Consider the following 72089-nt stretch of genomic DNA (forward strand, 5'->3'; position numbering starts at 1 on the left):
TTTTGCTCATTGATGTTTTTGCTCTATAAATGACTTTAGCTTCATTTTGTTCCGTGTATGTGTGTGTCTGTGTCTGTGTGTCTGTGTGTGTATTGTTTGTTGAGGATTTTTGGAAAAATTGTTCTGTTCAATTTTCTTCTTCTGTTCATCACTCTACATAGAAAAAGTTGCTAAATTTTAATGTTCACTACAGCCTGGGAGTTCAAATCCAAGATTTGCTCTTTATAACATATATGAGTTTGACCTTTCCAGACCTCAACTGATTTATTGATTAAATTGGGGTAATACAAGTATATCCTCTAAAAGTCATTGTGGCCATTAAAGAATAGCAATGAATTAGGTAACAATGATCTTTGAGAGAACTGCTTAACAAATATGGTGATAGCATTGGCAATGAATCATTATAACCACGAAACAATAATGACAATGAATTAAATTAAAAGGAACTTTGAAAGAACTATTAGATTTGTACCTGTTTAACTTGAAGCAATTGCATACAGCATTGAAGCTTTTTATTTCAAATTGTACTTTTGAATAAATAAGGATTGCAAAAGGTTTTTTATATGTTAATATTTAATTTGGCAATGTTGCTAAACTCACTTATTAGCTCAAAGGACTCTGGGGGAGAGGGGTGATGGGCCACATCCAGTTGTGTTCAGGGTTTATTCCTGGCTCTGTACTTAGGAAGTGTGTGTGTGTGTGTGTGTGTGTGTGTGTGTGTGTGTATTTTGCTATGTTCCATGCAATCATTTGTCTCTCTCTATAGTTTTACTTTAGTGTTGCAATACGGGGTTGGTTTCAGCCTCACTTGGTAGTGCTCAGGGTTTACTCTTGGCTTTGTGTGCAGAGATCACTCCTAGTGGGGTTTGGAGACCATTTAGAGTGCTGGGGATCAAACCCAGGTTGTGTGGAAGGCAACATCCTGCCCACTATACTATCTCTATGACCTCAATTTTGCATCTTCTTTTATAACATTATTTATTTGTTTTTCTTGCAATTTTTCTGTGGTTTAAAATTACACTACTATATGTAATATAAGCACGAAGAACAGTCTTTTTTCTCAATGTTAAAGGAAAACAATTTGTTCTTATACTCTAGTCAACTGCTTTCTATACTATTGATGGGGATGAAGAATTTTCCCCTATTTCTAGAGTTCATGAGAAATATTGTTCTATAATTGTGATGTCTATGTTCTTTTATTTTTGTGTCAGAATATTATTGGTTTCACAAAATGTGTTGAAAGATACTGCTTGTCCTATTTTTTGGAAAAAAGTATGTTAAATTGACGTTAATTATTCCTTAAATATTTGGTAAACTTCTCAGTAAAATCAGGTCAGTATTGACCTTTCTTTTTGTGAAGACTTTAGGCACAAATTCATTCCTTATAATGGTTGTCCAGTAAGTCCAGCTAAATTGTTTTTCTTAGTTGAGTTTTAATAATATGATATTCCCTTATCACTGGTCCAATTCTTTTAACTTATTGTAAGAAATTATTTTCTTATTTTAACATAAAACATATTTTATGTTTTAAATGTAAATATCTATTGTTTCCTTACATTTATTGTAAAGAAAGTAATCTAATCATATTCAAAACATCTCCTAATGCAGTGATTTTTGTATCATGTATAACTTTCTGATCTTTTCAGGGGCTAATATGATCACATAAGATGTTGGCACCAATATTTACTGTCTATATCAGAAATGTATTAAGTTCACTATCTTGTCTTGCCTTTCTCCTTTCTCAATGTTGGTGTCCACTTTCTCAGATAAAATTAAATTTATCCCAAAGATGCATGTCCCTACATTTTTTCAGAAATAATTTCTGATTCAGATCCACTAATATCTATAACTGCACACACACAATGACACATATATAGCATTTGGGGATGTTGATTTAGTAGATAATAGATGTTAATGATGATATCAGTCCTTCTTTTTGAAAACGGCAAAATGCTAGTTCTCAAAACTAAAAGTAAGCTTTTTTCTTGGTGGCTTAATTATTCTATTTTTTTTTACTTTCTTGGTTTTGGGGCTACACTGGTTGTGCCATGAGGCTCAGGGCTTACTCCTCGCTCTGTGCTTAGGGATCACTCAGCAATGTTCAAGGGACCAAATGCAATGCTGAGAATGGAATTCAGATCAGGCTCATGCATGACAAATGCCTTGTTTGCTGTACAATCTCTTTGGACCATGGACTTTTTTTCATTATAGGATTTTTTAATTGAATCACCATGAGATGTATAGTTACAAAGTTGTGGATGATTGAGTTTTAATCATACAATGTTCCAACAATTGTCCCTTCACCAGTTCACTTTTTCTGAGACCAATGTCCCCAATTTCCTTTTCTTCCATTCCCACCACCATGCTCTTTCTCTCTTTCTCATTTCTTCTTCTTCTTCTTCTTCTTCTTCTTCTTCTTCTTCTTCTTCTTCTTCTTCTTCTTCTTCTTCTTCTTCTTCTTCTTCTTCTTCTTCTTCTTCTTCTTCTTCTTCTTCTTCTTCTTCTTTTTCTTCTTCTTCTTCCTTCTTCTTCTTCTTCTTCTTCTTCTTCTTCTTCTTCTTCTTCTTCTTCTTTTTCTTCTTCTTCTTCTTCTTCTTCTTCTTCTTCTTCTTCTTCTTCTTCTTCTTCTTCTTCTTCTTCTTCTTCTTCTTCTTCTTCTTCTTCTTCTTCTTCTTCCTTTTTCCTTTTAGATATTGTGATTTGCAAGACAGATACTGAAAGGGTATCATGCATAGCACTTTACCTCCTTTCAGCACTCAATTTTGTCCAAACTGATCACTTCCATCTACAATTGTCATAGTGGTCCCATCTCTTTCTAACTGCACTCTTGTACTTCCTGCTTTGTGGCAGGCTTCCTACCATACACTGGTCTTTCTGGCCCTTGTTTCTACTGTTCTGGGGTTTTATTCATACTATGTTTTCTTTTAATTTTTAAATTTTATTTTCATAAAATTTGTTCACAATAATTGACTACATTCAATATTTCAACACCAATTCCACTAACATTACACCTTCCCACCACCATTATTTCAAATTTACCCACCACCACTCAAGCCTGCCTGCCACAGGAAGATGCTAGATAATTCATTTTGTGTTGCTTGTTATAAAGAGCATGAGATGTTGCATGGCTGCTTTCATGGCTCCTGAAATTCTAAGATTTTAAGAAACTGGGGTCTGGAGACATCTCTGCAGTGAGCAAATCAGTTCTGGGATTCATTTGTGAGTCTCTGTATAATTGCCACTAATGCTCTTAAATGTCACCTGGAGGCAGTTTATGGGTGTGACAGCCAGGACCCCAAAGGAGCAGGGACATGAGAAGGAGCAGCCAGTCCCCAATCCCTTGAGGCCTGGAGTTTTCAGTCACTGGTCCTGCATACCTTTGTTTTTCATTGGGTTGTGGAGATTTGAGGCATCCGGGATTAATTTGGCGCAGGTGAAGGGACAATGCCTTCTCCCTTCTGAAGCACCCTGGTGAAATCAGCCTGGCACAAGGTCTGGAGACATCTCTGGGGCAAACTGCTTGGTTCTGAGATTCATTTGTGAGAGGCCACTATGCTTTTTTTTTAATATCATGCAAATGAGTGCAATCATTCTGTCTCTCCCTCACTCTCTAACTCATTTCACTCAGCATGAAGCTGTCTATGTCCATCCAAGTATCAGCAAATTTCATGGCCTGATTTTTCCTACTAGCTGTGCAATGTTGCGTTGTGTAGATGTACTATAGTCTCTCTCTCTCTCTCTCTCTCTCTCTCTCTCTCTCTCTCTCTCTCTCTCTCTCTCTCTCTCTCTCTCTCTCTCTCTCCGCTTTTTGGATCACACCCAGCGATGCACAGGGTGTTACTCCTGACTTTGCATTCAGAAATTACTCCTGGCAGTGCTTAGTGGACCGTTTAGGATGCTGGGAATCAAAACCATGTCAGCCATGTATAAGGCAAACGCCTTACCTGCTATACTATTGCGCCAGCCCTGTACTATATAGCTTCTTTACCCACTCACCTGTTCTTGGGGACTTGGGTTGTTTCCAGATTCTGGCTATTGTGAATAGAGCTTTTCTGCATTGTATTTTCAGGCAGGCCCTTCTATTCTATATCTAGTTTACATTTTAGTTTTTTGAGAAAACAATGATTTACAAGAATTTCAATGTTTTTACCTTTTATGAGTAGAATGTTAACATACCATGCCTCCCACAGAAGGTATTGAATGGGGAAACTTCAGTTTTCCCTCATCAGTTGGGAGAAAAGTGGCGACCATCATACAGTCTACACATTTCTGAAATTTCCAGGGACTCTCCTCAAATCTGGGAGGTCAGAGTATTGTCAGAGCAATTAATTATGCTTGGCTGTGCTTAGGCCAAAGGTCATCTCTATTGCTAAAATATGGTGGTCCCCAAGAGCTTAAATGGGAATGCAAAATGTCGATCAAAATGTTAAGCAACTAAATGGGCCCTAAATTTGCAAGATGCCTCTGTCTCTTAGAAACAAATGGGAATCCTCTGATAATTCCTTTGATAAGATATCAAAGACAGTTCTATAACATTCCCCCTCTCTCACGAGACACACTTAACTTTGTCATATACCAATTTCTTACAGTCATGGAGTTTCGTTTTTTTTCTATTTACATATTTTAAATTCTGAGTCTAAGCATAATTATACTCTCTAGTTCATTAGTGGGAGACAGTTAAAACTCAAAAAATATTGTTGTACTAATAACTGAACTCTTATACAAATGAAATGAAATGTTATACCTTAAAAGGCAAATAAACCAATTAAATAAGATTAAATGACCTCAAAAAGCTTATCTTAGATTCCTGGAATATTATGAGCAATTACATAAGTATAAATATGCAATTTGAAATTAAAAACATATTTACTGGTGCATATGCTGCCTGAGCCCGTGTGCTGCCTGTGCCCACGTGGCCGAGCACATGTGGTGCCCGAGCACATGTGTCGCCCGCATCTCCCCCCTTGAGATGTGTACTTTCATGCTTTCGTGTCCAGTGCTAGGATGTGTGTAGAGCTTCCTCCACCCTTGGAGAAGCCCAAGTTCTCTCTTGAGCGCGTTACTTCTACTGTTCTCTCCCACTTATCCCTTCCTCCTTCCTTCAGAAACCTCTAAATAAAATCTGGTACTTCAAAAAAAAAAACATATTTACTAATTTCCCACATCACTTTTTAAAATTTTTAAATAGCAATAACCAATTTTACTCTAATAAAGGGTAAATAAAACAATAGCTAAGATTTAGAGAGTTCACTTTTTTTTTCTTTTTTGGGCCATATCTGGCAATGCACAGGGGTTACTCCTGGCTCTCCACTCAGGAATTACTTCTGGTGGTGCTCAGGGTACCATATGGAATACTGAGAATCGAACCCCAGTTGGCCCCATCAAGGCAAATACCCTACCTGCTGTGCTATAGCTCCAGCCCTGAGAATTTCCTTTTATGGTTTGCTTGTAATATTTCACTAAACAAATTTTCACAGCAATTCTATGATGTAAGAATTATTTTTTATTTTATAAATAAAAAATTAAAGCATAGAGAAGTTATAGAACCGATAAGTAACAGAGAGAGGTTCTATATGCAAAGCAATAAATAAGTGTGATATTTAGATTAATTTTCCATACTACAAAAATTTATATTTTTTATTATATTTATCATATGCCAGTTGCTCTCCATGGCTCTAAAATTTTGACCTTAATGAGATGATGAAATCAGTGAGGCATATTCAAATTAGATTTCACAGTTTCAACACCATTCCCAGCTTTTAAATGCTAGGAATTTAAAAGCACAATATTGAGAACAGGAAAATAAAAGTGACTTTAACATGCTACAGAGCTATTATAAAGGCAACCCTGAATCATAAAAATTTGAATTTTAAATTTGTACATTGATATCCTTAAAGTATGTTTATTGACTGAAGTGGTATAATGAAAGGATCGTCAGCTCAGGAAATGAGAGTTACGAGTCAGCCACACTGCAACAGAAACAAAGTGACCTCATTTTCAGGCATAAATATGCAATTTTTCTAAATGTTGCTTATATATGCTCTATGTATATGCTCTATGTACAAAGTGACAGTGCAAAACAAAGAAGAATAACTATTTTAACCTTAATAAGATCGAGCAGAAAATTAATTTTCTCCTGATTTCCTCCTGTCTATAGTTTTCAGCATGCTATAGGAGAAAATACATTCTGTTGATTTGTTAAGTATTAAAAACTGAAAAGCACCAAAAAGTATTGCCCTTATGTTTTTTCATTACTGTGATAATGTAACTATAAGAGAGGCTACTAGAGTCAAGCTTTTTCACATTATACCTTTCTTCTTCTCTATTTTTCACTGTGTCAAAATATTTTGTCACACAAATGAATTCTTTTGTGAATCAGTAGAACTATTCGCTTAGCTCATCATAGAAGCCATTTCAATTAATAAAACAGTTGCCTTACATTTGCAAATGAAATAATTTGATCTTATGCCACCAGCAATACAGGAGTACCATGGGACCAAGCTCTATGATTTAACAAAATGTTGTAATTAGAAGTGTGTCATTCAGAAAATTATCTAGAATATGCTCATGAATTGCCAACCACTTTTCTTGTCACCTATACAAATCAAAATTTAACACATATTTTAATAAGTTGTACATGAAAAAATATACTACATTATTCAAAATTCACTAAGATAAATCACATTCCATTATTTAATAAAGTGCTTTACTTATTTTGCATCCTCTGATTCAGTCAAATGATCTAATCTATTTTAAGTACTTTGAGTAAACTTGAATATTAAAATTTACATGTGTATATATTTATTCGTGTTTTGCTATCTTGAAATAATTTATGTGATAATTTTAATTTACATTGATGATCACTTCCTTGTAGAATGGTGAGATTCTGGTGGTGAATCCGTAATACAGGATCCTCGAGGAGGATCCTTATGTACTGAGTTTGAATGCCCTATTTGGCTAGGGCTTCCATGACCTCTTCAGTCTCAACAGAATCAAAGGCCTTCTTTAAGTTGATGAACATTAGACAGAGTGAAATCTTGAACTCTCACGAAACTTCAATGTGCTTGGTCAACATATGAATATGGTCCAATCATGCTCAATCCTTTTCAGAAGGAAGTGAAGAGAGACTTTGGCAGAGTGACACCATTTCGCTGAAACTTTTCAGTGCCACCCTCAAGAACGTCATGCGATGACTGGAATGGGAAGGAATGGGAGTGAAGATAGACGGTCAGCAACTACACCACCTCTGCTTTGCTGGTGATGTTGTTCTAGTAACACCAAACATTAGCCAAGTGGCACAAATGCTGGCCGACTTCGACCATGAGTGTGGAAAAGTCAGACTGCAGCTGAATCTCACCAAGACAATGTTCATGAAAAATTAACTAGTCCCTGACGTCCCATTTGCTCTTAATGGAATGAACATCTCCAAATGCAGCAGCTATGTGTGCTTGGGTTGAGAACTCAAAATGAGGAACAACTTGGCACCAGAACTGCGCAGGAGGAAGAGAGCAGTGTGGAACGCCATCAAGAGCATCGAAGTTGTTAAGAGGATGAAGACCCTCTGGCTCTGGGCTCATCTTTTCTACTCCACTGAGACCTAGGCCCTATGTAAACAGGATGAGAACGCTCTTCAGGTATCCCAAAGAGGAATCGAAAGAGCTATGCTTGGAATATCACATTTCACTCAAGTGAGAGAAGGAATCTGAGTTCTGACTTCCATCAACGATCAAGAATTAGGGGCGCTGTCTTGTTTGTCAGGGCATCAAAAATCAGATGGGCTGGACGCGTAATGCAATTTAGAGACAACCGCTGGACTAGAATTGTTACCGACTGGATTACACGGGATATCAAAAGACCATGTGGCTGTCCACCTATGAGATATCAGACTTCTTTGTCAAAATCTTGAATGAATGGTTTGAGGCTCTTCCTGTTCCTGGAGCGAGCAGATACCATTGGGCTACACTCACAAGTGACAGGGACAAATGAAGACATTACTGGCACCCACTCGAGCAGGTCGAAGATCAACACATTGACAAGTGACAAGTGATACAAGTGATAATTTTAATTTATATTTTATAAAGTAGTACCTTAGCGACACCTATGCCTAATAACCTCTTCTTCATTCTTTGAAAATGTTTATGGCATATTACCTTTGACTTTGAATAAAATTTAGACAAATAAAATAAAATTTTATTCAAAGTCAAATGTAATATGCCATAAACATTTGATCTAAGTTGGTTGATTTCCCTGGGGTAGTGGGGCATATTCAACTGTGGTCAGGGATTAGTCTTTGACCTGTGCTCAGGGATCATTTCTGGCTGGCTTGGGAAACCATGTGGAGTGTCTTCCCCAGCCCCAACCACCAGTTTAAAGCAAATTACATTATGTGCTATACTCTCCTCACCCTCTAAATTGGTCAATTTCACTTAGAGTTACCTTTAAAAAAATCTAACATCACGTGGGTTAATAATTTACTTTAAAAAATTTGTATATGCTTTTGAGAACGCTGTTGTGGAGAGAGGCACCAAGATATGCTTTAGAGAACATTTTTTTGCAGAGAGAGGCAGCAAGAACTTACACATATCAACATGTGTGTGTACACAGAAATAGAACAAAAAGCAAGCAGAAGAAACTGGGGAACACATCCTAACTCTTCACCTATTGGTAAGATATAGATGATACAAAGGTTTTGAAATCTTGCGTAAAGAATGCTGAATGTTGGGCCAGAGGCACAGTAGAACTGGTAAGGCGCTTATCTTGCACAAGGCTGACTGACCCAGGTTTGATTCCCCAGAATGCACAGCCAGGAGCACTGATAAGTGTGGCCTAAAAATAAAAGAATGGAAAAAAAAAACCCTGAATATCTGTTATGTCTGTCCTATCACTATCTATTGAAGTGAGATATGACAATAATGTAAAGACTGATATGGAGGTTGCACTGTAGCACTGTAGCATTGTTCTCCCATTGCTCATTGATTTGCTCGAGCGGGCACCTGTAACATCTTCATTGTGAGACTTGTTGTTGATATGGAGGTTGAAAGTAAATAAAATATGTCAGTGGTCTTATAACCAAACAAAATAATCAGAGATCTTTAATTTATTTGGCTTGTTTAAATATTGTTTGATTCAGCTATCTAATTTCCCAAAGAATATGCATGTTTTAATATATAGTAGCATTTGCTCAAAAGACCTATGTTAGCAGAAGATTAATTTGTTCTATTAAAGAAATTATTTTAACCAACAATAAATTCATTTACAGTTCATGTCTGAAACTTTCTTGGTGATTTCTAGTAACATTTACTTTTCTACTACATCTTGCTGTGCTCAGTGCTTACTCCTAACTCTGTACTCCAGAAATCTCTCCTTGATAGGGCTCAGGAGTACCATATGAGGTGCTACAGATCGAAAACATGTTGGCCATGTGCAAAAAAGCATTTCACTAACTGAACTCTCTAGTCCCTTGAATAACTTCTTAGAAAATTGTTTTAGGAATGGAAAGATCTAAAATAATTTTGGAAAACATAACAGCTAAAACACAAAAAAGCAGAATCTGGAATATAATCGAATCATTGCTTAAAATGTTATTTTGGAAGGCATTTCTCTGATGTCTGAACAGATGGCACTGTAATGGAATCTTTAAACCAGCCATTTTTGTTTTCATAAATTTTCTAAAATCAGTTAAAATTACCAGTGGGGAGAGAAAGACAGGAGGATTAGGCAAAAACATACCAATCGGATAGTATTGAAGTGTACATCAACTTTGGTGGAAGGTGTTATGTGATGCATACATTTATTGAGGTATAAAATTATACTGGTGAAACATATGGCAATGAAAACCAACTGTATGTGAATGATACATTTTTAAATATCAAAAAGTGCTAAACTTTTTTGTTTCTTAAGAAATTTAGATTTTTATGATCAATGAATCAATTATTAGTGCCAAGAGAATAGCAAAATATTCTTTCCAGTAACTCTTTCATTTATGAATCTTAGAGTCATTACTCAGAAGTCTAAAGTGGTCAAAAGTAAAATATTTTACTCAACATATTGAGTGAATTTATAAAATATTTGTATTACAATATAAATATATCATATTATATAATATGAAATTATATTATATAACATATATGATATAAATATGCAATATAATATCTGAGTACTGGAGGTGTGGCCCCCAAACCAAACAAAATCCGAATTTCTAAGAATAGATACCCATAATATATTTCAACAATGCAAGCTTTTCAACACTGAAAGCAATAATATATATACAGACTCTCCTACTGGTTCCCGGGCTGCGGGGGGGTCCCCTGAAGCCCCCAACTCCCTGCACTGTGTGGACCTGCCTCTCCACTCCTCTGTAACGCCAGAACTCCCAATCAGGTACTCACAAAGAGGATCGGGACTCTGCCTACCGATCCCACCCGCCTACCCTGCCTTCTTCTCCAAGAGATTACCGGGGGCATGGCCTATAGTTCAGGGGGCATGGTCTCAAAGGGGGCGTGATCACTTGCCTGAGCTTATGCGGCCACAGTTGTGATTTTTCTTACATTATATACTCTATAACCTATTTATTTGAAAATCACCCTGGCCATCTAAATCATTTCTAGCAAAATAGTTCTTAGCTGACGTGTACTTCACAAAAGCTGTCCGTGAACAATAGAATCTGCACAAACTCCCCGTAAAGACAGCATATCCTTAAGTCATCACTAAAGGACCCACATAAAACAATAGGAGAGCCTGAGAATAAGAAAGTATTCTGGAATTGGAAAAAAGCCACCAACATCAACTTAGTACAAACAGAATCCCCCCCGCAGAAAGAGGGAATAGGGATAGACAACTAGAAGGCTACAACTCTAGACTTCCATAACAATATGAAGAAACAGTGAAAATCCCCTCCATGAAGAGAAGATGAAGAAAAGATTCCAGAAATCTCCAAAGGGTCTACCCACAAACTGGACCTCTCAGAAAAAGATTTCAGAGAAGAAATCTTGAAGAGAGTCGATGTACTCAAAGCAACCATGGAACAGGCATCCAATAAATTAAGAGAGGAGATGAATGATGCTTTGGAACGGTCAACCAAGAAAATGCAAGAAGATATGAGATCAGAAATTTCAAAGCTACAAACAGATGTCACAAAGCTATGAACAGAAGTCACACAATAAAGGAGTCGGTAGATAAATTAAAAATCTCAGTAAGTGCCCTCAAGAGTAAAATGACTATAGCTGAAGACAGAATCAGTGAGCTTGAAGATGAGCTGCAGAAAGCTTACAGACAACAACAAATAATGGCAAAAGACCTCAAAATGGCTCTAAAGCGAATCAAAGTCTTTCACACAGTGAAAGACATCATTGCCAAGAAATTCTCAGAGCTGGAGAAGGCAGGCATCCAGATCCAAGAAGTCCGAAGAGTACCAGCAAAAAGAGACCGGAATAAAAAGACTCCAAGGCATATTATAATCAGAATGACAGATGCAGTGGATAGAGACACAATTCTGCAAGCAGCAAGGTCAAAGAAGGAAATCACATACAGAGGAGCACCCCTCAGATTTACAGCAGACCTATCAGAGGAAACACACCGAAGACAATGGTGGGACATAGTGAAAACACTCAACGAAATGAACACCTCACCAAGAATACTTTATCGGGCTAAACTCTCACTCAAACTCGAAGGAACCATACACTATTTCTCGGATAAACAATAGTTCAGGAACTTCATAGACTCAAAACCAAACTTAAAAGAACTAAAGGGACTATTGTAAGTCAAGGAAGAACCACACAAGAACAACAAACCCCACAGAAAGATGACAAAAAACCCCATGACAATAATCTCTCTCAATGGCAATGGCCTAAATGCACCAATTAAGAGACATAGAGTGGCAAAATGGATTCAGAAACTAAACCCAACATTCTGCTGCCTGCAAGAAACACACCTGAACAGTCAGAGCAAACACAGACTCAAAGTCAAAGGGTGGAAAACAATCCTGCAAGCAAACAACTCCCTCAAAAACAGCTGGGGTGGCAATACTAATATCCAAGAACATAGATTTCGGTTGAAAAAAGATTAGGAGGGACAGCGAAGGTCATATCCTATTTATCAAGGGATATGTGCAACAGGAAGAAATCACACTCTTAAACAAATATGCACCAAATGAGAGGCTGGCTAAATACTTAAAACAACCCCTAACAGACTTTAAGGAGTACATGACTAACAGCACAATATTAGTAGGAGACTTCAACACTGCCCTATCACCTCTGGACAGATCAAAAAGAACAAAACAGCAAGGAAACATGGACTCTGAAGGAAGAAATAGAAGAGAGAGATCTAATAGACCTATACAGGGCTTTACACCCCAAAAAGAAAGAATACACATTTTTTTCCAGTGCACATGGAACATTCTCCAAAATAGACCATGTACTGAGCCACATAACATACCTGAATAAAATCAGAAAAATAGAAGTTGTATCAACAATCTTCTCAGACCACGATGCACTGAAGATAGAAGCCAATCACACACAGATGCAAAGAATCAAAACAAACACCTGGAAGTTAAACAGCTCAATGTTGAACAGTAAGTGGGTCAGGAAGAAAATCAAGGAAGAAATCAAGAGATACCTCGAAACAAATAAGAATGAAGACACAAGCTACCAAAACCTAAGGGACGCAGCTAAAGCTGTGTTAAGGGGAAATTTTTTAGTTCTGCAAGCATTCCTTAGGAAGGAAGAAAGGGCCTACACAGATAGCTTGACTTCACAGCTCAAGGCTTTAGAAAAGGACCAGAAAAAGGAACCCAAATCAGACCAAAGGAAAGAAATAATAAAAATTAGGGCAGAAATTAACGACATGGAAACCCAGAAAACAATCTGAAAGGTCAATGAAACCAAGAGCTGGTTCTTTGAGAAAATAAACAAGGTTGACAAACCACTAGCAAGACTCACAAAGAAAGAGAGAGAGAGAACCCTAATAAATCAAATCAGGAATGAAAAGGGGGACATCACAACAGAAACCAACGAAATTCAAAAGATCGTCAGAGACTACTTCGAAAGCCTGTATGCCACAAAACAAGAGAAACTAAAAGAAATGGATGAATACCTTGATTCCTACAATCACACACACTGAACAAAGAAGACTTGGAATACCTGAATAGACCCATTAATATAAAGGAAATTGAAACTGTAATCAAAAATCTCCCCAAAAACAAAAGTCCAGGCCCAGATGGATTCACTGGAGAATTCTTCCAAACATTTAAGAAGACCTGTTGCCAGTTCTCCTCAAGCTTTTCCAGGAAATTGAAAAACAGAAACTCTCCCAAACAGTTTCTATGAAGCACACATCTCCCTAATACCGAAAGCAAACAAAGATACCACTAAGAAAGAAAATTATAGACCAATATCCCTGATGAACACCGATGCAAAGATCATCAACAAAATATTAGCAAATAGGATCCAACAACTCATCAAAAATCTCATACAACATGACCAAGTGGGATTCATCCCAGGGATGCAAGGATGGTTTAACAATCAGAAATCAATCAACATAATCCAGCATATCAACAAAAGTCAAGATAAAAACCATATGATCATATCAATAGATGCAGAGAAAGCATTTGACAAGATCCAACATCCGTTCATGATGAAAACCCTCACCAAAATGGGTTTTGTAGGAACTTTCCTCAAGATAGTCAAAGCCATCTACCTACGGCAAGCATTATCCTCAATGGGGAAAAACTAGGTGTTTCCTCTAAGATCAGGCACAAGACATGGATGCCACTCTCACCACAACTCTTCAATATAGTACTGGAAGTATTTGCGATAGCTGTTAGACAAGAAAAAGAGATTAAGGGCATCCAGAGAGGAAAGGAAGAAATCAAAATCTCACTATTCGCAGACTATATGATACTATATCTAGAGAAGCCTAAAGCATCTACTAAGAAACTCTTAGAAACAATAGACTTATACAGTAAAGTTGCAGGCTACAAAATCAATACCCAAAAATCCATGGCCTTCCTATATACAAACAATGAGGCAGAGGAAAGGGACATGAAAAAAGCAATCCCATTCACAATTGTGCCCCAGAAAATTAAGTACCTCAGAATCAGCTTAACTAAGGAAGTTAAAGACCTCCAAAAAGAAAAATATAAAATGCTACTCCATGAAATAAAAGAGAACATGAGGAAATGGAAACATATACCCTGCTCATGGATAGGGACAATCAATATTGTCAAAATGGCAATACTCCCCAAAGCATTATACAGATTCAACGTGATCCCTATAAGGATACCCATGACATTCTTTAAAGAATCGGATCAAGCAATCCTAAAATTCATATGGAACAACAAATGCCCATGGATTGCTAAAACAATTCTTGGGAAAAATACGATGGGAGGCATCACCCTCCCCAACTTCAAATTTTACTACAAAGCGGTAACAATTAAAACAGCATGGTACTGGAACAAAGGCAGAGCCGCAGACCAATGGAGCATGGTGGAATATCCCTACACACAACCCCAAATGTATGATCATCTAATCTTTGATAAGGGAGCAAGAGATGTGAAGTGGAGCAAGGAAAGCCTCTTTAACAAATGGTGCTGGCACAACTGAACAACCACATGCAAAAGAATTGGCTTAGACCTCGACCTGACACCATGCACAAAAGTCAGATCAAAATGAATTAAAGACCTCAACATCAGACCACAAACCATAAGGTACATTGAAGACAAGGTCGGCGAAACCCTCCACGATATTGAAGATAAAGGTATCTTCAAAGATGACATGCAACTGGCCAACCAAGTGGAAACAGAGATAAACAAATGGGACTATATTAAACTAAGAAGCTTCTGTACTGCAAAAGATACAGTTAACAGAATACAAAGACAATCAACAGAATGGGAAAGGATATTTACCCAATATCCATCAGAAAAGGGGTTGATATCAAGGGTATATAAAGCACTGGTTGAACTCTACAAGAAGAAAACATCCAACCCCATCAGAAAATGGGTCGAAGAAATGAACAGAAACTTTCCCAAGGAAGAGATACGAATGGCCAAAAGGCACATGAAAAAGTGCTCTACATCACTAATCATCAGAGAGATGCAGATCAAAACAACCACGAGATACCACCTCACACCACAGAGACTAGCACACATCCAAAAGAATAAAAGCAACCGCTGTTGGAGAGGATGTGGGGAGAAAGGGACCCTTCTACACTGATGGTGGGGATGCCGACTGGTTCAGCCCTTTTGGAAAACAATATGGACAATTCTCAAAAATTAGAAATTGAGCTCCCATTTGACCCAGCAATAACACTGCTAGGAATATATCCCAGCGAAGCAAAAAATTATAGTCAAAATGACATCTGTACTTATATGTTCATCGCATCACTATTTACAATAGCCAGAATCTGGAAAAAACCCCCAAGTGCCCTAGAACAGATGACTGGTTAAAGAAACTTTGGTACATATATACAATGGAATACTATGCAGCTGTTAGAAAAAATGAGGTCATGAACTTTGCATATAAGTGGATAAGCATGGAAAGTATCATGCTAAATGAAATGAGTCAGAAAGAGAGGGACAGACATAGAAAGATTGCACTCATCTGTGGAATATAGAATAACAGAGTAGGAGACTAACACCCAAGAATAGTAGAAATAAGTACCAGGAGGTTGACTCCATGGTTTGGAAGTTGCCCTCACATTCTGGGGAGAGGGCAGCTCAGATAGAGAAGGGAACACCAAGTAAAATGTGGTTGGAGGCCACGAGGGGGAAGGGTGATGTGTGCTGAATGTAGACTAGAGACTGAACACAATGGCCACTCAACACCTTTACTGCAAACCACAACACCTAATTAGAGAGAGAAAACAAAAGGAAATATCCTGCCACAGTGGCAGGGTGGGGTGGGGGGAGATGGGATTGAGGAGGTGGGAGGGATGCTGGGTTTATTTGTGGTGGAGAATGGGCACTGGTGAAGGGATGGGTTCTCGAACTTTGTATGAGGGAAACGTGAACACGAAAATATATAAATCTGTAACTGTACCCTCATGGTGACTCACTAATTAAAAATAAATAAATTTTTAAAAATCCACCAAAAAATAATATGTATACAACAATAATACATACAATAATAATAATATATATATGAAAAATTATTCTTGATTTCATGTGTGAAATAGAAAGATTTTTACCTCAAGTGAAATACATATAAAAATATGTCTATTTATTAAACATGTACCTATATATATGTATAGGATTTGTTGTGGGCATGTTTGGCAAATTTGAATTTATTTTTCACATAATTTCTTAATTTTTACATAATTTATAAATTATTCAAAAGCACTAAAAATGTTTTTCTTCTAAATATCTAGCAGTAGATGTGTTTTAGTTTGGGGTCCACAGCCAGCAGCACCCAGGGTTTAATTGTGACTCTGTACTCAGGGATCACTTCTGGTGGGGTTCAGGGGGTTATGTGCAATGTGGGTAATTGAACCCAGGTTGATCACATGCAAGGCAAAATCTTTACCCACTGAACTATCTCTCCAGCCCCAAATTTGTTCATCTAGATATGATTAAGTTGCATTACTATAAAGTGTACTATAGACTGACTATGCATTTGTGTTTTTTCTTTTAAAAAGATAAATAAATGAGATGCCTTTCTGGTCTTTTGTATTTCAAAGCAGATCTACACAATGTCCTTGCGATGCTATTTTACTTGCTTTACATGTATAAACCTATGTAAATAAGTTTCATTTTGATGTGAAGTATTAATTTTAATTTCATTTTCATCCATACATTTCATATTTCTAAGTAATATGCTAATATAATGAATTTAATTTGTGATAGTAAATATAACTAAGTAACATAGTTTTTCAGTTTTTTCTTTTTTTATCTTTTTTTGGGGGGGAGGGGTCACACCTGGCGATGCACAGGAGTTACTCCTGGCTTTGCACTCAGGAATCACCCCTCAGGGACCATACAGGATGCTGGGAATCGACGGCATGCAAGGCAAATGCCCTACCCGCTGTGTTATCACTCCAGTCCTGCTAACATAGTTCTTAAAAAAACATAGTTTTTATTGAATCACCATGAGAAACATAGTTACAAAGCTTTCATGATTGGGTTTCAGTCATACAATGTTTCAACACCCATCCTTCCATCAGTGTACATTTCCCAACACTAGTGTACCCAGTATCCCTCCCACCACCCCCACCGAACCCCAACCCTACACCTGTTTTTATGGCAGGTACTCTTTTTCTAACTCTCTCTATACTTTGGAGTATTATGATTTGCAATACAGATACCGAGAGGCCATCATGTTTGATCCTCTACCCACTTTCAAAACACATCTTCCATCCAGAGTGAAAATGCAGTTCTTTAATCTAAAAAATATTTTACAATTATTTTGAAAAGTCAATTTCTTTTTATAGGAGGGCATATGGGCCACACTTGGCAATGCTTAGGGATTACTCCCTAAGTGTTTAGGTTCAGTGCTTAGGGGGTCACTCTTGTCAGTGTTCAGAGGGTTATACATAGTGGCAGATAGCCAGCAGGGGTTGGTCACAAACAAAGCAAGTGTAATTAGGCCCCTGGATATCTCTTACATCTCAGCAATTTCCTCTTAATATTAGTTATCGACTTTCTGGGTGCTAATTTTGCATGTAACTGGATAGAAATATAAGAAAACAACTGAAAGACTAAAGATATAAAAATCATCTTAGACTATATTTATTTATATCAGTGTCTCTTTTGTATTGATTTTTAAAAAGATTTTTATTTTATTAAATAGGTTATTTTTGTAATGTAGAAACAAACTTCTGGAACAAAAGAATTTGATATTTATTATTATGGCTATTTACTATGTTTTCTGATGTCATACAATTTTGTGATGTTATGCAATTATCATGTGAAAGTGAAATAATAAAAGTAGAGGGATAGATGATGCAAACATCTCTAATACCATTTAGTTTATTCTGGTAGTAGCTTTACTTGTGGTCTCATTTCATAATAGAAATTGATCCTGATGACCCTTCAAAGGTTTCTTTCTGGATTTCTTAATGATGATTAGAAATGCATATCTTACCCAGTGTACATAGGATAATATTAATGATCATATAAAATGTGCCACTTTAGAGGTTGAGTCTTTGATCCTAAGAAACGAGCATTGAATGATCTAAAAATTTAAAAACACCTTAGAATTCAGACCATTCCAAAAGTTGAAAGTAGAAAATACAGGTATCTTAAGAAACAGTAATGGAGCATATGTTTATTCTGGCTGGGCTACCATGAAAGGACAATATGACCAAGAGCAGCCTGTGGCATTAAGGCAATTCAGAAAGAATAGAAGGCACTTCTGGGCATGGGTCCTTTCATGCATGAGTTTGGGGCAGAGCCCAGTTAGAACATGTCTAAGGCCTATAAAGTTATATGATTCAGAACTCTATAATAAGCAAATGTGGAATATATGTTGCCAGATCTTATGAGGTTATCTGGACATGGTATAGAGTACATGACTCTAAATACTTTGTACTTGACTAGCTCTGTTATTGCAGTAGCTAGTAATAGCTCTAATGGTTATCAGTTAAAAGTTATGCAACCAACTATTCTCTGCTACCCACTCTCAAGTAAGACTGGATCCCATTCTTTTTATTCTCATGTCTAAGTCAAATAATAAGAAAGTCCCTATTTTCCCCTTGGCTCTGGCAGAAACCTTCTCACATACAACAGGAATTTCCTTCTCAGTTGTACCTCAGTGAAAAATCAAGCCAGTATTTCTTATCTCTTTCAAACACTTTTTGCCAACTTGGGAAACCACCCAGTTTTCTTCAGGAATTCTCATCCTGTGAGTACTAAACATTCCACATCTTCTTGTTATAATATGATTATTAGTCTCAGCATTAGTCTCCGACTCCGAGCACATCTTTTCGATTCCACCATTCTTCCTGCACTAACATATGCCTCAGAGACCTGGGCCCTACGTAAGCAGGATGAGAATGTTATTAGGGTATCCCAAAGAGAAATCAAAAGAGCTATGCTGGGAATATCATGTCTCACTCAAGTGAGAGAAGGAATCCGGAGTTCTGACCTCTGTCGATGGTCAAAAATCAGGGATGCTGTCTCGTTTGCCAAGGCATCAAAAATCAGATGGGCCGGTCATGTAATGCGATTCAGAGACTAGAGCTCTTACAGACTGGATTCCACGGGACATCAGAAGACCTCGTGGCCGCCCTCCAACTAGATGGTCAGATTTCTCTGTCAAATCTCTGAATGAACGATTTGAGGCTCTTTCTGTTCCTGGAGCGAGCAGGTATCATTGGGCTACACTAGCTCGCGACAGGGACAAATGGAGATGTTATTGGTGCCTGCTCAAGCAAATCGAAGATCAACAGGACTACAAGTGATACAAGTGATACAAATCTCAGTATCTGAAGTCAACCTTCCTCTCTGAAGAGCTTCACGTTTATTTCAAAAGAAACAGTTTCACTGACCAGCATTTGAAATTTCAGGAAAAAACATTTGAACACAGCTTCACTGGCCATCATTTGAAATTCTAGAAGAGTATATTGGGCTGAGAGAATCATAACCAGAAAAGAGCTTGGGATATTACAAATGACCAGGTGTAGCAGAGCCCCTTGGCCTCTAAGACGCAGACTCAGTTCATAATGAATTTATTTGAGTATATTCAAAGTTTGATCTACTCTCAACAATAATTGATTCTCAGCCTATATCATCTTTTGGTATGTTATATAAATTATAAGATATCATATATTGGAGTCTTAAGTAATTGTAGCAGTTCCAACTACACTTGTACCAGCAGATTGCTTTAGAAAAGGAACATGTGGTATTTAAAAACTGTCAAAGAGTTACATATGCTTTCCCTAATCAAAGGCCTATGAGTTTAGTTGTAGCAAGTCTGCTTTCAAAGTAGAAATAGATTGGCTATCTCCAGGTTTGCCACTTTTTTTCTTCTAAACTCTAATTAGATCCTTTAACTGCAGTATAAGCATTGGCATTAGTTACCATCTCAAAGTACACATCTTGGTGCTATATTTTTAATCTCATGAAGCATACACTGTATGAACCCTATAGTTTAAGGGAAAGATAAGATAGAATATAGGTTATAGTTATTCTATACTTTTCTCACTAAATAGGCAAGTTTGAATGCATAAAATTTTATGTAAAAGAACTTATGGAGCTGGAGAGATAGTTCAAGGCGCTGGGTGCATGATTTGTGTGAAGGAGACCCAGTTCTACCCATGGTAACTCATGGTCACCAAAGCACCACATAGAATGATGTGGCATAGGGCTCTATGTAAACCTTAAGCACTTCAAGATGTGTTCTCCAGTCTCCCCCAGCCCCCACAAAAGACAAACAAAAAGGGTGTATGGTTCTTTTCTATAAGCAAAAACATATGGGTCTTTTTTAACTTAATAAATATAAAGCTGACCACAAAAAGTGTGTTAGAAGAATTTCAGTCTTGCATTAATGTTAGCTTTGCATAAATGGCAATGTATTCAAATCTATAATTTATTCAAATTTTGTGTGGAATATCTTTGGGGTACCATACAACCTCTATATCCTAATATTGTGGTGATTTATACTAAGATCACAATTTTAAATTAATATAGACCAGAATTTTAATCTAGAAATCTAGAAAGTTTAATCTAGAATTTTATTCTATAGAAATCCTTGCTCCTAGAAAAATTACTTTGTGGATCTTACCTCATACCATGAAATTTTACATGTCTTTCTTCACTGTCTATATACATTATATTAATAGGTTATATATTCTAGTAAGAGGGAGACTAGGTAATTTTGCCCCCTAGGTCAGTCAAGACTCCCAGAAGTGCACCAGTCAGCCTGGCTAGGTCTCAGGAAGGGCCCCTTCTAGGGCCTGGAACACCTCACTCTAATCCTGCAAAGTCACAGCTAGGAATCTGCACTCAGAACTATGACATTTCCCTCCCAGATTAGTTAGAAGCTTCTGAAGCATGCCAGTCAGACCAGTTAGGCCTCCAAGAGGATACACTGACATTCTAACTCTACACACTCATCCACACAACAACACAAAAAACTCAGTTCCAGGATGCAAAAGTCACAACAGGAAAAAAATGCAGAACTCCACCATGCTAGTCACGAAAGATTCAACCAGTAATAACCAGTTATTAAAACCTCTCTGATATGAGCTTTAGAAAGGAAATGTTGAGAAGGTTTAAGGAGCTCAAAGAAAAAAATGAAACAGCCAGCCATGATATGAGAGCAGAAATTAGAAAACTACAAGCAGAAATGACACAACTAAATAATTTAGTAGGTGAAATAAAAAACTCACCGGAAGGCCTCAACAGCAAAGAAATAATAGCTGAGGTCAAAATCAGTGAACTTCAAGATAAAATGCAGAACCCTCCAATTAACAACAGAAGATGGGAAAAAAACCTCAAAATAATTTAATAACAGAAAAAAGAACTTTTAGATGAATTCAGGAGGAACAACATAAGAATTACCAGAGTCATGGAGGGACAGGAAGACAGTCCTCAGTAAGAAGCAGTATTTTAAAACATCATTACTGAGAAGTTCCCAGAGCTAGATATTGCAGGTACCAGATCTAAGAGGCCCAAAGGGTATATGCAAAAATTGATTCAAATAAAAATCATCTGAGACACCTCCTAATCAGAATGAGGAATTCTACAGATAAGAGATAGAATACTTAAAGCATCAAGATCACTGTCACTATGTCATCCTATTGCTCATCGATTTACTCAAGCGGGCACCAGTAATGTCTTTATTCTGAGACTTGTTGTTACCTTTTTTGGCATATCGAATATGCCACAGGTAGCTTGCCAGGTTCTGCCATGTGGGCGAGATACTCTCGGTAGCTTGCTGGGCTCTCTGAGAGGGGCAGAGGAATCGAACCTGGGTTGGCTGCGTGCAAGTCAAACACCTTACCTGCTGTGCTATCACTCCAGCCCCATCAAGATCAAAGAAATAAATTACATACAAAGGAGCACTGAAAATATTTACACACCCTCTGGGTCTGAAGGCAGTGGTGGGACATAGTTAAAAAAACTCAATGACTTGGGGCCGGAGCGATAGCACAGCGGGTAGGGCGTTTGCCTTGCACGCGGCCGACCCGGGTTCGATCCCCGGCATCCCATATGGTCCTCCAAGCACCGCCAGGAGTAATTCCTGAGTGCAAAGCCAGGAGTAACCCCTGAGCATCGCTGGGTGTGACCCAAAAAGCAAAAAAAAAAAAAATTAAAAAAAAAAACCTCAATGACATGAATGCCTCACCAAAAATATTTTAGCCAGCCAAACTCCCATTCAGATATGAAGGATGATACATGACTTCCTGGATAAACAAAAGCTCAAGAACTTCATAGACTCAAAACCATCTATACAAGAAGAAATAAAAGGACTGTTATAAAACAAGACAGATCTCACAGGCGCATCAAATTTCTATGGAAAGATGGTACAAAATTCTGTGACAAAAATATCATTCAATGTCAATGGCCTAAATGCACCATTTAAGAGACATCGAATAGCAGGATAGATTATAAAATTAAATCCTGCCTTCTTCTGCTTGCAAGAAACACATTTGAACGGTAAGAACAAACACCGACTCAAAGTCAAAGGTTAAAATACAACATTTCAAGCAAACAGCTCCCACAAAAAGGCTGTTGTGGCCATACTGGTATCAGATAACATTAACTTCAGTATTTAAAAAGTTATAACAGACAAAGAAGGCTATTTTTAAATAATGAAAGGACATGTACATATCTAAAAGCACTCACACTTTTAAACATATATGCACCCAACACAGGACCAAAATTACATAAAATAACTGCTAACAGACTTTAAGGATGACTTTAATAATAATACAATAATAGTTGGAGATGTCAACACTACTCTATCATCACTTGATAGAGCAGCAATTTTAAAGCTCAACAAAGAAGTACTAAGGTTGAAAGAAGAAATAAAAGAGACGGAGCTATTTTCTTCATATATATATATATATATATATATATATGATTTTTAATCCCCCAAAAGCAAAACATACTTTGTTCTCCAATGCACACAGGACATTCCTCATGATTTGCCACATGCTAGGACACAAAATACATCTCCATAAAGTCAACTATCTTCTCAGACCATATGCTCTGAATATAGGTGTTAACACAAAATAGAGATGAAGAAACAACTCAAACACCTGAAAATTAAACAGATCACTACAAAACAACCAGGGGATAAGAGAGGAAATCAAAAGATTCCTACAAATAATTAGGAATGAGGACATGAGCTACCAAAACTTATGGGAAACAGCAAATGCAGTGTTGAAGAAAGTTTATAGCTATGCAAGCATTCATCAGGAAGGAAAATACCACATAAATAGTTTAAAAGAATATCTTGAAAAACTGGAAAGTAACCAACAAAAGGAGCAGAAAGCAGGCTGGAGGGAAGGAAATAATAAAACTTAGAGTCGAAATTAACATATTGGAATATAAAAAAAAATCAAAATATTAATGAAACCAAGATCTGGGGTTTGAAAAAATAAAAAAGGTTAATAAACCACTAGCAAGACTCAAAGAAAGAGAGAGAGAAAGCTTAATTAGTTGAATCAGAAATGAAAGGGGAGATATTACAACATATACCACAGATATGTAAAAATCACCATACATTACTATGAGAACCTTTATGCTATGAAACATGAGAATCTACAATAAATGGATAAATTCTTAGATTCCTATAACCTCCCAAGGCCAAACCAAGATGATCTGAAATACCTGAATAGATATTTCAAGGAAATTGAAATGGTAATCAAAAGTCTTTCCAAAATCAAAAACCCAGGACCAGAAAGACTCACTAATGAGTTTTTCCAAATCTTTAATGAAGATATACTGCTAATCCTTTTCAGGCTCTTTCAGGAAATACAATAAACAGAAACACTCCCAGTTTCTACAAAGTTAACATTACCCTATTACCAAAAGCAGATAGAAAGAGCATATCCTGACCAATATCCCAATGAGCATAGATACAAAGATCTCAATAAAATGCTAATAAATAGAATACAATAACTAATAAAAAAAGAGTCCACAACCAGCTGGATTTCATTCAGGCATGAAAGAATGGTTTAACATACTCAAATTAATCAATATAATTTACTATAGCAATAGAAAGAAAATTTAAAGTCATACATATAATCTTCAAAATAAATGTAGAAAAAGCATTAGACAAAATTCAACACCCATTCATGACAAAAAAAAACACTCAATAAAGTGAGAATTGAAGAAACTTTCCTTAACATTGTCAAAGCCATTTATCACAAGCTTACAATAAATGTTATACTAATGGAGAAAAATAAAATCCTTTCCCTTAAGATGAGGAACAAGATAATGCTGCCACTCTCACCACTTCTATTCAATATAATATCAATATAGTGCTGGAAATACTTACCATAGCAGTTAGGCAAGAAAATAATGTCAAGGGCATCCAGATAGGGAAAGAAGTCAAGCTCTCATTATTTGCAGATGACTATGTTTAGAAAACCCTAATGTCTCTACAAAAAAGTTCCCCAAAACAATTGATTTTTTAACAGTAAAATAGTATACTACACAAGTAACACACACACACACACAAAATCCCTGGCTTTTCTATATGCAAAAAATGAAATAGAAGAGAAAAAAAAACACTTAAAAAAACAATCCCATTCATGACTGTGCCTTAGAAAATCAAATATGTAACAATTGACTTAACTAAGGAAGTGAAAAATCTATACAAAGAAAATTACAAAACACCACTTCAAGAAATAAATGGAAACACATCCTCTGCTCATGGATTGGAATGATTAATATTGTCAAAATGATAATTCTCCCCAAAGCCTTAAAAAGATTTAATACGGACCCTATAAGGATACCCATAATATTTTTCAGTGAATATATCAAACATGTCTGAAACGTATAAGGAGCAATAAACTCCTACTCTCAAATAGCTAAAGCAATCCTTGAGAAATATAAGAGGAAAGGTGTAAGAAAAATTATGCCAGCCGAGGCCCGGAGGAGAGCCCTGTGGGCTCTCCCTATTGGCCACACCCGGGTTGGGGTGTCGATCTGGGCTGCTCACCCAGCCAGGGCAGCCCAGGCCATGGGGCAGACGAAGAGGAAATGAGGGTCGGCTGGTTGATTGGTCAGTTGCCCTTTATTCCATTCTCTCCACACACCTGTTCCAGTCCTCTGAGCTCCCCAGTCTAGTCTCACACTGCCCCTCATTCCCGTCTCCTCCTGTCTCTCCCGCTCATTTCTCCACGCTCCATCTTGCATGCAGCCTGGGCTCTTTCCTCCTCTCTGGATTCTGACTCTGACCGCTTCTCTCTCAACGACTCCCTCACTCTTTCTGCTCTCTCATCTCTTTCCCCCAGCACTCCTCCTTCCCTCATACCTTCCCTCCTTCCTTCCTTCCCTCATTCTTCAATCTTAGCTCTCTGAATTCTCCTTCCTTTTTTCTAGTCTCTCAACCCTTGTCTGTCTCCCTCTTGCCCTCTGGGCCCATGCTATACCCAGTCTGGTAGCAAAATCGACTTAAGAAAGAACTTCCAGAGGGCCCACCAGGTTCAAAGGAAACACCACCTTGGGGTATTCCGAAGCCCATCCTGACTTCCCACAGGCAAAATACCTCTTAAGGTGTTTTTCTTCTTTCCTCAGGCCAAAAACTCCATCAGCATCTTAATACTAGTTATTTTTGTATGGACACAGTAAGAGATACATTGAGGCTTGAAGTGCATTTCTCCTGAGAACATCTTGCACAGACTACAGAGCTCAGGCCACATTAATCATTCCTAACCCTAGCAGAGTCCAAATCTAGTTATTACTTTTTGGATCATGACAGAAAGGACTGGAGCGATAGCACAGCGGGTAGGGCGTTTACGTTTCATGCAGCTGACCTGGGTTTGATTCCTCCGTCCCTCTGGGAGAGCCCGCCAAGCTATCAAGAGTATCTCGTCTGCAAGGCAGAGCCTGGCAAGCTACCCGTGGTGTATTCAATATGCCAAAAACAGTAACAAGTCTCACAATGGAGACGTTATTGGTGCCCGCTTGAGCAAATCAATGAGCAAAGGGATAACAGTGACAGTGATTTATTTTTTAATTTTTTATTAGTGAATCACTGTGAGGTACAGTTACAAACTTATGAACTTTCGTGTTTGCATTTCAGTCATACAGTGCTAATGGAACATGTATGCATTAGGCACTTTGGCCAGGCCCATCTCTATGCCAGGGTAGCACATAACTCACCGTTTGCCTTGGGTCCATCCCGTCCCTCATTGGGACCCTGCCTTTGGGACCGCTAGGAAGTATGGCAGCTGAGGCTTAGGTCAAGGGAACATATATATATATATATATATATATATATATATATATATATATATATTATACATTTATATATATCTCAGGTATATAGTGAATTAATCTTTGATGAAGGAGCAAAAATATGTAGTGGGGCAAGAAAAACCTCATGGTGTCAGGCAAACTGGTCAGCCACATGTAAAACAATGAACTCAGACCTCTTTCTAATGTTATGTACAAAAGTCAGATCAAAATTGATTAAGGACCTAGATATCAGACCTGAATCTATAAGATATATAGGAAAATATAGGCAGAACTCTCCATGACGTTGAAGCTAGAAGAGGCATCTGTAAGATTGATATGACCAAACAAGTAGAAGCAAAAATAAATTACATTATCTCTAATGTAAATCTACATTATTTTGGACTATATTAAAGTAAGAAGCATTTGCATCTCAAATAAAATGATGACCAGCATACAAAGGCAGCCCACACACTGAAAGAAATTATTTGGTCCCACTCATCTGACAAAGAGTATGTCAGATATATATATATATACATATCCAAAATATATAAATATCCAAAATACATATATCCAAAATATATATGTATCCAAAATATATAAATATATAGCCAAAATATATAAATATCCAAAATATATATATCCAAAATATATAAATATCCAAAATATATAAATATATAGCCAAAATATATAAAGCACTGATAACATTCTACAGAATAAAGTACCTCATCCTATAATAAATGTAGATGAACAGGAACTTCTTCAAAGAAGTACAAATGGCTAAAAAATCTTATTAAAAATTTCTATATCACTAATCATCAGGGGAATGAAAATCAAAACAATAGATAACACATCACACCAGAGACTGGCACTCAAAGAATGTGTGGAAAAATAGGGACCCTCATTCGCTGCTGATGAGAATGTTGACTGTTCAATCTTTTTTTGGAAGACAGTATGGACATCCTCAAAACACTATGGATTGAGCTTCCATATGACCCAGCAATTCTATTCCTTTGAATATATGCCAAGGGCCAAAAGACACAAATCAGAAAAACATCTGCATGCCTATATTCATTGCATCACTGTCTATAATAGCCAAATATGGAAACAACCTAAATGCCTAGGAACAGATGGCTGAACAAAGAAACTATGGTATATATACACAATGTAATACTATGCAGTCTTAAGAAAAGAGTGATAGCACAGTGGGTAGGGCATTTGCCTTGCACACGGCCAACCTGGGTTCGATTCCCAGCATCCCATATGGTTCCCCAAGCTCCACCAGGAGTAATTCCTGAGTGCAGAGCCAGGAGTAACCCCTGTGCATCGCCGGGTGACCCAAAAAGCAAAAAAAAAATGAAAAAGAAAAAGAAAAGATAGAGTCATGAAATTTTCTGTATTGGAAATATAGCAAATAGATCTGGATGTATATACAGAGTATCATGTTGAGTCATATCAACTAAAGAGGAACAGACTCAGAATGAGCGTTCTCATATGCGGGATATAAAGAACCTTATAAGGAAATATCAAATGCCCAATGGCAATAGAAATAAAGAACAGGAAAACAGAGCTTCAGTAGGAAGCTTAGCGCTGAGGCAGTGGAGGGTAGCAGGCAAATCAAGGAGGAGAAAAGTGCCTGTTACAGAGGCAGTCTTGGGGTGGGAGTGAAACTGAGGCCATTCGTAGAGGGTATTGGGCACTGATGCAGAAGAGATTGGTGTAGGAAAAATATATGCCTGAAACTCAATCATAAGCATCTTTGTAACTTTGTAATTCACGGTGATTCAATAAAAAAGGGGAAAATGTTTAAATAGAGCACTAGAAGACTAGAAGCACTGGGAAGCATTACAATGGAATGGTTAAAATAACATGAAAATTCCATGGATTTGGTTAGAAATGACTTCGTGATAAAAATTTTTTGTGGCTGAATCTCTAAGTAGATTTAAAATATAATTCTAAATGCTCTTTTAACACTTTCATGCAAACCATATATAGCCTAATTACCTAGTCTTTCTGTTGTAACATATTGTGTAATGCTCACTAAAAGCATTGCATAACAGCTTATGTGATGGCTTAAGCTTCTGTTGAAGAAACAATAGTGATTTTATGGAGTGTTTTCTACAGAATATATTCTTAGCAATTCTCATTACTTTGTTGTTCCCCTGCCAATTTCTACCTTGTTCCAAGTGGTCTCTCCTAACATCACTATCCATGAATCCTGTTCACATTTTATTAGTGGTTTATATCATCCTGACCTTCATACAAAACCATACCTTCACTTTGACTAAACCTGAAAAATTACCCTATATTTAACACTTGCCCTCATCTCTTCATTGTCAACTTCTACCAGAGCCAAACCTTAATCCTATCCAGTTATTCCTTTTGTATCATGACAGAATTTGTCCATGACCAAGCTCTTAACATATAGTTAAGCATTATGGCACTTTGGCCAGACCCATTTTGACACCAGGGTGGCTCATAGCTTACCATTTGCCCTGGGTTCATCGAGTCCCTTGTAGGGACCTTGCTTTGGGGGATCTAAGAAGTAAGGGTAACTGAGGCTTAAGTTGAAAGAGCAGATGTACAGGAGGTAATACTATCTGGAGTCAATCAACTCCTAAACCACATGCTTGTCTTTTTAACTGTCTTCTTGTATCCATAAAAAAATCAATTGCTCCGAAATAGCTAGCCATGCAAAGAACATTAAGGAGAAGAGAAAGAAAATATTTACAAGTCAGTGTCTGATCAGGAGACAAAGGTAATTGACAGGTTGGGCGGGGGGGACAATCAACAAACACAAGTCCCCAGCAGCCAGGAAGGGCAAACCAATGTTACACTACAGACGTGGAGAGTATCCTGCTAAGTGAAATGAGTCAGAAAGAGAGGGACAGACATAGAATGACTGCACTCATTTGTGGAATATAAAGTAACATAATATGAGACTAACACCTAAGGATAGTATAGATAAGGGTCAGGAGGATCACTCCACAGCTTGGAAGCCAGTCTCATGTGCTGGGGGAAAAGGTAGCTGGGATAGAGAAGGGATCACTAAGTAAATGATGGTTGGAGGGCTTGTTCAGGATGGTAGATGAATGCTGAAAGTAGGCCATGGACCGAACATGATGGCCACTTAATAACTGTATTGCAAACTATAACACCCAAAATGAAAGAGAGGGAGTAAGAGGGAATGAGCCTGTCACTTTGGTAGGGGATGGGAAGAGGTGAGGTTGGCGGGAGGGATACTACTGGGAACATTGGTGGTGGAGAATGGGCACAGTTGGAGGGATGGGTACTTGAACATTGTATGACTGATACATAGTTACCAAATTTTTAAGACTGTAACTATATTTCACAGTAATTAATCAAAATAAATTTTTTTTAAAAATCTATCATGAACAGACACTACATCATAATGCCTCACAACAACAAAAAATCTATACCTGTGTTTCACTGGAACCTGACCTATTAATGACACTTAGATATTCCATAACAATCTGAAAGAAGGAAAAGTTTGGATTTCCCTAAGTTACATTTGGATGGATTAGCCTTTTCCATCTATTGGAACCAGCAACATAAACCACTAAAAAAACTGTAAGGAAAAGATTAATAAAAAATGAGTAAGAAAAATGTCCTTCAAAGTAGTGTGAAGACAAATTATACTGAACAAATATTAGCGATTAGAAAACACTTAAAAGTACTGTTGTGAAATGCAAGGCTTTTTATGTCTTTCTGGTTGAGGGCCCTTTACATGTTAGAAATTTTTACACAAACCTGATATATGGTGTATAAAATAAGTATACAATTCAAACATTTACTAATAGTAAATAATAAATGAATGTATATACTTTTAAATTTTAATACTGTTACAACCCCCACAATTACATGGCACCAAATAGAGTCACAACCCACAGTTTAAGAAGCCAAGATCTAGAGTAAATGTGATATTGGAAAGAGATTTAAAAGAAAATTGAAGGTGATAGATTCAGTACATGGTCTATTAATGGTAATGCCACTGAAGTTAACTGGTTAATGAATTAAAGTGAAAATTTGATCAAAGTGTCATTTAGAAAATTATTCAAAATGGGTTTATATGGGGTCAGGGTGCAGGTAGTAGAAGATAGGGAGGATTGTTGTGTTCTGAATCTAAAAATATTGTTTCACTATCACATCTGATAGAACATAAAAGCTCTTGTCAGAAAAACTAAGTCTGACCATAAACAGTGAAGCAAAAATTCTGCTATCAAAGAGACATAGTATTAGCTAGTAAGAAGTTATATCCACTTGAAAAACACACGTCTTGAGGTCAATTTAATCAACAGAGCTAAATCCACATCTTACATAAAACAAAATCCATTCTAAGTTTGAAATAGTCATTGCACTATACAGATCTTATCATTAAATTGTGTTTAATGTTGTAACAATCATTTTGCTTTTCTCACTACACTATAGGTCATGCGTTTGAACAAAGAATCATAACTTAACTCTTATAATGATTGCAGTCTTAGGCAGAAGGATGTAAATAGCTAAGAACAGGAATCACCTGGAGGTTTTCTCACTCATATATCTCGTATCTGTGTGGCAAACCTCAAAGTCTGGGCTTATAACCAGAAGATCCACCTGTGGTCTTTCCACATGGTTTATATTTCTCACTGAATGATAAATGGCTTCCAAGAAAATTCATCTAGAGAGAATCTGGAGAGCAAACTTTCCAAGAAACTAAGACAGAAAGTGTAGAGCTTCTTTTAACCCAGACTTCAAGGTCCTTATAGCATCACTTTCACAGCATTCATTTACTAACATTTTTTTCTCTAATGTCAAACAAAATTCAAGCAGATAGAATTATAGTCCACCACACGATAGAGAGGTGGCAAGATTATATAACAGAACAAAATAGTTGGATGAGAAAAATTATCGTCTCCATTTTACAAAACAAAAGCTTCCACAGATTGCAATAGTAACAATGAGTTAATCACAGGACATAGATTTGGAATGCCATATAATATTTAGTTGGTTTGTCTAGATGACTCTGGTATATGACTCAAATATCTTAACAATTTTGAGGTTTAATGAAGATTTTCTACTATCACATTCACTGTCATTGCCCTTCAGACAAAGAAAATTATGCATACTTCAGGAATGTTCTAAAATGGGGTACAGGGAGAAAAGATGACTCACAACTTTTACTTAGGTGTTGAATCACTACATATTTCTTTTAAATTATGGTAAAAAATTAAAGAATTCAATTTTTTAAGAATTAGTAAAAATATCCTTAATTTGTAGATGGAAATTAAAGTATATTTTTATTGCTAATGCTTATATATGAATGTTCAAATGAACTTATTTTTACTAGTTAAATATCTATAAGCAAACCTAACAGTAAACAGATAAACATTAATAGATCAGTTGCAGCATATAAATAAAGAGATTCTATGTAGCAGTAAAAATAAATGAACTTTTTTGGTCTGGAGTGATAGCACAGCAGGTAGGGTGTTTGCCTTGCACACTGTCAACTGTTCAATCTCCAGCATCCCATATAGTCCTCTGAGCACCATTAGGAGTAATTTCTGAGTGTAGAGCCAGGAGAACCCCTGAGCATCGCCAGTTGTGACTCCCCAAAATGAACACTTGATAAATATAAAATCAATGATTCTCAAAAATTCTGTTGATTTTTTAAAAGATGGGGTATGAATATTCCATTTATTATACTCCTTTATTTGAAGTTTTTTGGTTTCTATCATGCAGGGAGAAATGATGACATTAATAGATGCAACACTAAAAGGTAAGATTTTCTGATGCTATATAAAATCATGACTTTGAGAGCAAGGGTTTATACTTGCATCCAAAATTTTCACACTGCACAATTTAAATAGTTGTGTTTCAATCAGGGCGTAATAAAGCTATTATTAAAGAAACTGAAATAATTTCAATTTTGTATTTACTTAGCAACATTGTATCTAAGAGAAACATAAGTACTTCTTACCTCCCAAATTATAGATATTTATTGAAATTTGGAACAAATTAAATTTACAATAATTTTCTTTTTAAAAAACCTTTATTTATTTTTTAACATAGGCAGCCTTTATTTTTCTAATATAGGCCAAAGCTAGCCATTCCTTGACATCACTCAGATTTTGGCATTAATATTTAATTAAGGATGAAAAGAGACTCATTAGTTTCTTCACCCCTGTCAATTATCTTTGCTTCAAACTGTGAGACAGCTAATGTACTTCAGAAGAGGAGACTGTTAGTTAAATTGCATAAGTATTGAACAATTCATACCTATTTTCTGTAATCATTACCTGCACATGGTCCCTAGTCTGCACAATGAGGGCTGGAGGGTTGCTAGACAAAGAAGACAGTTATTCAATACAGCAACAGCAGATAGCATATGAAAGAAACCTTTGGACAAATATTTCTACTAAGCCAATGTACACAGGAAGAAATCATTTGTATCTAATAATCATTAACAGTTATTATATTCTGTCTATATATACACACCAGGCACTTGAGTAAGATTTCTAATTTGGGGCTTATAAAACAGTATATATTTCTGACTATATTTATTAGTCTTACTTGTATGTATAAGGTGGCCAAATATCAGAGCTTAAGACACTTGCCTAAAATCACAAAGTTTATAAATAAAAGATGAGTCACAATCCAAGCCCTTATTTGCTTTGATTTTAAAGTGGATAGACTAAACCATTTTGTAATATGCCTTGGCCATTTATTCTACCCTTTCTTTCGAGGATTTTTTTTTTATAAATTTCAATTCTGGAACAGAATGTTAAGAAAACCAGGGAAAGAAAGAAAATATTCTTAGTGCAAAGAATATAAAATCCGTGAATAAAAATTGACATCTTTTTATTTCTGAATTTATTTAAAAAACTTTATTTTTAGAATACAGTACTGTGTCTAGAACATGATATGCACTCAATGTTTGCCAAGTTGAATTAATGGAATGTCCTCTTCATATTCAACCTTTTTTGAACTAGTCTACTCTTCATTCAAAGCCAAGGAAATGCAACACACTGCAGGAGAGAAACAGGATGTGCTAATGTGTTTTTCTGAAATGCATATACAATAGACATGACAGTGGATAATCAACTGTCAACAGTGCAGATCAACATGGAGGTATCAATGATTGCAAAAGGTATGACAAATGAACCACTTGTGTACTCACAACATAGTTAAGTGATCTACCTGAAATAACAACTTAATCAAGTCAATTAGTGGGAATTTGTCAGAAAGATTAATTTGATCAGGTAGCCAATTCAGTACAGAGTTGATGTTGTGTCCATGTGAATACACAGTGGAGACTCTACAGTACCAAGATTATCACTCACTCGTGGTACTCCTTTTTTCTACTCTCCCATAGGAACTGCTTGATACTGGACATACACTGCTACTGAAGGAACAATATTAGCCTGCAATTAGGCTGGCAATGTAAGCGCTCAATCATTTTCAATTACTGGTCGGATCAGTTCTTATGCTACCAAGCACCAGAGGCTTGCAGAATGGCTTATTAAGAGAAAAGCAATGCCAAAAATGATCCTGTGGGTTAATATCGGCCTCTGGCAGAACGATTTCCAATTTGCATTTGGTATTAGACAACTGGCTCCTTGGAGAAAATCCCAGTATATAGTGATCACTGCTAACTCAGACTATTGCACTGACATGCTTTGAGAAAATAGTTGATATACATGTGTCTCATTGTCACCATGGCGGTGAACATGAGCCTTAGAGAGCTCATGTCACTGAACTAATTGAGCTTGATGAATTAAATTCACTGTAATCAATAACCAACAAGTACTACAGGGAACTTTCTATTTGACCAGTGCTGTAAAAGTTATTGTAGTAGGAGAAAAGAAAAATAGGACAAAATTCCTAGCTTGTCGCATTGAGTATGGTACTCACTCATGGTGCTTCTGGTTGCTCTCTATTTAAATCATAATCTAAAGCTATGTTTACTTCTTACTTGTTATAGGATTTTATACATCTCATACATGTTAAATAATTAATTAATGTCTCATATGTTAAATATTCCATGTCTGATCAGTTCTTTTACATCCATAGAGATTTTATTTTAATATTTTATTTATTATATACACTAAAGCATTGACCTATGATATAATATTTTCTAATATAAAACCAATATTACCTTTATCAGGATAAAACTTTGTGAACTTTTGTAGGCTTATTCAGATTTACCCTTTAAATATTCTTTTATATAGGTTTTTAGTGAAGCAAGATATTTTTATTGAATAAACTTACCTAGAAAGATGTGAAGGGAGAGAAAGAGAGAACACAGGCTTCTCCAGAATTCAAGAGAGAACACAGGCTTCTCCAGAGAGGGAAAAAAAAGCAAGTGATTTAAGATACATATTTAAGGGAGAAGAGAGGATTGAAAGAGCAAGCCTATTTCTTTTGTTCATTTGTTTTTGGGCAACACCAGATTAATCCTGACTCTGTGCTCAGGAATTACTTCTTGTAGGACTTGGAGACCATATGGGAAGCTAGAAATTGAACCAAGGTTTGCAGTATACAGGGCAAGCTCTGTATCTGCTATACTATCACTCCAGCCCAATCACACCTAACTTTTTCCTAATTCTCTTCTCTCTTACTAAGTTTTACATTTGTGGGTTTTATCTGTTTCTTGAAAACTCTTAAATATATTAGTACAAATTTTTAAAAATATTTTATACAGCGGGCAGGGTATTTGTCTTGCACAAGGCCCACCAGGGTTTGATTCCTCTGTCCCTCCCAGAGAGCCTGGCAAGCTATCGAGAGGATCCCGCCCATTCGGCAGAGCCTGGCAAGTTACCAGTGGTGTATTCGATATACCAAAAACAGTAAAGTGTCTCACAATGGAGACATTACTGGTTCCTGCTCGAGCAAATCGATGAACAATGGGATGACAGTGCTACAGCGCAGTTTTATTCATGACAGTGAAGATATAATAATTACCACAATAAGATCTTAGTATAAAATGAAATTTAATGCAATGTATTTTAGATGTCAGTGTTGCAAACTTTTTTTATGTCAATGAGAATGAGTATATATTATATTGCATTAAGTGGCTTAAATTTTGTTATTCTCATTGGTCAAAATCACACAGCAATCAATCTACTCATCACAAATTGATTTTTATTGACTTGTTTTCTCATAATTTGATTTGTCATCCCTTTAAGTTTGTTGAATCAAGAAATATGAAATAACTTTTTTATATGGCTTCCAAGGGTGCAGGCTGGAGGATTGGAAGGAACATGAGATATTGGCGGAGGTAGAGGGACACTGGTGGTAGAATTGGCATTGGAATGTTGTATGCCTAAACGACTCTAATATGAAAAACTTTGTAAACTATGATGTCTTAAAATAAAATGTTTTGAAAAGGGAAAATTATGCTAAAAGGTAGTGTTGTGAAAAGAACATTCCCTTTTGAATCAGACTAAGATTTAATTCTCGAATCCACCATTTAACAGTCATATGATATCGGGCAAGGCATCTTATCTGAACATCAGTTCTCTTTTTGACTCAGCATTAAATAATTGTAGAAATAATATTCCATAATTAACAGGTTATCTATTGTTTATCTAAGAAAGCCTTAACAAATAAAAATTTAATTTTTAAAACCATTTCAAATACGTATTAGTGGTATTGGGGCTCAAAAGATAGAACAGAGGTTAAGTTGCTTGCCTTGCATGCAGTCAACCTGGGTTCAATCCCCAGCACCCCATATAGTCCCCTGAGCACTGTCAAGAGTTATTCTTGAACACTGAGCCAAGAGTAAGTCCTGAGGACTTTACAGCCTGGCCCCATAACCAAAAACTAAAATATATGTAAATATCATCGGCTTATGTTTAAAATCTTTCAGTTTCTCTAGATGGGCATTATAATTTAGAGATTAAAGTGTAATAAAGCAAAAAGTGAAGTTTTACTTAAGTTTTATAATTAATCAATTTTTAATTATGTGCATATATTTTTTAGTTAACATAGGTTTACAAAATGTTATATGTTTTAGGATACAAGTTTGCCATACTTGGCCATTATCAAAGTATTAATAACACTCCACTACTATCCATTGGACCCCTCTCAATCTAGTTCCTGTTATATTGCACAAAGTGATTGGAAGTGAGGAGGAATCAGATCTCATAATGTAGAACAGACTCACATATCTGTACCAGCGGTCCATAGCCTGACTGTGAGTGAGGTAGACAGGCCTACTATTTTCATACCTCAATTACTCTATGTATGACATTATTTTAATATCTCAATGCTCTATGATTATATAAATTCCCCAATAAAATCTATCCTAGTTACATTGTGTAGTACTCTCCATCACTGTGGACAGTACACAGAGTAGCTTTGAATGGAAATCTTGGGCTAAATTCTACTGATACTTTAGGGAAGAATATTTGACAGATTTTAATATCCTTAGGGTATCACATAAATATCTCAAAAGTCATTGGTTGCCCTGATGTTTTCAGTAAAGTTTTCTATGATTTTGTGTGTATATACATTGTGTAAGAATCTTATAAAAAGAAAGACGACCCCTTAGATATGCTAAAGAAAGGAAACTTATTTATATATAAAATTTAAGCTCAAATATATTCCTAATTAAAAATAAAATACTATGAACAACACAAAAATTATTTATAACTCCCTTATTATTTAAAGACCCAGAAATCCAGAAATAGATACTATAAGGAAGGAAGCTTAGAATTTTTTTCTTTTTGCTTTTCAAATTTGAGTTGTTATTATAATCTGTGAACTTAAGAGTCTATATTGTGATCCTTGAATCAATCCATTTATATAAGTCCCATAAGAAATCCATGTTCATAACAAGAAAAATGAGATGATTCATGAAGGGATATGGTCAGGTTAAAAATTACTTACAATAATATGGCAAATAAAAAGACCATAATGTTAACACTATTTCTACGTCCTTTATTAAAAAAACAAAATATTTTAATTCATAAGAGTCTTAACTAAAATTTGCCCCATGTCTTTAACTATGTGAAAGAAAAAAAACTATGATGGGTATATGAAAAACAAAATCAAGACAAACAGGAACTTGTCCACTGAATTCTTGTAAGTCCATAGTCAAGCATATTGGATGAGGCCAGGATAACAGTTAGAAATCTTGAATACATTAACCAAATTGTTTTTATAATTTCATTGTTTTCAGGTAAGCAGGCAAATGATGAAAATACAAGATTTCTTTTGCTACTTTTAATTTTTTTATCTTCTGTTTTTAATTTTATTTTTTATTATTTTTTTAGTTTTGCTGCTTTTTGAGAACAGAGCTTGCAGATAGAATTAAGGAACAATAATTTTCAGGGAACTGATTCCCAGGAAGGAAAGTGCACAGGCTGGGAGAATAAGACGGGACAAGAGACAGACTACCTTGTTTTTAGATGGACTTGTAGCAGTCAGTATGCCAATGAATGCAGCAGAGGAGACAGGTCTATCAGCATGATCAAGTATTCTGTACAAGAATTCTGATCAAAATCAAAGGCAGATTGTGGACCTGATGTAGAGCTTACGAAAATGCTTTAATAAATATTACCTGGCTCCCTAAATATTTGTGTGTAAATGCTTAGGTTGCAAAGGTTTTTCTTTTTCTTTATTTTTTATTTTTTGGAATTGGGGGTTGGGTACACTGAGCAGTGATCAAGGCATGTGCCTGACTCTGTGCTTAGGGAACAATATGTAGTGCTACTGCAGGCCTGGAGCAATAGTGCATCGGGTAGGGTTTTCCTCTTGCATGCAGCTGACCCGGGGTTCGATTCCTCTGCCCCTCTTCTAGGAGAGCCCGGCAAGCTACCAAGAGTATCTTACCCACATGACAGAGCATGGCAAACTACCCGTGGCATACGATATGCCAAAAACAGTAACAACAAGTCTCACGATGAAGACATTACTGGTGCCCGCTCGAGCAAATCGATGAGCAATGGGATGACAGTGACAGTGACAGATGGAACTGAGTTTGGCTCCATGCAAGGTTAGTACCTTGATTCCTATACTGTCTCTCTGGTGCTAGGAAAGGTTTTTCATTAAAGTAGTTGACTGTGGTTGAAACTATCTCAACTGCATATTTAAAATCAGGATGTGGAAAGTTTCAATTGCCATATGTTCCAAGTCAAAAAAGTTTGATTAAATAAAAACATTTTATGTCTATATATCTGGTAAGTTTAATGCATTAAAGAAATCACCTAGGGGTCAAATAAATAATACAGAGGTGAACACTTGAGTCTTGCATAGAACCATCTCAGCTTCAGTTTTCAGCATTACTTGGTCTCCTGTACAATGCCAAATGCAGTCCTGGAGATCACGAGCACAACAGGGCCTAAGTAACACTGCATCTTCAGGCCTTTGCATTGACCCACCATTCTGGTCAACTGAAAATCTCCAGGAGGAGACTCCAGTCTTCTGAGCACCTCTTGTAGCACCCCTACTACTTCCTCTTCCAATAAAAGGATCACCTGAGCCAGATGTTAAACCAAGTATAGATTGTTTTTGTAATAGGAGTGCTATTTTTAATGCTGAGAAATGCATGAGGAAGAAATTTTTTAGGTTCTGTGATTAAAATAAATTGAACACTTCAAAATATAGTTTATATGTCAGTGGAATAATCATAGCAAAACAAAGCCGCTCTGCAGATCAGTGCACAGTCACTGTGGTCTTGACTAACTTCAGAGAGTAAAGTGAGGAATGCTCCTCACTCTTCTGAGACATAGTGAGATGCTGTCCTTGCATTCTCCCATAGCATCTTGTGTATACACCCCCCTGCCCCGCTTACTCCTAATTTGATTGTACTAAAGTATAAACAAGTGTGAGTTCAAAATGTGGGTGCTGACATGTGTATTCAGTGGCTGAGAACTGTTTCCTCAGGCCTTCCCAGAGGAGAACAAACTGCTCCCCAAAGACTGATGTTCAAAATGGCACGTTTAATGTAGAGCTGTTAGCATACTTATAGAATATCTGAAGGAATTCGAGGTATAGGACTGCATGTAGGTGTAATTGATCATTTACAGAGGTAAAGCATTTCGATGGAAACAATTCTCTTGAGGGGATTAACTCAAGAAGACCCTTTGTTTCCCAGGGACATCTATATTGCTTTTCTCTTTCCCTTTAGTTGTACATGTTGAACAATTAAGTTTACTTCTTATTAATACTTGCAGTTATTTGGATAAAAACAGCAAGAAATATAGATTCCAAAACTTAGTTCTCTGTGCTCCAAGGGCACGCAAAGACTTTTACCGTAAACCCCAGACTAAGTCCTCAAGCTGGTTCAGCTTGTCCTTCCCCTTAGGAGTACTGTCTCTTAAGTCATAGCAGCTTGCATTGAGACCACGGTTTTATACCTTCTAGACTGTCCCATTTCAATACCAGGGTAGCTTCACCACTTGCCCTGAGTCCATCTCAGTCCCACAGCAGGACCTCCTTTTGTGGAGTGTTAGGAACTATGGCAACCAAACCCCGAGTCAAGTAATTATGACAGGAATATATCTGTAGATAAATTTCAGGGTCAATCAACTCCTAAATATTAGGACTATAATATTAATGGTCTTTCTGTGTTTAAGCAAAGAAACATTGCTCTAGAGTAAAATATGAAACGGCTATAGGGGAAATAGAAAAGCAAATAATTCACTTCAAACACAGTGTTCAGAATCACCGGAAGTTTGACTTACAAGAAACCAAGATTGACTTGGGTAATTGCGATAATTTGATATAAAACACAAATGAAAGATAAAAGATTAACTCAGGGGTTTAAAGGTGCTCACAAGAACACTCTAAATTTCTCTGGGGGGCAGGGATGAAAAAGAGCAATTCACTGATGAAGCCTAAAGCACTTAGGGTTAATATCCAACAACAAGAAGACAGGGGTTACATGCATCTCTATTCTTCACTTATTGTTCATGGGCAGCATAGAACAGATACCCAATGCATGTGTGTTTGGAAAATTATAGGAATACTCCAAACCATTTTAACAAAAATGTCTTTTTGATAAGATCCTCTCTCATTTCCTTACATGTCTTGTTTCAAAACTATGAAATGTGTTAAAATTAAAGCACTAGACTGTGTCTTGCCCCAGTCTGGAGATATAGTCAAGACTGTAGCAAAATATTCTCAGATCAATTTTGTACCCACTCCCCAAAGAATAGGATAACTTTAGAAAAATATCAAGTATAAAGTGATAATTGTGAGAATAAGAAAAAGCAGAACTTCATATAAGTAGGTGCTAAATAATAACAAAAATTGCATAATACCTATGTATTTATATGAACAATATTGGATTACAATACTAAAAAGTGGATGTATTTGGTTAAAGAGATATTTTTATTGTGGATTGTGGATGTTTTGTTTCAGAGTTGTTGAAAATTTAACAATAATTAAAACATTTTACAGTGAGTGCTGCATCTCACAGTTACCACCATGTGCACTCTTCCATCAGCCCGGGGTTAAAGATTCATGACAAAATATTGGAAGAGAAGCAAGCCAAGACACTAAAATTCATGTGTACATTTGTTGTCACTGAAAACTCTGGGGATCCCCTACAGTGAAGAAATAGAGGATTGATGGCTGAATTCTCATTCTGCTGGAGCCCTGGCAGCAACACCTAAACCCCACAGCCACCTACTGCTCTCTAACGAATCTCACTAAAGCAAAAAAGATAAATAAATAAATAAATAAAATCATGTACACTGGTTTTTGTGCTAAGAACTCTGAGATCATCTCAGAGTGGGGTGGGCAGTCTCTTTCCAAACCTCCATATTTTTGCAAGTCCAATAGCCACACCCACATCACACGGCTGCTGCCCTGTAAACTCATTGGCCCAGTTCTACAGATCCTGGAATTTTGGAAATGTGCAGCCTCATATGCGGCTGCATTATACCTCCAAATTTCACAATACTGACATCCCAGAAGGAGCATTACTGTATCACTGTCATCCTATTGCTCATCGATTTGTATGAGCAGGCACCAGTAACATCTCCATCGTGAGACTTGTTACTGATTTTGGCATATCATATGCCATGGGTAGCTTGTGTGGGCGAGATACTCTCAGTAGCTTGCCTGGCTCTCTGAGAGGGGCTGAGGAATCGAACCTGGGTCAGCGCTGCAAGGCAAACTTTGCCCTACCCACTGTGCTATAACTCCAACCCTCCAGAAGGAGCATGCCAAATTCAATGCGAAAGTAACTGAGGAGCCAAGGTAAATTCAATTTAAAAAAAGACAATAACACAAATTTCTCAACTAACAACAAACAGCTAAGTAACCCCTCAGTCAAGTACTTAATGACCCTGTGATGAGATATAACAATTTTCACAAATTTTCTTTTACTGAAGTATTTTTGATAATTCCACTATTTAGTTGTAAAAATCAATATAAACTAAATTACTTTGTGTCTGCTAAGGGGTTAGTTTGAGGAGTGGTGGGGGGAAATGGGAAAATAGTGGCGTGAAAGTCATTCTGGTGATGGGATTGGTGTTGAAATATTGAATGTTTGTAACGACTGTATTATGAACAACTTGTGAACCGCAGTTTGTAAATAAGATAAAAAAACAAATGAGAACAGAACCGGAGAACTCATCTATACAAATTTGCTTATCGTGTGGTGAGTGGGGAATGGGTTGATCGGGTGTGTGCACTCTTAGGTGGTGGGTATGGTTTGCATGAAACCTATGTTGGACACAGAGCAGGGCAGGAGCAACTCCATCATACCCAGTTCCTACTCCACATCTGTTTTACTTAAACCTTTTTGTTTTTCTTAAAACTTCTGCTTCTCCCCCAAGCCATCTGTGAGGGAAGGTCATTAGGGCTGAAAACTCGGCCTTGGCATATAGTTTCATAACCACTATTCACTGTCTATAGAAGCCACCCAGACACAAGCAGGGTGGGTAGCTGCCAGAATGTTCTGAAAACATGTCTAGATCACCTATCTGTAACTGCTTGTTTGTACTGCTTGAAAGTATGTTTTCTTCTGAATCATGAATGAATCATGAAACTTGCATTTTCACTTACGTTTCTGTTAAAATTTGTACATGCAGGTTAGGATGTAAGCAGATATAAACATCAACTATAAAACTTGCAGCTTTTTCCTTGTTCGGGGTCTTGCTTGGGCCTGTGTGTCTAGAAGCTTGACCCCAGCTAGCTGGCTAATAAACTCCGCTTGTTTATTACATTACTGGCTGAATTCTGTGTAGATTCGGAGGGGGAAATTATCAACACCGGACCCTGACACCTGAATCAGTGTTGGGTAGTGTAAACCATGGCACCTTAAGAAAAATGAGGGCTTAATGGTACTATATTTGCTTGCCTGTGGCTGATCCTGTTTCCATCCATAGAACCACATATAGTTCAACAAGCCCTCAGAGTGCTTCCTGAGTGCAGTCAGGAGTAAACACTGAGCACTGCCAGATGTGGCACAAAAATCTGCCCCCTCCAAAATAAAATGAGGGCTGGAGAGATGGTAGAGCTGGTAAAGTGCTTGCCTTGTATGTGGCTGACAAGGCTTGATCTTCAGCACCCCCTATAGTACCCCAAGCCTGAGAGTGGTCCATTAATGTAGAACCAGGAATAAATTCTGAGCATCGCCAGATAAAGCTCCAAAAGAAAACAAACAAAAAACAATAAAAATCATTTAAAAATGGAAATAACCTTACCCACTGCAAGGATGTAAACACCCATCAGAATTTTGACTGCCTGTTATAAGGCATTGGCATTGAATACTTAACTTAAAGCAAATAGGCATTCAAAACTTAACACAAAGTTTTTACTACTCTTGCAGTGGTTTGAGCACAATGAACACACTAAATGAATGAATGAGAAAAGCCAGAATCTGGTATTTTTTATATAAGACTAAGTCAATTTTAATTTAACTGTCTAAAGTAGATGGTCCAGAGAGATATCAATAAAAATAATTACTTTATCAGCAAATACAAAGTAAGCTCTTATCATGTATGGTCACACTGATGTTATTTCTTATCCAGTATTGGCTTAAAACAAATGCCAACCTTTAAAATTCAAAGTGTTAAGACACTACTCCTTAGAATAATTCACTAGATACTGTATCTCTCGGTCTCAGCAAGATTTAAATGAAAGCTCACCCTTTATTCTAGTTGCTGTAAATTAATCAGGAATAATTGAAGTCATGTGCTACCATGGTAACCAAGTGTTATTAGTAACTCTTCTTCATTTGAAAGACATTAATCTCTGTTAATAAATTGAGACTTAAGAAATCATCATCTTCCCAACCGATAGTACCCCAACCCCTCTTATCACTCATCCCTGCTTCCAGTTTTAAAATGTTTGAGATTTCAATAACTCTTAGGATGAAAATGTGGCTTAAAGTGAAAGAGCCTTTCATTTCTGATGCATTAGTTTTGATCCCAAACAACAAAGGACCCCTTTCAGTAATGCAAGGTATGACCCCACAACTAAAAATCTATACCAGGAGTCATCCTCCAGGCATTGGCAAATTGAGTGGTGGGGTAAAGACTGAGTAATTTGTTTCCAGAATTTTTTCATCTTTACTCAAATGATAAAGAAGTCTTTCAACATCAACCTTGTTGACATGTGAACTTGACTAAATTTTTGTTTGTGAGAGGACTGTCTTGTAGAAGGAAAGAAGGGAAGGAGGGAGGAGGAAAGAAAAGAAGGAGGGAGGGAAGAAAGGGAGGAGGAAGGAAGGAAAGAAGGAAGGAAGGAAGGAAGGAAGGAAGGAAGGAAGGAAGGAAGGAAGGAAGGAAGGAAGGAAGGAAGGAAGGAAGGAAGGAAGGAAGGAAGGAAGGAAGGAAGGAAGGAAATGATTGCATCCTTAGTCTCTTGCTTTGATAACATCTTGGTAAGCCAAGAATCTCCAGTGGTACCATCAGGTCTCCTGAGCACCGCTTAGGAGTGCCCTCAGATAACACAAAGGTGTATCTTCTTTCTTATCTCTGGGCCTGCCTATCTTTCAAGCCCTATCTTATTTGATCAAGGTAAAAATTCACTTACTAATTCTGCATTTACTTTAATAAAAACTTTATAAAAATTGAAACCAGATTATGTCTTAAAATAAATCTATGAAATATCAGATCCTATAAAATGGAGATGTTTATTTTTTTTCATGTTATATTTGCTCACTTATAATTATCTTATACTTAGCATGGTGCTTTACATACAATACCTGGTATAGCGTCTTGAAAGGAATTTAGAAGAGAAACAAGAGAACACTCAAAACAACCAGTTTGGTGGCCCAGTTCTAAGTCAACTACCCATTGGTAAGGACAGTTGCAGAGATTGTGAACAAACTGTAGCACTGTCGTCTCATTGTTCATTGATTTGCTCAAGCGGGCACCAGTAACGTCTCCATTGTGAGACTTGTTGTTAATTGTTTTTAGCATATTGAATATGCCACAGGTAGCTTGCCAGGCTCTGTCGTGCAGGCGGGATACTCTCAGTAGCTTGCCGGGCTCTCCGAGAAACAAAAAGCATATTTTGTGAATAAAAGGGATGTAAACCAGATGCAAACATGAAAGTTCTTAAGTTTGTAACTGTACCTCATGGTGATTTACTAATAAAAAAATATAATATAAAAACAAAGAAAGAAAGAAATACGTGGGATAAAAAATAGATTTTTCTGTTTGACAAAAGATAAATCAAATCATTACAAAACAAAACAAAATCTCTCCATTTAGATCTCTGAGGAAAGAAGAAAAAGCATCTAATATCCTGCCAAGTACTAAAATACACAAGTGAATTAACTGAGAATACAGATGGTCAACATGGTCAATTCTCGATAGATACAAGTGCTACTCTGCATTATGCTCTAACATCTTTATCAAAGGCTTCCCTGGGAGAAAACATACCACCAAACAATTATTGAGTATTTTAAATTACCTATAGTCAATCAAGACTTAGCAGCTATATACATGTTTCTTCTTATTTAGTACTGATACAAAACACACATAGATCCCCTTTTTTGAGAGGAAAAAAACAAACTGAAAAAGATGAGAAATTATGAATCTTAGATGAAAACTGACATAAAGTTTTATAAATTATTACTTCATCAAAATAGCATATAATTTATGGTATAAAGATATAAGGTTGGGGCTGGAGCGATAGCATAGCGGGTAGGGTGTTTGCCTTGCACGCGGCCAACCCGGGTTCGAATCCCAGCATCCCATATGGTCCCCTGAGCACCGCCAGGAGTAATTCCTGAGTGCAGAGCCAGGAGTAACCCCTGTGCATCGCCAGGTGTGACCCAAAAAGCAAAAAATAAATAAATAATAAATAATAAATTAAAAAAAAGAAAGAAAATCACTATCTCCTACTAAAGATAATTCAAACTTTTCCTATAACACTTGGAAATCTAGAATTGAGAGGATTTCTAGGTTTAATTGGCTTATATAGACAGAGGCAACCAACTGATTTTTTATTCTTTTTGAAATCGCAACACCTATTTATTAAGTGCTCAATGAAAGACCATATGCTATGAGGGCCCAAACATGAATAATCTTTCTGGACATTAATTAGGCATTGTCCAACATCCTTAAGTTAACTTATTTCTCTAGAAATACCTGACTACAAAAAGCAGTTTTGCTCCTATTGGTACACAAGCAATTTAGATAAATATTCACCTCATGAGAACTCTCTAAAATCCATCACTGACTATAGTTTTTCTCTTTAACAAGTTGCAAACATTCATTTATTCTCCTTGTCTTAGAGCAATAACATCTGCTGAAAAGCTTGATTCTTATTTTGAGCTGTAGTTCTTCATGCAGTACAGACATCAGTGACCGATTCTGCAACAGCTTTATCTTGTTATTTTCCTCTGAAATACCTCAACAATTTTTCACTATTATTCACTCCTCAGTACTGAAGTGTTCTGACTCTTGAAACTCTCTGATCAGAGACAGGGAGCAGCATGATCATTTTACCTAAGTTACAAAATGTTCTGTAGTTAAAATTGATTATGGGCTAGAGTGATAATATAGCAGGTAGGGCATTTGCATTGCTTGCAGTTGACCCAGATTCAATCCCTGGCATCCTATATGGTCCCCCCCCGCCAAGCCTCGCCAGGGAGTAATTCCTGAGTGCAGAGCCAGGAGTAACCGCTGAGCATTGTTGGGTATGAAAAAAAAATAGATGAACCATTTGGCCTTGGACTGGAGGGATAGCACAGTGGGTAGGGTGTTTTCCTTGCACCATGGCCAACTAAGTTAAATTACTTCATCCCTCTTGGAGAGCCCCGCAAGCCACCAAGAGTATCCTGCCCACACAACAGAGCCTGGCAAGCTACCCGTGGTGTATTTGACATGCCAAAAACAGTAAAAAGTCTCACAATGTAGATGTTACTGGTGCCCGCTCCAGCAAATTGATGAACAACCAGATGACAGTGCAGTGCTACAGTGCTAAGACTGATTAAAGACTTCTATTTTGCATCCTGACCTGATATTTCTTTTTTTTTTTTGGCTTTTTGGGTCACACCTGGCGATGTTCAGGGGTTACTCCTGGCTTTGCACTCAGGAATTACCCCTGGCAGTGCTCAGGGGACCATATGGGATGCTGGGATTCGAACCCGGGTCGGCCGCGTGCAAGGCAAACGCCCTACCCGCTGTGCTATTGCTCCAGCCCCCTGACCTGATATTTCTTATTGATGGTTCCAGCTTCAGAATGAAAAGTGAAGTTATCAAGTAGACTTGCTATCGCTAATTCAATTCCTGCTTCAAGATATAAACCTCTCCTAGAAGTGACATAAGGACAATGTGGAGGATAGAGGGCACTGGTCATTTGGGCGCTGGTGAAGGTAGAGTACCTTTGTACACCAAAACTATAAACCCTTTTTTTTAAACTGAATCACCAAGATACAGTTCCAAGCTTTCATGTTTGAGTTTCAATCACAATTGTAAACATGTTAAACTAGAAAAAAATTAAAGCATATATAATTATTTTGGGGGTCACACTAGACACTGCTCAGGAACCACTCCTGGCTCTGTGCTCAGGTATCAGTCATGACAGTAGTCAGGAGACCATATGTGGTGCTGGGGAATTTAACCAGGGTCAACCACATATAAAACAAGAGTCTTACCCACTATACTATCTCTTTTGTCTCAAACTTTTGCTTATTTTGTTTCTTTTTAAAATTTTGAGCCACAACCAGTTGTTCTAAGACCTTACTCCTAGCTCTGCACTCAGGCATCATACTTGGTAGTGCTCAGGGGACCATATGCCATGTGGGAGATATAAACCAGGTCTTCCCCATGAAAGGCAAGTGCTTACCTGCTATATTATCTCTCAAGCCCCAAGTTTCTGGTATTAATGTACAAAATTACTGCATATCCTAGCAAAATGCCCAAGCCTAACCCCTCCCACTATTCCTGTATCATCATATCTAGTTATACATTTCTGGTTATACATATACCCTCTTCCCATTGCTAAATTTCTTTCTTTTTTTTTTTTTTTGCTTTTTGGGTCACACCCGGCAATACACAGGGGTTACTCCTGGCTCTACACTCAGGAATTAGTCCTGAGGGGGACCATGTAGGATGCTGGGACTTGCACCAGGTCAGCTGCATGCAAGGCAAATGCCCTACTCGCTGTGCTATAGTTCCAGACCCCCCTTTACTAAATTTCTTGATGGAATTACTCATTATGATACAAATTAGTTGCACTGTAAATCATTAGTCAGGAAAAAAATTAGGGTGAAAATAAAAAGAAAGTGAGGTAGGGTAATGCACTTCATTATCATATGAACTTAGAATAGAAAGATCACATTCTACGCAGGGTTACAAGGGATTTTACTTGGGAATAAGGTGGAGGATGTGGGAAGTAGGTTTTCGATCAAAAACCTCATTTTATTTCTTGCAAACGATATAATTAGCATATGCAGATACTTTCATGGACTATCTGAGAGATAATTAATTTCAATGAGAATTGGATAGGCTGCAACTTGTCAGATTTATAGACTTTCTGGGGATTGGTATGGAAGTTGGAGGTGGGGGCGGGGTAGAACCTCTCCATTACATGGACAGACATTCAGGTTAACTCATAGCTATAACTTTGTGAATCTCAAAGTTATTAAGAAAGTACATGAAATTTTAGATTTTGTAACATAGTATATATGTTGAGCACACTTACTTCTGATGTTATTCTCTTCCCTGAATAGACACAAACAAAGGCAAAAAAATAAGTAATGGATTCGTGTGATTATCCATTCTATTTACGAACATTAAGTCTATACTTATACAACTTCTTCTATAGTCTATATATTATATTAAAATAAATTTCATGTTCTTGTAGAGAAACTGCTCTTAAGCCATGTGTAAACATGTTAACAACAATACAGCAAGAACTCCAAAGTCAAACCTAAATAGCATTTTACAACCAAAGAGACAACACAAAGTTTGAATTAGATGGAAAACTAATCCAGTAGAATGTTCATATTCAAGATTCTCAGAGCTCCATTAGCCACAAATGATCTCTAGAAGTACTTATGATGCAAGATTTTCAAATAGGGAACTAACAGTGGTATGTTTCCATGCAAGACATCAAACTAAGACCCTTATGTAAGTCTTGCTTTGTTTTTCATCTGCTCAATTAAACTTATCCTTATTTTATAGGTCTTTAGTTATTGTTTACTCATAGTGAACTATTTTCCTTCCTAACTTTATTATAATATTTAATTAAAACACACTTCTCCTAATGCTTTCATTATATTATTATGAAATAGTAGCCACTGACAATTTAACAACTGTTGAACTTGTCATTCCTCACTAAATTCCAGTTATAAAAACATATGGGTAACCCTATTCTCATAAAATTAATAGAAGGATCATAAAAACTAGCCTTTTATGATCTATATTTATACTTAGAAAGTGCAGATTCTTTAGATTCTTCATATATTTACACTTAGACAAATGACACTAAAAATTCAATTTGAATTTTCAAGGATCTTTCAATCTTAAAAGTAGAATCAGGTATTACAATCTGTGGACCACATATAAGCAATTATAATATAAATCAATAACCTTTTATAGCAATATATTAATTGGACTCCAATAAAGACTAGTAGATATTCAAATATGTAAACTGGCTTTAGTAACACCCTAGTTTTGACCTCATGCTATCGCAACTACTATTTTTCTTGGTACTCAACAGAACTCTTAGATATGTTTTCTTTAGAGCTAGGGTAACTAGCTCTGCTTCAACTAACATGTCATGGTGAACTTTAGGAAGACTATTCTAATCTTACTCATCATTGTATAATTTGTCACCATTGGAAATTCCAACCTCCAAAACAGTGTCATACTTGATTATCCAGAGATTCACCACAGAGAACTGCAGGGTCATCATTTTCCCAATCATAGCTGTATCTTGACCAATTTAACACTATAAAAAAGTACATTCAAAAACTCAATTCAATCAATATTTTTAAGTGTGTAAAGAATGCTCACTAAGATAATAACAGGTGCTGGGTTATAAAATAAGTCTCCATGAATTCTAGAAAAAAATTCTCAGAGTATATTGTCTTTCCACAATAAAAATAAACTAGAAAAAATATATTTTATATATATTAATTTTGAGGCTGCACCCTGTGATATTCAGGGCTTAATCTTGACTTTGTACACCTGGGTCATTTCTGGTGGATTCAGGGAACCAGGTGTCAGGGATGAAATCTGGGTCTACTGTGTATAAGCAAAGCACGCTAACCATTTATAAATAAATATTAAGAAGTTTTTAAAAATATGTCTACTACTTAATTTTTATACTTCTCACTTTAAATGGAGATTTAAATTCTCTTGCTCTTCTGTGTAAGTTGAGTGTGAGCTGTACTTGGAATTCATTTTCAGGGTCTATCAGAATTTCCTTGCTTTGGTGGTTTTTACATTTCTACAGCATACTCTGAACAATTTCCAGGACCTGGGACTCATTTTGATGTTTTTTTCATAATTTGAAAGAATTTCTGGGCTTGAGAAATGTAATGATAAATACATTATCATTACATTATATCAGGGTACATATTATTAGCATGAATATTACTAACCTTGACTGTGTCATTAAGGTAATATTTGTCAAGCTTACACATTGAGAAATTAAACTTTTCTCACCTTTTTCTATTGCATTATTTGGAAATAAGTCTCTAAATGTATTTTTAGTTAGGATTAGAAAAATTATGATCTCCATCCTTAGGCCAGAGTATGAACATAAGATTTCTACAAATATTCAACAGAAGAGCTTTGCCTATTATCACTACTTATTTATATAATAGTCATTTGTTGATATTATTATAAACATAGAAATAATTTTATACTTTGGTTAATAGTCTAGTAACACTTTATTTTATTGATGAGATAGTCTCAACTTGATAGTTGGTAGTTCTTTAAACTGACGCTTATGTCCCTTTAATATATACCAATATACCATCATATGTGGTTGATGTAAATAATAATAATGCTACTTTAATTTCATGTGGCTCTTAGAAGATTTCCATACAACCTCAAGTATGGACATTGGGAAACTCAATACAGAATCTTTGATGCCACCACAGTCTGTTTTTGTTTTATACTCACATGACAAAATCCTGTGCTTTTACTCAGACAATAATCTAAAGATGTCAGAGATATTGCACTTAAGGAGACTCCTCTTCCATTTTTGTCAATTTTAAATGTTCTTCCTCTACATTAATAAAAGAAAAAGAAACCAGGACCAATTTAAATTTTCAAATAAAAAAGCCTCCAGTTTGCAATTGTGTCCAACTCTAACTCTAAGTTCCAGCAGTAATGGTGGTCTGCCTTATAAGGGCCATCTCACATAGAACACTTTAGCCATCCTTAGACATAGTCACATATTTTTCTCTGAAATACTGTTAGCGCTATCTCTTGCATTCAGTTCCTTAGCTCATTAATTGGATGATTCTGAATAGATGATAGCTGAGAATTCCTGTCCAAACAGATCCCTGTCATGTTTATCATTAGCAGTAATACCACTACCAAGTGACAAACCCACTTAGGATACAAAACAGAACTCTAAGATTGAATTTAGGACCTGCCCATTAGAATTAGTATCAGAATTAAAATGCTAAACAAAACATGGAGCTAAAATTGTAATAGCTACTGTTGGGATACAAGCAAAATTCCTTTATGGGGAAGATATTTCTCATGGTATTCTGACACTCTTGTCTCGGGAATTTTTGTTCTATGAATTCCCTTTAAATAGGTATGGACAGGAGAGACTTTTAAGTACTACCAGAAATATAACACCAATCAGACTTTCATTATTACCCTTTCCTTGAGCTCAATAACAGAAAATGAAATGATTTCACTTATCCAAAGACATGACAGATATCATGTTGAGAGTATTATGCAGGACACAAGCCAGTTAGCAGGCCAGAATCTAGCTATAAATTGAGCCATTGTTCCATTTATACTAGCTTCTCTTGTGTTCCTCTTTCGCCTTCAACTCTCATTATTGCTTTTGGAAACTCAAAGATAATCTTGAAAATATAAGATCTTTGAAATTCTAGCATTATACTTGAAAATAATGAATTCTATCTTTAATTTACCCTTTCAATAGTCTATGACATGGATCACTAAACATCGGGGCAGGGTGAAGACAGGTTGCAGAGGAATGAATGCTGTCATTCTGAGCATCTGAATCCCTATCTGGAGTTTTGAGAGCCCTAGTGAGCCTTTAGTCTATTCCAGCTCTACCATTTACATCAGTCTCTAACTGTCCTGCTTCAATGTATATGACAAAATATGAAAAACAATACTGGTCTGAAAAAATATCAATTTTATATGTTTTGTATTATCCTTACACACAGAGAATCTTAGCAATTTTCACCTCACTATAACCTACTATAAAACATTTACAATGCTAATGTAAGTCTTTGCCTTTTGTGCTAAATATAGCCAAGATGATGTTTCTTTATACTACCTTACCATAGAGTGGAAGCAACTACAAGAAAGCATGTTATTTAGACTTCTAGGTATTTTACATAATTAAACTTAAATACAACTAATCTTCATATTAACATTTTAACACTCTTCTGGTTTTGTTTTTGTCGATGTACACTAGTAAAAGGAAATATATTTCATTAACAGTAACAAATACAAAATTCCTGAGACATTTGGGGGTGGAAAGAAATGAGCTTAATGGACCAAAATGTCTTAAGTATTGTAAGAATCTTAAATATTCTAAGAATATTATTTATTGTAAACAATCCCTCTATAAACAGCCCTGTTCCCTCCATTTTCCTACTTTACATTTCAACTTGGAGATAATATTTTCTTCCCTTTTCTGACATGTAGGTTGTGATAATTAAATATATGTGAAAGAATCTTACACAAGAAAACTATACACCACCAGAAGTTAATGTAATTAAAATCCACTCATCAGAAGGTTCTACTTCAAACTCTTCACCAAAGTTTTTACAAAACATCCTTCTTATGGGGTTGGATGATTTCTTCTTGTAGAGTTCAACCAGTGCTTTATATACCATTGATATCAACCCCTTATCTGATGGGTATTGTGTAAATATCCTTTCCCATTCTGTAGATAGTCTTTGTATTCTGGTCACTGTATCTTTTGCGGTGCAGAAGCTTTTTAGTTTAATGTAGTCCCATTTGTTGATCTCTGTTTTTACTAGATTACTTAGTTTTGTGTCATCTTTGAAGATACCTTTATCTTCAATATCGTGGAGGGTTTTGCCGACCTTGTCTTCAATGTATCTTATGGTTTGTGATCAAAAAATGGGGCGAAGAAATGAACAGAAACTTTCCCAAGGAAGAGATACGAATGGCCAAAAGGCACATGAAAAAGTGCTCTACATCACTAATCATCAGAGAGATGCAGATCAAAACAACCATGAGATACCACCTCACACCACAGAGACTAGCACACATCCAAAAGAACAAAAGCAACCGCTGTTGGAGAGGATGTGGGGAGAAAGGGACCCTTCTACACTGCTGGTGGGAATGCCGACTAGTTCAGCCCTTTTGGAAAACAATTTGGACGATTCTCAAAAAACTAGAGGTTGAGCTCCCATTTGACCCAGCAATACCACTGCTGGGAATATATCTCAGAGGAGCAAAAAAGTATAGTCGAAGTGACATCTGCACTTATATGTTCATCATAGCACTGTTTACAGTAGCCAGAATCTGGAAAAAACCAGAGCGCCCTAGAACAGATGACTGGTTGAAGAAACTTTGGTACATCTATACAATGGAATACTATGCAGCTGTTACAAAAAATGAGGTCATGACGTTTGCATATAAGCGGATCAGCATGGAAAGTATTATGCTAATTGAAATGAGTCAGAAAGAGAGAGACAGACATAGAAAGATTGCACTCATCTGTGGAATATAGAATAATAGACTATAAGACTAACACCCAAGAATAGTAGAAATAAGTACCAGGAGGTTGTCTCCATGGCTTGGAGGCTGGTCTCTCATTCTGGGCAACTCAGAGAAGGGAACACCAAGTAAAATGTGGTTGGAGGTCATGTGGGGGAAGGGTGATGCGGGCCGAATATAGACTAGGGACTGAACACAATGGCCACTCAACACCTTTATTGCAAACCACAACACCTAATCAGAGAGAGAGAACAAAAGGGAATACCCTGCCATATTGGCAGTGTGGGGTGGGGGGAGACGGGACTGGGGAGTGTGGGAGGGACCCTGGGTTTACTGGTGGTAGAGAATGGGCACTGGTGAAGGGATGCGTTATTGAACTCTGTATGGGGGAAACATGAGCACAAAAATGTATAAATCTGTAACTGTACCCTCACGTTGATTCACTAATTAAAAATAAACTATTAAAAAAATAAAAAAAAACATCCTTCTGCTACTCAGATCCCTGACTTTCCTCCCATTGCCATTCAAAGATTTCTTTATTTGGAAATAGGGGTAAACCTTTAAGTACACCCAAGACTTGTCATCTTGGGTAGTTTATAACTTTAACCTCTTGCATTACCTTTGTACTTCCTAAATTGGGAGTGTCTACAATGCTGTTTAATTTACATCTTATTTGGGTACCATACCCAGTTGACACTCAGGGACCACTTCCAATTCTATTCATTCCTGGGAGTACTTAGAGGACATATGATGCAAGGGATGTAAACCGATTCTCTGCACACAAAGCGTGCGCTCTGCCAGTTGAGTTATACTTTCAGCCTTACTGATTCCTCTAATTTCCACTAATTAAACTTCTAATAATTCATTCTTAAATTCATTGCTTCCCCTGTTTGTTTCACATTTCAGAACACAATTCACTCCCCCTATATCTACTGTGTGCTATACTCTTCCACTCTGTTATGAGATTATTAATTTTTTTCAATTTAAAAGTTTTTGTTGTTTTTTGTTTGTTTTTAGTCACCATGATTTACAATTTTAGAATATTGCCAATGACAGGATTGCATGTAAACAACATTGCAACACCACACACCCCATGCATACACACCAAGGTATTTACTTCCCTCCACTATTGCCTCCAGTTCCCTCTATCCCTACCCAATCCCCTTCACCTTAACACCCCACCCCTACATCTCATCCTCATAATAAGTTTCATTCTTTAGACCAGTTATTAAGTTCTATTATTTTGGGCCATTTGTTGTTCCTTTGTTGTTGTTCCTTTGTTGTTGCTTACTTACAGCCCACATTTGAGATAGATCATCCTGTCTGTCCCTCTCCTTCTGGCTAACATCACTCAGCATGACTTTCTTCAGTCCCATCCATGTAGCAGCAAATTGCATGGTTTTATCTTTTCTCTAGGCTGAGTACTCCCTTGTGTATATGTACCATTATATTTTTCAAGTTTCTTTTAATTAAAGCACTGTGATTTACCATTTTATTTGTAGTTATTTGTAGTCGAGTTTTAGGTATACAACATTCTAGCACTAATCCCACTACCAGAGAGTGTCAACTTTCATCTACTAGAGTCCCTAGGTTTTGTCCCACCTTCCAGTCAGCCTCTTTGACAGGCATATTTTAAGTGTGGTTGCTGTAGTTTGGATTTTCTGTTTTCAGTGTTGTTGGCTCTGTGGTTTAGATATATACTTATACCACAACTCTACTCCACTGAAGTGCCCAAGGTCCCTGACTCCTGACTCTGGCACTTCCTGTCCACTTCTTACTCCCCTCTCCTTATTTTCTTCCCTGTCCTTCTTCCTAAACCCTAGGGTCAATGGTTATCTAGGTAACACAGCCCTATATTATTTTGCATTTCCTCTTCTTGTTATTTTATATACTGCAAATAATGACATTGGGTTTATCATCGTGTTCTGCATGCATTATGTTCACAATCTCCTTTGTGCTATGACAAGAATTGATTCACTTAAGTTCAGTCATCATAATTCCATGATTGAACTAGAAACAGCACCATCAATATCAACAGAAGAACTTATGATTGATCTCTACTGTAAACTTTCTTGATATATTCTGGATATGGCCTACCTTTCTAATTAGCCTATAAATGTTCTATCATCCCTTGTGAAAGAATGTGGTGACCTAAACATATTAGGGAAGATACTATGGCTCAGATGCAAAAGCTTCTTGCAATCCAGACACAAAGGGATAATGCTCTACTTTAGGTATCAATGGCTCAGGATATAGACACTACCAAAGATCTTATACCATGAAGCCCAAGAATGCATGAAATCTCCCTGAATATGACCCAGTAAGGGTTTTGGTTGTAGAATTGGTTACATTAAGTCAGGTTTTTCTAGTGACACCATGAGATGAGAAAAGCAACATCAGTTGTAAATACTCTAATGCTTCCATTTGTTTATGACTAATTCTGAATAACTCAATTCTCTTAACTTCTTCTTACTCAGAGTATATGAGGAATTTGTCAATTAACTTAGTAAATTTGAATTTTGAACAAGTTTTAATTTCATTATATTCCTTTATTCACTAGCATATGGGTTTCAGTTTTATTTCTACTAATTTACCTTTGACTAATAGTATTATGGAATTTCATGGGTTTAACTTCACATTTTATATGGTTTTATACTTACCACTCCCACCACCAAAGTTTCAGTGCCACTGCACCACCAAAAAGACCCCTCTACTCATTAAACCTATACACCCTGGAATTCTGGCAAATACTTTAGTTTATACTGAGTCTAAGAGTTTTGATGGTAGTTTCTAGCTTGTGTGCTTTAGTTATATGCATTCCATGTAAGTAAGATCATTGTTGTTCCTGTCTATATTTCATATATTTAGCATAATAACATCAACATTTGCCCATTTTTGTTCCAAAACTTTAATCTTTTTTAACAGTAGATTAGAATTTTATTACAATGAGTTCTTTATTTGTGGATAAAATCATGTGATGGATGCTATATACAGTTTTATAAATGCTTTTGCAAATAATAGAAATTTTTCAAATAATATTAATATTATATATTAGTTATATTTTCATATTATAATAATGAAGGAATATGTAAGGACAAGAATAAACTCAAATCTGAGAAAGAGATCAATGTGAAAGCACTACAATTGATATAGTATATACAAAGAAGGCTAAATGTTTTCTTTCTCCCATGTGTTCACTTCTGAGTGTCAAACTCTAGTCATTTGATCATGTTTCTAGTATACTAATAATTCCTAAAAAGATAAATCTGGGGTCATGGAGATAATAGAGCAGGTAAGGCACTTACTTTGTATGCGGCCAATCTGAGTTTTATTCCTGGCACTGCATATGGTACCCAGAGCATTACCCAGAGTGATCCTTGAGTAAGAACTCAGGAGTACACCCAGCACTAAACAAAATAACAAAATGAAATGGAATAAAGACTATGCCTGAGCATTGATAATGGCATGGGTCATTTTGAGAACATGTTTCTCTCATCAGTCTTATATCCTGTTATTACATAGCAATAAGAAATTTCAAAGTAGACCCAGGGATACGATGGTCAAAAAGGAACAGTTCTGTGGGTCCTCCTGTAGCAGTAACAGAAAGAACACACACTAAAAAGAGCATAGATCCTGCAGTGTTTCATGGAGAAAATTTATGGGAGTCATCAAGGAGACTCTTCTCTGTAGGAAGCAGAACTATAGGCATTGAGAGCTAAAATATACTTCCCCTGAGGGAAAGAGGGTAAAATCAGTGACTGAATGAGAAAAGAGTTTAAAATTTGTTACTTAACATAAATGCCAAACTAGGGTGGAAGGAAGCTGAGTACAAAAATTTAACATAACGTTAGTTTTATACAAGCACTTGCTAGGTTAAAGACAATTGGATCTCAGCAACAAAGTCCTGTGAGTTGCCATTCTTGTTAGCACAAGAAGGGTGTTACTATTTCCAAGGTGAATCATACACATTAGGGTTACATTCTCAACTTTGCCCCAAGAGTCTTTCTACCTAAGCAACAAGGCTCAATTTCCACTACACCCTCTCTACATACACAACAGGCAGATCTCTAATGGACAAGTAAACTTTTCATAGAATTCAGAGTTGTAGTGAAGATGGAGAATCTCAGGACATCTTAAACCCAACCAAAAATGACATGGCACATCTGGCTAACAAACAAACTACGAGCTATCATCCCACATGCCAATAATTATCTGGTACCTCAGAGATGAGCCTCTTAACCCCTTCATAGTTGTAAATACAGGCCTGCTGAATATTTGTGATTAGTTACAGATGACCACAATCCCTAGTCATTGCCCATGTCATTTGGATTGTGACTAAATATCAACTGCCAGACACCAGTAACTGTGAGCCATGGATTAGAACACAGGTCTGCTAGACCTTAGTGAAATAATATCAGCAAGAGCACGAATGCCACATCAAGATGCTCTTAAATCAGAACCACAGACATCAGACTAATCTTTCAATTATTTAAAATTTCCTCATAAGGCATGTATAGGTGCCAGAAATAAGTAAAATAATGGGCACTACCCTGAAACTGTGAGTGGGGATACCAGATCACTGCACAGAACATGCAGAATGTAGAGTTCCACCATTAGTTCCTCAGAAGCATCCACAATAATGAAAATATAAAGGAACTTAGTCACGTCATCAGATGGAGACAGAGGTCAGGAAAGTCCTCAAGTACATCAGAACTTTCAAGACTTCCCCCAAGCAATATTGAATAACAATCCTCTCCATGTTTATTGAACTCAGGAAGCCATTGGAAGATTCAATAACTTGAATAAAAATTGATGGGGGAAATTAAATAATTAATTGAAACAAAATCGAAGAGCTAGAGAATACAGTAGCAGACTCAGCAGCAAACAGAAGAAGCAGAAAATCGATTTTGTGACCTTTAAGACAAGGCATACAACATCAATAATAAAGAGGTAATTGAAAAGAGATTTTTTTTAATGAAGAAAGTGTAAGACATTAAATAGACAATAGTGAAAAGGATAACCTTCAAATAATAACAATATCTGAAGAAGACAGAAAGTAAGGAATGGGGTAGATAGTAGCTAAACATTTCGAGTGTGCAGAGAGACATATACCCTGATACGGGAAGGCCCAAGAATTGCCAGAGTCAATTCAAATAGAACATCAAGATACAGAGTAATCCAAATGGTAAGAAACATAAATATAAATACATCCCTTAAAGCAACAAGGGAGAATCAAGGTCTCAATTACACAGGAAGCAACATAAAATCCATGTAAGACTTCTCAAATAAAACTCTACAAGCAAGAAGAGAATTAAATGATACTTTCAAAGTATAAATGAAAACAATCTGCAACCAAGAATCTTCTACCCAGTGAGGTTGTTACTCAGATTTGAGAGTGATAAAAACATTATCAGACAAACAATAACTTAAAACATTTGCTTTACCAATAGATAGATACTATTTGTACTATAGCACAAATATATGTACTATATATATATACACACACATATGGTTCTGCAAAGAAAAGTGAATAGATTCCATTTTTAAAAACCAGAATGGCAAAAGTGACCAAAATCCATGTAAAAAAGTAGCAACAAATTCTTTTATATCAATAATTTCTGTAAATGTCAATGAATTGTCTATCAAAATTCACAGAGTGGCTGGATGGATCAGAAAACAAAACATACATTTCTGCTGCCTATGGGTGATATCTCTAAATTCTTATGATAAAGAGTGGCTAAGGGGGCTAGAAAGATAGTATAGTAAGGTATTTGCTTTGCATTCAGCCCACCTGGAACTCAATATGCTCTCCAAAACACCACCAGGAATGATCCTTGAGTGTAAACCCAAGAGTAAGGGCTAAGTACAGTCATGTGTGACCCAAACTCTTTTGGATTCTCTCTGTTCCTTGCTCGACCACCCACCCATCCTGAAAATGGAACAGGAGGATAGTACAACAGGTAAGGTGTTTGCCTTGTACACAGATGACAAGACTTACATCTCCAGCACTGCATATGTTCCCCAGAACCCTTCCAATAATAATCCATGAGCACAGAGCCAGGAGAAGCCCTGACCAATGCTGGGTATGGAACCAAAATAAACAAAAGAACTTAGCTCCTCATATTTTTTGCTATAGTTATTTAATTTTTCTCAAATGATTTTTAATTTATTTTACTACTTTACAATAGTAAACTATTAGTGTTTCATGCCCTCATTGCTATGACAACACACCCACCAAAGTGCTACCTCCAGGTGTCACCTCCTTACTCCCCCCCACCCTCCAGTTTCCTCAAATCAGTTTGCTATTTAACTTATCTCAGGGTTGTTATCATTCTGTACTGTCCGATTCCTTGCTTTGTTTTTTTCACACTCTATAAGTGAACGAGATCATCTTATGTTTGTTTCTTTCTTTCTGACTCACTTTTTTTTTTATCATGACTATATTAAATTCTATTCAGTTTACAGAAAACTGAAAAGTTCCTCTTTTCTCATAGCTGAGTAGTATATCCCATTGTCTATACTCACCACAATTTCTTTATTCTATTTATCTGTTGTTTGCTTCATGTGCTGCTTTCAGATCTTGGCTATTATAAGTAATGCCATAGTGAACACGTATATATGTATTTTCAGATTAATGCTTTTGTGTTCTTGAGGTAGATGACAAGTACTGGATTCAAAGTTCTATTTTTAATTTTTTTATGAGACTTCAAACCATTTTGCAAAGTGACTGAACCAAGCAATAGTTCCACCACCAATGTATAAGTTTTTTTTGCTTTCTCTCTCTTTCCTTTCCTCCTTTCTCTCTTCCCTTTTTTATTTCTTTCATTTTTTCTTTTTCATCTTTCTTCTCTCTTTCTGAGACATCCCCACCTTGTTTTAAAATCAGAGTACATCTCATTTATTAAAGGAGAGATATCAACAAAACTTTCATGCAGCAACAAAACTGAGAAAGAGCTTGTCACAACCACTCTTAATAAAGTGATTAATATTGAGGTATTAATGTAGGTGTTAATATAAAGTAGGGGAAAATAAAGATTTCCATTACAGTTTGAAAAGATGAGTTAGACTAAAGCAAAGAACAAAATGGAAAGTATGTGTATAAGAATCATAGAGGTCAGAGCCACAAAATTTAAGAATCTAATGGATGTAAAAATCTAGGAGAAGAAATAAGGAGAGTAAAAGAATAGTAGGAAAATAACACAGAATTTCAAAAAGAATGGGTATTAAATTATTCTGTAGAAAAGGTCAAGAAGAACAAAGACTGGAAAAGGGGCATTAAATTTGAAGATCATCAGTCATGCTCTGAAAAGCATTTGCCATAAAGCAGAAATCCAGCTGTCAAAGAATTAGGTATGAGTAGGTGGTATAAAATGGATGGCTACCACTGGGGTATCTAATAAGAACCACAACAGGGAAGTGAAAGGCAAAGAGCTATGGGAGGCAGCACTGGGACCAGAGAAGAAGATGGTTTAATAGCTCCTTTTAGGATTAGACACATTTAAATATGTTTAGAGGTAGAGACAGAATGGAAGTGAGGTAGGAAAAAAAGATTCAAGCAAGAATAACTCCAAAACTTACATCAAGATATAAGATGTTCCAGATATAATATGAAGGCAGTGCTATGAGATGTAGAGAGAGCTATGCTCAGCGAACATAGTTGAATAAAGCACTAAAAGTAAACATCGGGTTGGACTGGTTACATTTTAATTCCAAGTCTTTCCCATGCTGAAGAGTGACCTTAGGATAAAGCAACTCAGCAATTACACCAATCTTAAAAAAAAAATTGTGATGACTGACATTTTCCATGTACAATTATAAAGTGTGTAATCAGTGGGTGACTAGAAAGTCCCTCGGCTCTCTAGTCGCCTGCGTTCAGTGGTCTCGGGCCACGTCCCCACCCAATGCCATGGGTGGATGAAGGAGAAAATGAGGGTCAGGCTGGTTGGTGATCAGTTGCTGTTTATTCCGCTCTCTCCACGAGCTGCTCCAATCCCCCTAAGCTTCCCATTCTAGTCTCACACTGCCCCTCATTCCTGTCTCCTCCTGTCTCTCCTGCTCATCTCTCATCTCTCTGCACTCCCTGGCTCCCAGCCTTGCTCTCTCTCTAATCTCTTTCTATCTCCCAGCATTGGGGGTAGCACAATCAACATATTAAAGCCCTTCCTGATTGCCAATCAGGCTCAAGAGTGGAAATACCAACTAGGAGTTTTATTCCTTCCCTTAGTCCACTAACTTAATTAACATCTTAATTAACATCTTAATCCTACTTCTAAATATTAGTTATTTTGTATGGACACAGTAAGAAATACATTGAGCTTGTAACGTGGCTCTCCTGGGACATCTCGCTATAGTTCTCAGAGTACAGTGCTCAGGCCAGATTAATCTTTCATAACCGTAGCAGGGTCCGAATCTAGTTGTTACTTTTTGGATCATGACTGAATTTGTCCATGACCATGCTCTTAACTTATAATTAAGTATTATGGCGCTTTGGCCTGGCCCAATTCGATGCCATGGTAGCTCACAGATTGCCCTGGGTCCATCTAGTCCCTCATTGGGACCCTGATTTTGGAGCACTAGGAAGTAAGGGCAACTGAGGCATAAGTCGAGAGAACAGATGCCCAGGAGTGAATATTGTTTGGAGTCAATTAACTCCCAAGTTATAAAGCATGGCATTCACTGTCTTTCTGTGTCCATACAAAAAGGACATTGCTCTCAATTAACTATGCAAATAACTTAAGAGAAAAGCAATATTTAAAAGTTAACAGAGTCTGATTGGGAGATAAAGGTGATTGACCAGTTAAGGAAGCAGAAAACTAAGAAAGAGGTACAAATAAGCACAGAGGAATGGGAGGACTGTGGTGGGAGTAACCAATAAACCTAAGCTCTAAGCTCCCTGTAGCAAGGCAGAAAGGACAGACCAATGCTATCCTACAATAAAGCACTTAAAGCATTCTAGTGGTGTTCTTTTTAGAACTATGATGGGTGAAACAGTGGTCGGGTGCTTGCCTGTATTTTCTTATTTTATGATATTATCATGTAAATTGAAGAACAATGTCCTACTCACTCCTGAATCTATGATAGATTCATTTCTGTGGACTCAGCAGAAACAAAAAAACCACAGTTGTAAATTAGATATGTGTAATCTCAATTATGAATAATAATTTTAAAAAATAACAGAAAGAATACTTTAGAAAATTGGTGGGGAGATGCTAAAAGGTAAATCACTCAGCAATGTCATTCTTGCAGTTAAATTCTAAAACAGCTGTAGAACTTAGGTCTCTAGTTTTGTTTGTAACTTCTCCATATTTATGGGATGTTTTTCTGCTGTAGAGGGCATTAAGGGTAATAGAAAATTATTGATTAGAACATTTGGCAAACTTTGAGTTTTATTTCCTCTGTAATTGTTTTCCTATCTTTTGTAAGAATGATGAGGAACCTAGGAAATTCATTAGCTTTGGTGATGTTGTCTTTTCAACAGGACCCAAATATAAATTTGTATCTGACTATTCTACCTAGACACTAAATTAAAAAATTTCTTTTTGATATAATTGATAAAAAGAATTCCATATTAGTCATTCTGATGTTGCTGGAGCTGAATGGGGTATATCTGTGGAAATAAATGCCAGCAAACATGAGGACAGGACTCTCCTAGGTTAAGGATTTATGCAGCTAATGAGAACTTCTGCATTTTTTCAATTTAAATTCTGTGTGAGTGGAGAAAATTTAGCATATTGTGAGTCTCTTCTGTAGATCTTCAACAGATTTTCCAATAAAAGACCTCTATTTATTTTATCTAATTTACATTGCATCTGAAACTTAATCATTTTCTCTTTATTTGCACCATCAGCTAAGTACCAACATGCTTCTGTTGAAGAAATTATGGTGCTTATTTACATCACAGTCAATCTGGGATGAAATGTTTATTTTAAGAGTCCTCAGCAAATTTCTTACTCTGACATTTTTCTATTTCATGTTTCTTTTAATCTCAAAATAAATATAAACAAAAATAATTGTACTACTGATTTTTTTTCAATTACTTGTGTTCCTCTTTTATCTGGCTGCACTCCCCTTAAGCTCAGAGCAACTTTGTTGCTATGATCATAAATAATTTTTCAGCAGGTTTAAAGGCTAGGAAACTTCACCTTATATAAGTTCTGTGAATAGAAACTCACCAAGAGAAGTAACAACAAATGTCATCTAAATATAAAGAATTTATATTTAGCAAGAAATAAAATGATCGGCTAATCCAGTAACTACCACTTGATATGATCCTGCTCATTTGTCTCATTGGGGAAGGAAGAAACAAAACATCCTGTCAACTCCTTTTTCTATGTATTCCATTCCTCTTAATGGGACCTAGCTTAAGTGGGCTCAGATTATCTTGGTGACAACTGGTAGGCAGAAGCAGAATGATTTGCGTTTTGTCTCACATCTCGTAATATTTTTTTCACTTTTTGGGTCACACCTGGCAATGCACGGGGGTCACTCCTGGCTCTGCACTCAGGAATTACCCCTGGCCATGCTCAGGGGACCATATGGGATGCTGGGAATTGAACCGGAGTCGGCTGCGTGCAAGGCAAATGCCCTACTCACTGTGCTATTGCTCCAGCCCCACATCTTGTAATTTAAAACCCGAGTTAACTTACAAAAGTCATCCCAACCTGGGAAATAAACTTTTTCTAGTTCCTGATTTTTCACTCATATAGATTCATTCCCACCAGATGAAAGAGGAGAAAATCATACACACACTGATGTATAATTTATTTAATCATAGAGGGAAATATACATAATATACATTTTTTACATATATACATATATATACACATATAAAGTGCACAACCTTTAACAACATATTAGTGATCTCTTATAGAAGGGCTTAGTGGCCCCTGGGTGAAATTCAACAACCTCCACACTCTTTCCTCTAAGGATGCTTTTTTTTGTAGCATTTTCAGAATTTTTTTCATAACAAAAAATACAAAACATATTATTTCGATTATGCTTTGGGGCAGGGATTAGGATTCAGGATGGAAACATCCAAAATATGGTGGTGGGAAGATGTAATGGTGGTGTGATTGGTGTTTGAATATTAAATGTAATGAAATATTGTGAACTACTTCATCAAATAAAAAATTAAGAAAACTTATAGAGGGATGAAATAAGGAAGAAAGAGAATAAAATTATAGAATTAGATGCATTTAAAATTGAATTGTTTCAATAGTATTCAAAACATGCGCCATTTAAAAGGAGAAAAACTCTACGTAGGAAGTAGATTTGAATGTTATGGTAGTATACTTTCTGTCTTTTATAAGATCTGTCTTGAAATAGAACCAAGACAACTAAAGAGAAGAATGTAGAATGTTACCTTCAACTTTCCACTATACTAATTATTTTTTTAAAAAAGAAACACAAGGCTTGTGATGACATTAAGTATTCTCAGTTTTTGCTAAAATCAATACTATAGAAATGTATAAAGAACCTAAGAAATAAGCAATTCCACAAGCTGAAAACTGAATTTTTTCACTCACATAAAGAAAAAAAACCATATTAATCTGAAATTTAAAACATTTCAGAACATTTTCTTTAGTGTTAAATGTCAAGAAGAAAAAGTCAGAAATCCCTGTACTATTGCTCTAGAGTTCTATAATCTGGCTTTTCTAAAAATATTATTGCCCTATGTTTGCTATATGTACATACTGCTGATTATCAAACCGTCCTTATATCCTCTTCCCTGTTGAAAGTCAAATACCTTTTTCTAAAACTGCTGTGCCTGTAGTTTCTTGTGGCAGGAAGAGGGCTGTTTAAAAGTGCAGAGTAGCTTTATAGTTATAAAGAAAAGTAGTAGACCTCTTTTTGAAATTAAGTAGCAACTATTTCATCAAGAGACAGTGGCAGTTAATTTTTCTTTAGCGTTGCACTAAATCCACCAACAGAACTTCGTATATTATAGAAACTGTTTTAAATACTTTTGAGCATCTGGATAACATGATGGTCAAAACGCAACAGGACAAATGTCAAAGGTGAAGCTGTAATACATTTATCCCTACAGCAAAATGAGTGGCATTTGTTAGTCAAATTTAAATGCTACAATTTTATGGTCATATTAATATTTTAAAGTATGTCACAAGACATAGTAAGTGCTCTGGGCACTTTCCTGTATCAAAGGCAGAAAATTAACTCTCATTTCTTTCTCTCAGTGTTTAAAATTATCAAATAATAAATTCCTCTCTTGATGTTACACATTTTTATATGGTAAGAGAAAGACCAAAAAAGATCCTTGAACAGAAATAATAGAAAAAATGTAACAGGTTTGAATTTCAAGAGGGCTTGCTTAGCATGCTCTCCTTCCCAAGGAAACTCTAAACAAAAATAGCAAAAATAAAATCTTATGAACTATAGAAGAAAAACAGAAAAAAGGGAAAATGTAATTTCACATAACTGAGGGTGAGAACTTGAAAAATGTGAAAATTTCAGGCATAATTGTAAGCCAAAATATCAAGAACCTCAGAATTATTTGTTATTAACCCAAACTACAGAATGACAAGCCATAAAGAAAAATGCTCCTTTATCTACTTTCAGCACACATCTCCTATCCTGAACTATCCCTCCTAGCCTCTCAATATCTGTATTGCAAAACGTAATGCCCCAAAGTAAAGAGATAGTTGAGGGAAATTGTCTGCCATAGAAGCAGGGGGAGGGATGCAATGGGCGGGGGGCAGATATTGGGGACATTGGTGGTGGAAAATGTGCACTGGTGGAGGGTTGGGTGTTCAATCATAGTATGATTGAAACTTAAACATGAAAGCTTTGTAATTATCTCACGATGATTAAATAAAAAAGAAAGAAAAATGCTAACAATGTAATCTTTTTAAATAAATAATAGGATAATTGTCTATTATATCTCACATTTATATTTACCTCATAGCTTCCCAAAGTCTAACTTATCTAGATCAATTTCTGACTACAGTGTCTGTATTAGTAACCCCTAATGGATTAACTCAGTAACAATTTACCTCTCCCAAATTTTTCACTGTACCTATTTCTGCTCCTACTCTAAAATAAGCAACCATGGAGCTGGAGCCAGTAGGGTACTTGCAAGGCAAACCAACACAGGTTCAATCATGAGCATTCCATATGGTTTCCTAAGCACTGCCAGGAAGAACCCTGAATGCAAACCCAGAAGTAACCCGGAGCACCACTGGGTGCAATTCCAAAACAACAACAAAATCCCATAACTAAATAAGAAAACTCTCCTATAACCTCAAATTCTTTTTTTATTTCATTTTTAAAAAAATTTTTAAATTTAAAAAAAAATTTAAATTTTATTGAATCACTGTGAGATAGTTACAAGCTTTCATGTTTGGGTTATAATCTCACAATGATCAAACACCCATCCCTCCACCAGTGCACATTTCCCACCACCAATATCCCCAGTATATCCCCCCTTTCCCACCCTCCCCCTGCCTCCATGGCAGACAATATTCCCCATATTCTCTCTCTACTATTCTGAACATGCCCTTCACCCCCCTTGCTTTAAAGATAATATGGGAATCCTCTGAGCACATGATGTCTGCTGATACTCTATCAAGTTAGAAGGTTCAGAAATTATAAATGAATCAGTTTCCACCTTGAATGACCACAGTTTCTTCACCTTCATTTTCAAAGCCATTTTATTTGCAGTGTACACTTTATTGTCATTATCTGCAATATTTTAAAAATAAAGTTATGGTAAAAAGAATTAACAATGACCAACCATGGTACAGGAGAAATTCAAATTAAGTTCTGGCATGTCTCTTGTGATACTTTCATTTCAAATATTTTCAAATTAAGGAAGTAAAATAGATATACAAAATGGATGAATTGAAGATGAAATCAAAGTAAAAAAATAATTTATCAATTTAATAAATCAAATTAGAAATATTTATTCAAAATATCCCGTGGATACAAAGTTAGAAATATAAAAGGACAGCTAAGAGAGAAGTTTCAGTACTTGGTTTATGGTTTCCTAAGTCAACCATAGGGAACACAGAGGAAAGAAATAAATGCAAGAAGACATTTCTAAACAGAAATTTGTTTCTTCAGGTAAAAGACAATACTAACAGATCACCATGAATAATGTAAAGATTGTAAAAATTAGGATCATCCCATGAAATTCCGACTTTAAAATATTAAATGATATTAGACACTTTGAGAATAATAGATTATAAGGAATTAAATTCATATTGACATATGTGAGCTTGCTTGCAAAAGAAAAAAAATGTTAGAAGACAATGAATGAGCCAAAGTCTTCAAGTAGAGAGAGAAAAAAATGCTGGATTTCATATTGAAAGCAATTTCTATGATGGTATTCAATCATAAAAAATATAAAGATGTGCACGAAAGGGGTGCTCATGGGCTCTCAGGGCAGCTCTCTCTCTCACCACTCAAGTTCACTGCTCTCAAGCCACTGTGTATGGACCAGATTGGGATGGCTCCTCCTTTGTGCTCTGCTTCTGTGTGTGCCGCTGTGCTCTCTTCTGTCTGTCTATATCTTCTGGTTTTTTCCAATTTCTCTTATTCTGATGTCTCTCTCTGGAGCCCTTTTGCTTCTCTCTCTGGAACCCTTCTCACTCTCACTTCTGACTCTGACCCTTACTTCTGATTCTGACCTCTTCAGCTCTTACAGTCTTAGTTTATATAGCAATCATGTAGGGTGGTGATACAAAGGTGGATTGAACATTAACAAATCAACAAAGAGGGGTAAGACCACTCTTCCAGGAGATTAACTCTAGGATAAAATCTCATCTAAGGAGATTACACTAGATGACTAGGAGATCTGTTTACGAGTGGGATCCCATCCAGGGTGTGTTGCTTTTTTTTTCCTCAGCTAGTAATCCACTTAATTAGTTATAGTAAATCTACTTCTAGTATTTCTAGCAGTGTCATTTTGTATGAGCACAGTAAGAGATATATCAAACTTAAAGTTTGGTTCTTCCTGAGGACTTCTCACTATATATTCCAGACCACAGTCCTCAGGCCAGGTTAGTCTTCCTAACCCTAGCAGAGTCCTGGTCTCGTCGTTATTTTTGGATCATGACAGTATTTGTCTATGACCATGCTCTCAACTTATAGTTGAGTATTGTGGCGCTGTGTGAGCTACCTATTTCAATGCCAGGGTAGCTCACAGCTTGCCCTGGGTCCATTCAGTTCCTCATTGGGACTCTGCTTTTGGGGTGATAAGAACTAAGGGCAACTGAGTCAAGAAAGCAGATGCTCGGGAGTAAATATTATTCAGAGTCAATCAACTCCCAAGTTACAAGAGCATAATATTAACTGTCTTCCTTGTGTCCATAAAGAAAAGACATTGCTTTAAGGTAAACTAAGTTCCCTTTGGCAAGGCTGAAAGGACAAACTCAATGTTATTCTATGTTTAATAAGCCCATATCTGCATATTCAGGTCATCTATAAAGCTCCTCTTTGTGAGTGTGAGCTAAGCTCAATGAATCACTTCAAACAAATCCAAAACAGTAGAAATACTTGGATATTATTTCCAAGGATAGGGAAAAGTGTTCCTCTTATGTTATGGAGTTTTCCTATCATGTTTTCTAATTCTGAGAGAATCCCACTTCCACAGTGTAAGATGCTCTGTGAAAAGGTTTCCTTAGCAAGGTAAAGAGGAAGGCATCCAGTCAAGAGCCTCATCTAGCTGAATCCTTCCAATAACCACATATTGAACTTAAAATGTGATCTTTCCCTAGTGATATTTATTGTTTTTTCCTAAAGAGGTTTCTAAATGCAACCATAGCCCAGTTGACAGTTTACTTTCAGAGGGAATCAGTTAAAATTGCTTCAATTTTTTTTTTGCTTTTTTGGCTTCAATTTTAACTAACAAAACTTATTAAAAATAAGTGTTTGTTGCTTTAAGTCATTAAGTTTAATACAATTTGTTATGGAACTAGAACTATAGATAACTATCAGAAATCAAAGTATACTCACAAAAATAAAAATAAAGAAGATATCAAAACTATAAGCACCCACAAATATTTTTGTAATTCAGTGTATAATCCAATAAAGTGAAAAATGATGAGACAAGCAAAACTAAATATGATTTAACAAAATATTTTATTAAATGCCTCTTAAATTTTTATGAAATATTAAATTACTTAAGTAAAGTGACACCTAAGAGAATTATTAACAAACCATTTATAAGAAATCACAATATATAGCTATTTTAAAAAGCATAATGAATTTAAATTCTACTGGGTTTTTTGTTTTTTTTGCTTTTTTGGTCACACCCAGCGATGCTCAGGGGTTACTCCTGGCTTTGCACCCAGGAATTATTCCAGGTGGTGCTAGGGGGACCAAATGGGATGCCGGGGATTGAACCCAGGTCAGCCGAGTGCAAGGGAAATGCCCTACCCACTGTACTATTGCTCTGGCCCCTAAATTCTACTGTTTTATGAATTAAATGTATAGGGCAGTCAAGAAAATTACATAAGTGCAACGAATTATTTCTCTCCTCAAGAGTGATCAAATACTTTATCAATGATCTATATAAACAGTTATCTATGTAAAATAATATCTCATAATGTTGCTAAAGATAATATGGCAAACACTAAAGAAAAAAATGTGAATGCATGCTGGGAAATAGCTCAACTGGTAAAGCAATTACCTAGCATGTATGAGGTCCTTAGCTCCAACACCACAGTAACATAGTAGTCTTTTGAGTACCACCAGATCCGAGCATCGATCAAGCCCAGACAGACAGACAGGCTATGCATGGCTGTATATGGCCTTCATACCTGCTCTCACCAAACACTAGTGGGAGAGAGAGAGAAATTAAAGAATCACCCTAAGATTGAGGTAAACCTTGTTTTGGTCATCAACTTGCTTAATTTTTATGGTCAGAAAAATTATTATTGTCCTAATTCTACTGTCCTAGGATTATTTCTTAACTAGTAACTTTCAGAGATCCATAAATTCTAAGTCTCAAGTTTCTCCTTTGTTAAAGATGGATAACATAAGCTGTCCTAGCTATTCAGCAAGGTCTTTCTTTAGGAAGGAAATAAGGAATGATAAATGGTAACAAGCTTTACAAATCTACAAAATGCTGCTAAAATGGCAGTAATATCTACAACATAAGTAAAAGGACAGGAAACATCTTCCAAGGAAATTAAAATTTGATTGTATGACTTTCATCAATCTGTTCTCTGCAGCTGGAGACACTGCTTCTTCTTAAAACCCAAAGTTTCCATAACTCAGAAAAAGAATCTGAAGAAGTTTCCTGAGCTCAGACCTGAACCATGGAGGACTTGAGAAAAGAACGTTTACTAAAGGCACATATCAGGGGAGCTCAGTGGGGAGCTTCCAGAAAAGAAAGTCTGTCTAATTGGAGGACCTTTATTATCATTCTTAAAGAAGCCTTATTTTAGGAATGTGATGAGTTTGGATTTTCTTAACAATTTTGCCAGTGACCTATAACTAAATGGGGAAACCTGTACTTGGGGTCTCGGATTCTTTAGATTTTGCACTGTCAGCTAATTGAGTTGAGAAACTGTGCCAAGTTAATATTAGTCCATTGGATCAGTGGGACTGTCTCAGCAATTTCATTTTTGTGTCTCTTGCCTCTGAGTCAATCTTGTAAGTTGTGGATGACCACTTGCTTTCAACCCGGAAAAACAAGTTGCTGGAGTAGTTAGGATACAGTCAGGAAAGACACTGGGAAGTGAAATGCATGATTTAATTCCTGCTACAATCTACCAACTAACTTATTTAAAGAAGGACTCCATCCTCAGTAAAGTTATTATTTTATAGCACAAACTGTCACAATATCATCCTTGCAAGATTTTTGAAAAAAGTTTGAAAAGTTTTATTCTTAGCTAAGAAAGACACTCAGCAGTAGATCCCTTGCCTCACATGTGTAAGTTCTGTGTTCAATCATCAGTTCAAAAACCACCAAAAAATTTATTTTTAAAAGGTCAAAGGTAGACCCTGAATAATTGGCATATGTGTACTTTGTTGAAGATAAAAAGAAAACAGCTTTGTAATCTGATTCAAGAAATTAGAGGAGTACTTTATTCAGTTTGTGTGAAGATACTTTTTCTTAAAATTTATACCATAGAGAAATTGTCCAGAAGTGTCTTACTACCTTGCAGCAATATATAAAACATGGAAGATTAATGCCTCTAGAAAGAGTAAGTAAAAAGCTACATATCTTGATGTATACTTTTATTTTTAAAATAACCTTGTTATATTTAGCTTCAGGGCATTACATTTTCAGGTAAAAAGAGGCAAAAACATTAAGTAGATTTCAAGCCTTAGAGGTAAATCTATGATTATTTTCCATTTTCTGTACTACCTTTATACCACTGATGCAAAATAAATCTTAAATTATTATAAAGCTTGGCCTTAAGGAAAATTCTATGAAAGAGGGT

The sequence above is a fragment of the Sorex araneus genome, chromosome 3, assembly GCF_027595985.1.
Source record: "Sorex araneus isolate mSorAra2 chromosome 3, mSorAra2.pri, whole genome shotgun sequence".
Lineage (NCBI taxonomy): Eukaryota > Metazoa > Chordata > Mammalia > Eulipotyphla > Soricidae > Sorex > Sorex araneus.